The sequence below is a fragment of the Puntigrus tetrazona genome, chromosome 16, assembly GCF_018831695.1.
Source record: "Puntigrus tetrazona isolate hp1 chromosome 16, ASM1883169v1, whole genome shotgun sequence".
Classification (NCBI taxonomy): Eukaryota; Metazoa; Chordata; class Actinopteri; order Cypriniformes; family Cyprinidae; genus Puntigrus; species Puntigrus tetrazona.
In genome coordinates, this window is record NC_056714.1 from 4,739,499 (window position 1) to 4,809,052 (window position 69,554).

General features: G+C 37.7%; 2 protein-coding genes across 3 annotated transcripts; one reads left to right on the top strand and one right to left on the bottom strand.

Annotated features, from left to right (window-relative positions):
* Window positions 1-45,608: 45,608 nt before the first annotated feature.
* LOC122360611 (endoribonuclease ZC3H12A) lies at window positions 45,609-54,466 on the top strand. Of its 2 annotated transcripts, none has more exons than XM_043261383.1 (6): window positions 45,609-45,731; window positions 46,715-47,173; window positions 48,598-48,737; window positions 49,725-49,959; window positions 50,070-50,176; window positions 51,572-54,466. In XM_043261383.1, exons 2-6 carry the CDS (start codon window positions 46,818-46,820, stop codon window positions 52,486-52,488), a joined length of 1,755 nt encoding a protein of 584 aa, XP_043117318.1. In that variant the 5' UTR covers window positions 45,609-45,731; window positions 46,715-46,817; the 3' UTR covers window positions 52,489-54,466. The 2 variants fall into 2 exon arrangements, with proteins under 2 accessions (XP_043117318.1, XP_043117319.1); XM_043261384.1 differs by lacking the exon at window positions 45,609-45,731 and adding an exon at window positions 45,784-46,436.
* Window positions 54,467-56,311: 1,845 nt separating this feature from the next.
* On the bottom strand, window positions 56,312-60,327 carry LOC122360926 (CAP-Gly domain-containing linker protein 4). Its single transcript, XM_043261763.1, has 4 exons — window positions 60,201-60,327; window positions 59,977-60,088; window positions 59,477-59,716; window positions 56,312-57,562 (listed from the first exon to the last, which is right to left on the bottom strand). Exons 1-4 carry the CDS (start codon window positions 60,301-60,303, stop codon window positions 57,505-57,507), a joined length of 513 nt encoding a protein of 170 aa, XP_043117698.1. The 5' UTR covers window positions 60,304-60,327; the 3' UTR covers window positions 56,312-57,504.
* Between the last annotated feature and the right edge of the window lie 9,227 nt (window positions 60,328-69,554).

A 69,554-nucleotide genomic window follows, 5' to 3' on the forward strand; every position in this document is an offset into this window, starting at 1 on the left:
TGCTTTATAGCAATTATGACTGAACAATATCAGCTCTTTGTGAGAGGAGCTTCATTCCAGGCTGATAAGCAGCTCTGCTTGTCTTTGAGGCCTCTCTAAACTATTACTGTTACCGCTAATGTGGTTTTAGTGCAATTGCATAAACGGCTATTAGCTCAAAAACAAAAGTTTAAGAAATCGCGACAGCAGTCGTTCTGTAGACTAGTAGGCTGGTAAGAGAATCTATCAGCACTAAATGATGAGAATAACAATAAGCATATTTTTATATAGCACCTTTATTAAACCTAGCTTATTCCTAAATTATCTTTTACTTTGCACTCAAAGAAAAGCTTATAAGATAGTTTACGGCGGTAACAAAACCAAAGAACCAATACGAAAAGTAAACCTGAGCTGCTTCAGTCCAATAAGTGTTCATTTTGAAATATTGCTAGCGATAACATTTTATTTTTTATGTTTACGGTATGAGATACGCTAAAGATATCGCCGCAAAAAACACGTAGGCCTGTAGTAGATTGCTTAAAATGCATTTTTCAGCCTTTTTTTTTAGATTTAGAGCCTCAGTTATCAATAGAAAAGATTATTTTTTATATTTGTCTAGTGAAGACCAAACCAAAAGATCGTTTTATCTACAAGGCTGAATCTATATGGACGTTTGCGCTTCATGTAGCTATACATTGAACTATTGGTGAAGAGTCTGACAGACCAAATGTTTGTCTGTGCAAAAACATCTTGGTTAGATTTGAGCACTTCATTCAGCAGATAGCAGTACGCAAAATAAATCTCCTCCATTTGAGGCTATTTTCTTCATCATCCTCTTCCTCCTCTCCGACATCGCCCCGCTTCAGTTCCTCGCTGTTTCCATTGCGCTTCCTTTTCCCCCAGGCATGTCTTTAATTTATCACTCCTCCACAGTCTCTCTCCGTCTCCTTGATGGACTTAACTGTTTCAAACAAGCGTTTGTCATTCAGGGGACAAGCCTGTCTGCCCTCATGCTGGAAAGATGGAGACAGGCAGACAGAGAGACAGAGAAAGAGAGGATAAAAAGGCAGACAGATAAACAGGTATAGGCCAGTGAATCCCATCTGCAGGAAACTCAATGTGCTTATTTCCCCAAACGCACAAAGTCCTTTAGTGGTAATATCTCACAGTGAGAGATAAGCGTTCAAAAGTTCCCTTATGCTGCTCAAAAAAGAGCAAGAGCCTGAATCTGTATTTCAATACTGTGGGAGTGAACATTTAAAAAAATAACTTTGTAGTGCTGTTGTACGGCTAGAACGGCTTCTGCTATTTTGAACCAATATTCGACGGCTGCTGAAAGGCTGATGTGGAAGAATAAATAAGTTCAACCACAATGACGCTGCAGCTTTCTCCCGCCGAACCAAATCATAATTCAAGCATGGCTGAATCAAAGCTTTAAAGGAACTTTTTAAGAAAAGATTACCGCATTTGTATAGCCAAGGGTTCGTGTATACACGCGCACTCACAGGATCATGAGAATGAGAAAGGGTGTAGGGTCTTGAAGGATGAGAAATGATATCTGAAAAGCGGCAAAAATGAAACTGGCAAGTTAAAAAGGGAATTTAAATGGATAACAGAGGATAAAAAGTGCCGGTGTAAATGCTTGGCTGATTGCATACTTGTTGCACTATGAAACCGCGTCCACAAATTAAAGTTAAAATGTATAATAAAGTGTCTTGCGAAAGTACTGTATTCATATGGATGCTGGCCGACAGTTTCCGTTCTCTCCGGAAATGCTCAGCTGGATTCAAGCCCAAGACATTTTGAACCAAAAAATGAAAAAATGCAGACTATGGATTGCATTCAGAATTATAATCCCAACATAGATGGAGTCAGTCAACACCCCAAAGCTTGACAGACATTATTACCTCTTCGTTTATTCCATAAAGTTTACACAGTTTTATTGCTATTTTATATCTGACTATTGCGTTTTTGTTTTTGTTTCTTCTTCCCTTGTGTTTTCTTGGAAATTCTGTACTGAAGATGCGTACTAGCGCCCCCTACCATATAAGAAAGAAAACACAGATTCTAGGAGCACAGTACAACGCATAAATTCAGACATATATACTTAAATGTAATTTTAAGTATATTTGTGAGATGTACATAAAGCCTATTTATGAATAGTACGTAAAAAGCATACTAAGAAGAATAAGTATATAGTATGAATACTATACACTTATTATACAGTGTTCTCTAAATTGTGAGGATATTGTGCTCTTACAGCAATCCAATCAGAAGTTTGCCTTCAGAAAGTGAAATTAATAGGGCTTTCACACTGTTTGCTGTGGTCCGAATCTGAGCGTTATCCTGGCACCCCTGCAGCGCCTTCTGCTTTTTAAACTCACTTGATTCACATAAACCCCTACTGCACGATGTTCATCTTGCATCATCACAAAAGCACACAGCGTGCACGATAGAAAACACAAAACGGGTCAATATATTGTGTTTTTTAGTCATTTGGTGCAACAGAGTGAAAGATACTTGCGTCCACTCTATGTGCGTCACATAAGGGGTCTCTTGAGGAGATGATGATTGCCAGCCATTCGTTTGCTGAACTGATTGAACTCTCTCTCACTTGTATCCAAGGGAAATCATTGACACCGTCTTGTGTTTGTTGAACTAATGACATCGTCATTAGCATGCACAGATTACTCAACTTCCTGTACATGGTGCTGCACATAACATGACAGAATATACATAATGGAAAGGAATAAAAATGGTTTGTTAATGAATAAAGTCGGAAAGTCCAAAGTTCTTTGTGCAGTAAAACAGTCTTGTCTCGATGATTGGTCCTTGCTTGTCGTAGGCCGGTTCTGCATGTGGACAGTTTGAGGGTAATTCCACAGTTGGCTCGTTTCGGTGGGTTATGAAATTTGACAAGTAACAAGTAACTTAATCTGTGGTGCTACAACTGTTAAAGTTTAGGAAAGGTCTAAATCTCAAAATGTAGCACACAAATCTCCATTCTGACCGCAGCGGTTAATGTGAGCCAATACTTCACACATCTGTCACAACAAATTGCGGTACTACAGGTGTTTTGGAAAAGTGTTGAAGTAGTTTTTGTGCTGGTGTTTTAGGAGAAAATGACATCTCAGGAGGCTGTTACCCTGGGGCCTTTAGCTTTATTACATCTTATCACAGAAAACCGTATGTGGGAGGGGCTCGTCTTAGAAAAATCAGTCTGTTAGCTAAACATAGTGTTGACATTTTCATCGAACGAAAAAAGAAACTCAAGCACCCTCTGCAGAAACGACAAGAATGTAACTCGATGCAACTTGAACGCTTTTAGGTAAACAGTTGCTTATGGAATTGTAATTTTTAATACAATGTTATTAAAGAGTTCCAAGTATATTGTCCTTAGGCCTGTCTTCAGATTAAACACAACTAAATTTATACTTATATATTTATATAAATTTGTCCGTATTGCGCAACAATGACAGTCTAGTTTTTTCAATATAGCTATATCACCTTATATGGGTATTTAATATTCAAAATTTTCTTCTGTTGACTCTGAGTGCGCATAAATGTATTTGGCGTATATGTATTATCTAGTAGACAATTTTTTCAAGCACTTAAAACACTTACCTGTGCTGTTGTCTACAGACACAAAAACTTGGCTTTGCATAATTAAATACTACTTCTGAATAGGAAAGAGCTACTAGCCGTGGAGCTCACATGTGTAATTCGCTTTACTTTTAGTCGCTTGTTTACTCAAGTTCCACTAATACCAATTTAGAAAAATATCAAGACCGCCAAATACCAATGCAGTCCAGTCAAGCCGCTGGGTTTTACTAGGTAATGGATGTTCACCGCACTTGGCTAACCACTGTAAATGCCATCGCCGTAACTAAGCGCCGCTGAAGATTAAATCTGTATGACTGCTTTCCTTTTCAGCATGTTAATTAAATCAGATGAGCTTCCTAATTATTCTAATTGATAAATTACAACTTGATTATGTCATATTACAGCCACGTAAATTCAAAACACTCATTTGCTTGACGAATGCGGCGCTGGCTTGTGTGAATTAAAGTGAGACAGCTTCGGCTCGCATCCCCCACAAAGGGAAATGCACGGAGGTTGTTCATTTATTTGCCGCTCCAGAGCTGTCGTTCTAAGTTCTCGCATGATTCGTCTCTCTTAATCACCACAAATCCAGTGAATTAGAGATAATTCAATTTCATCAGAGCAACTAATCAGGGAATAGGGGTCCGCACCATATAAAGCACACACACTGTGATTATACCCAAATATATTAACTAGCGCTTCTCTATGTAATTATGTACGACGGGACAACTATCAAGGGGCCGACGGAATTGAGTCTCCCACTTGTTTCACATATGACAAAACTGGTGGAACGGAATAGCAACAGAATGTACCTGAGCTATCGAGAGAGTTGCTGTTCTCTCAGCTGAATCATATTATTACGCTCTACGTGTCACTATTCATCAGCAATCATGTACTCCGATTAGCAATCCTTCTTACGCCATCACACGTGCGTTTCTTGGAAGAGCCGCAGAGGTTCTATCGCAATGTTAAAAAGATTACATGATCACAACTGTAGGTCAGTCGGAGAGAATAATGACAAAGACATGATGACGACAACACTGGGAAAAACACGTATGTTAGATGTACAACGATGCGCATTGGTTCCAGACGAATCGATAATGTCGCACAAATTAACGTGGACCCCTGACAAAATTAATTTATTCAGTATCGGTTATTTTTGTGTGCGTTGCATCGCTGAATTAGCTCACAAACTGCGTGAAATAACACATTAGCGTGCTACATTATTTGAGAAATGTAGCCGTCCTTGGCCTAAGCAAAAGCTCCATGCTTCAGCACAATTATGCAATATTTATAGAGCACTTTCACCACAGGTGGAACTAAAGTGCCGTACAGAGAAAGATACAAAGGGAAAAAAATAAATAAATGGATAATGACAAACAATATATGTTTTCTTTATTTCTATTTTTTTTTGAGAATTTTTATATAGTCTGTTTTCTTTATTTATTGTTTTCATTAGTGTGAATGTATCATTTGAGTAAATTCTCAATGAGTAAATGAGTATAAACCCAAAGCAATTAAGAGATCTCTGACAGTAGGCATGCAGATAATTAAACGATCAACCAACTTTAATTTATTAATTTATTGTGAAATCAGCCGATTTAAACATTTCATTAACAGTTTTGAAAACTAAAAACTATTCTAATTACCGTCAATTTTTAAAAAATAAATAATTAGTTTGAAACTATAATCTTATTATCTTATTATGGATTTCTGTGTGAATGCGAGAATGTTATTCTTTACAAAATGTTACAGTATTTATTAAAGTGTGGTATTCTGGTCATATTTCTTAAACAAGGTCTGTCTTCCTGTTTTTAGGACATTAGAGCTTTTTCGGCATACCGAATGAAGTTTGGGAAATCAGTCGATTTGAAATCGATCCAGCATCTCCGAAGGAGCGTTACCTTTTATGTCTTGAGCGCCGCTGCACCACAGTTTTGCCTCCTGTGCGAAGAAAGAGCAGCACCAGCCGATGCACGTCTCGGGTCTTGCTGCTGTGTCTCCAGACCCACTGTCTAAATGGATCACAGTTTCTTCTGGATACGGTCTCTGGAGCTCTCACATATTTATAACATCCAGACTTTTATAATTCATAGAAGCAGGATAGTAGGTGAGAACAGAACTTGTTTTCTGCAGATTTCATGAGATTGCCCTACGGTGGCCCGATAGTGCACAACACGACGACATTTAAATAAGTAAACATAAATTCACGACACGACGACATTTTAAAAAATCAAACAGAAACTCACAACACAATGCCATTTCTCATTTGAAGGTAAATTACGTCATGGCGATGCGACAAAGGTTGTCCCAATTGAAAGGCCGTATCCTACGAAGACATAATTGGTAAGCCGATTGCGTCGTGGCGGCACAGCGAAGATCGTCCCGAATCATCATTTGAAGGCGATTGCATCACCAAAAACTAACAATTAATTTTCGCCTTTTCATTAACAGGTAACATCAATGGCAGTTCTCTTCTCGTACCGTGGCTAAGCGACGGTGCGCAGCGATCGGGAACACCCGGTGACGCAAATTAGGAAATCCTGCGAAGGCTGGACTCGGAGCGTTCCTTGGGAGGATGCAGTCTTTTAATTGGGACACAGCTAATGTTCGCTAATGTTGCACAGTTTATGTTTGCTTTTTTTAAATGTCGTTGTGTTGTGCACTACTGGGCCACCTGTGACGCCACGCCAGCAGAGGGAGCCCTCACCCGAGTACTGACTCATCTCCACTCCCTCTGCTTCCATTTCCTGTTTGGCCAGCATAAAACCAGAGCTCACAGTTTGTTCTACGCTGAAGTATTGACAGTTCCACTGCCTTACTGAGCGGTCTACATTACTTTTCATCTGTGTGTGTGAGATTTTTGCTTGTTGACCTATTTTTTGATTCTTGGATTTGCCCTTCTGCCTTGTCGTTTGATTTGGATTACTATTGGATTACTACTGTTGTTTGACCCATTGCCTGTTACCCTGACCTCGTCTCTGGAATTCCCCTTTAACCTGTTCACTGATTGGACTGCCTTTCCGTTGATGACTCATTGCCTGCCCTTTGATATTTGTCTTTTGATATTTGTCAATGAACAACCGCGAATAGATTCAAACGCCGCCTCCTCGTCTCAATTACACCTCCTTACATTGCTAATCTCTTTTCATTCTCATATTTCTGCATGTAGCACTTTTATAATGGAACACTTAAAATGATAAATATTGAAGAATGAATACACAGCAGAGGTGAATCTGTTTTCAACAAAAATGGAAATACAAAGCTGGTAATATAAATACTGTATGTTAATTAAACGGAAAATATCTTGTCAATTTAATATAATAAATTTTTTACAATCTAAGCAATTATCCTAGCGCCCCGAAATTACTAGTATAACTAGCAAAGGCTTTAGTTTGTGTTGAATGAGCAGCTTTAACTAGATGTAAAGGTAGTCCATAGAATCAAATGAATCTGTGTTATTTTAATTTGTTTTAATTGAATCGAATCCTTCTAACAAGCACTAGATATACAAGAGAGAGGGAGAATGTTTTGGCTTCAGCAAATATACAGTAGTATTACATGTAGTTTCAAAATATCACACATATTTGGGACAAGATAATGATTTAAGGAAGAAGAATTAAAACTGAATGGAATCTACAGACTAGCTGTTTTCAGTGTTCTCAATGATGCTTTTATTTTATTACATTTTTTTGTATTCTGTTATTAAATAAAAACAACTCTTCCAGTGCTTGTTTTATTTCTCTAGCTTATTCTCAAAACTTAGCATTATGAGCACCGCTGGCTCTTGTATGATAAATTGCTTGTGATGTTCCTCATTTGTAGATTTCTCTGGATAAAAGCACCTGCTACATGACTTAATATAGATGTGCTTGTGCCCTACAAGAAGACGAATAAATAATAATAATGTCAACTCATATCAGCAATAATCATGTATTTATTTATTTGTTAAGTAGCCATCTAATAAGCAGAATAATGTGTTGGCAGGTAGTCTAAATGAAAAATAAACACAAGTTAAACGAGAGTCCCATGCCTGTTCAAAGTCTCTTTTCGCATTGTAAAATAATAATTTCAACTCTAACCAATATGTCATGTACATTTATTTATTTCTACCCTAAATAGTCCAAATAAATGATACTTTGGTCACGCATTAGTTTGAAAATCCAATTTGATTCTTAAATTCTGCCCATCTGATTTACTGATGCAAACTAGATTCAAATTCCCCAACATAAGATTTCGACATGTCAAGGCTGCTTGAAAATGGAGAGAAATACACTCAATGGAAGTGAAATCACTGTGGTCGTCATCAGGCTAATCATCGGTTTAAGCAGATTTTCTGACCGCCTCGTCTCTTGTCTCGAGCTTCCAAGGAAAGCCTAATAATGACCATCTCTGTTCAAAGAGTCCGGGTGGTCAATAGTAATCACTGAGCAGGGGCTTGGAGTCAGTAAAAATGAGCACACTCTTCTATCAACATCACCTATAACCTACAGCGGATACCTTCTTGCAATCTTATGTGTGTTTCTGTGTGTGGGAGAAACCGTATTGGATATATTGCTGAGTGAAAAATGATAGAGCGAGAGAAAGCAACAGATAGTAGAGACCGTGTGTGTGTGTGTGGGTGTTAGGAAAGAGGGCTGGGGAGGCATCGGCCCTTGGAGACCTCATTAACTGGTAAGCTTTCACCAGCTGATGCTATCTGCTATAGCAATTCCCATCCAACCAGGCGTCATACCACAGAGGAGAGTGTAGGCCTTGCCGGGGAGCATCGAGAAGGGGCTGAAGGGTTGGAAGACCGCAGCGGAGAGGGGCTCCCATGTTTAGAGAGATCACAGGCCACCTCATATGTGCGTAACTGCACCCCGCTGCCATCTATATTGCAGCTTCCTATCTTACCTGACTGAAATAGAATTCACTCAGACTCTATCATTTAGTGGTGGCACCCAGTTCTTGTCGTGGGGAATGCAAGAGTAAAGGCTTACAGAGAAAATGCAAACAATTTAGCCACAGGGAAAAACTCTATTGATACCTACATATGGCACTTAAACTGCTCAGTGCACAGTTTGACACCAGTTTCCTTCTACAACTTTTGAGACGCAATGGCTTTCAGCACTGACTGCATGCTTCAGAAGCTCAGCAGATGTTATATGTCATCTGGCTGTGTCTATCCAGATGAAGTTTTCTCACAGGTCTCCTGTCCTGCTACTGAAGGTCCGCTGTCTCACAGAGTTGGGCACCAACGGACTAATCTGGACATTTTGAGTAATCTATAAGCACTAGATTAGCTGTTTCAGATGTGTTTTTGATTATGATTCGAGTTAAACTCTGCAAGACAGTGTCCCTCCAGGAGCTGGACCGAACCAGTATCCATCTTTTTGTGCATTTTAAATAATAGGAGGTACTTTCATTTGGGATATTTCCACTCAAAAAGACTGCACCAAATCATTTTAAATCATAAGACTCATGGAATCATGGACAATTAATCCTTATCCATCAGTTTGACTGAACGGGCATAAAATTTTCATTCATTTTCTGTTTTCAGAACAATAACATCACAGAACAACGTCTATAGAATAGCTCTTGTCAGAGAGTTCATACGGCAAAACTTGCTGATTGTTTACAGAGTAAATGAAAGTTACCCCCATAATATTCACAAAGCATCATGGTTATAGGAAAAATTGATGCATTCGTTCTACATCAGGGTGTCCAGTTCAGCTTTTGGAAGGACAAGGACCCCTAGTTGAGCAAACCTGAACTAGCTAATGAAGGTCTTCAGGATTACAAGAAAGTCCTAGACAGGGATGAACTACTCATACAAAAATGTGCTGTAACTTGCTGCTAAACTAGCATAGTACAATGTATCGTTACAGAAATTAACTAGCTAGCCACGACTGTTACTCAAAACAATATTGTCGCAAATTTGTCATTTAACTACTTTGGAAAAATAACGTTATGCAGCTGGTAGAGTAATAAATGCAAAGTTCTGGCATTAAACTAGATGGCGCAGTTTGATAGATCTAACTCGATATGACATAATGACATCGTTATCACATGACAGAGCTGATTGGTTATCTTCTGTATCGGTAGCCAATGAGCTCGCTGCTCAACATTTAAATACCTGCCAGTGTTTGCTATAGCAGTTGCATTGCACTTCAGAAACGCTCCACCTTCCCCAGCTCCACCTTTACAGATCTGCTAAGGGGTGATTTGTGTATGCTATGAGGGCTATGTTATATGTGCAACAGCATCAGTCTCAGTACTTGTTCTGCAGCAGCAGGATAACAGTTCTATTCCGCCAAGACCAAATACATTAACATTGTCATAAACATTACCATGCAACACTCAGCCATGACAGAACTTCTTTTAATGAATCTGAGGCAGGGGTTAATCTAAATGTTTTAACAAACCAAAAGGCATAAATTAAATGCATGCATATATATATATATATAGACATGAAAGATACTAGATTTTCTGAATGCCATTTTGCTCAAGGTATGGAAATCCACATCAAACAAACAAGAAACTATGCTTTGTCTTCTCTGAAGTCAATCATTATAAGGCCCTCTAGTAGGCTCCAGTCCCTTGTTTGAGAACCACTGCAAATAATAAATATTTTTGCCAGGAAAAAATCTTTTTTTTTTATGCAAAAGCAATCATCTTTGATGTGTGGTGTGTGTTAAAACTTGACGAGACCTGTAAACAAAGAAATACTGATAAAGACTGAAAGAGAAACCGAACTATGCAAAATAAGATCTTATGAAAGATTCCTGGGAAATGTCAAAGCAAAAGATGGTTAAATAGAATGCTGGCAAAAATCCATTTATTTATTTTTAACTGCATTCTCTGTCCAGAGCTCTGTGCAAAGATTCAATAAAAATCATTATAGTGCAATTTGGCTGACATTCCGAAATCTAAGTTTTACACATTCTAAAACTAAGTCAAAAGTCTGTCTGATAATGTGACTCACTTCAACTTCCTGCTAATACTGCATGGCCCCTAAAAGTGACCGCATGACCGTTTGCACAGAACACCATAAGAGTACACAGTTTGGGGGTTAATAAAGTTTACCCTGTCAGTATCAAGTGTCTTCAAACAAACCAATTACCCCAATGATACTCCACTTAATGCGTTTGACCTAGACTGGAACGCCAACCCATCAAGAGCATCATATTTTTGAAAGAACGCCAGAATCTGTGCATTTGTTTCCTCCTCCACTTCCTCCAGGCTTCCTTGCATGCCTCTTATACGATTACACAAGCAGTGTGTGCCGTACGGCGCGCTTCTCCTGTCTGAATCAGACGAGCAGTTTGGCCTTGGGTGCTAGTCATACACACCATAATCCTTGAGGATTAAGAGGAGCCTCTTCAGCATTTGATTGTGTGACATTAAAAATAGAACGCTTGAGCAAACATGGGCCGTAAACAAAGCTCTCCAATCGCCACTTCACCAAAAACAACAAGGTTACACTTCAGCTGTAGGCGTAACGAAGGGAACACTTACGCCGATACCCTACAAAGCACATGTTTGGACCCTGATGTTGCAAACTGATAAATTAAAAATCATGAATAATCATTTGGGATTGTTATGGTCATTGTTTAGCAGTAGATTGGTATCAATTAACCTGATGTTCTTGTGCTCACAAGTAGCTGTTATCACAGATTATACAAACGCGAAAGATTAGCCGTTATCTCTCAGAAACCTGGAATCGAAAAAACCCCAACTGATTGCCTTAGCTACAACCAGCATATGTTTACTATTCCAATGAGTCGATTGATGTTAGCATCACAGTTTGTCACAAGATAAAGAGGCCCACATTGATAGGGTGAAAGAAGCCCCGTAGGTGCTTGAGAGAGGATTTGTCATACACATGAATGTTGTTCCTTCACTCATGCCTACAGAAAGCACACGCTCACTCACAAATTGACTTTAGTCCACCAACCGCTCATTTTAGTGTTTATTACAATACAGTTTTGTTGTGCCATTAAATTATCATGACAGTATATGATATGCAAGAAAATGTGGGGTGACTCTGATTTAAGTTAATTGTTCTGCTGTAAAACAAGCAGGCTAGATTTGTCTCCATGTGAATAGTGGCTCCCGTCAGTAGCCGACACATCAAACCAGTGTTATTTTTCACCCGGCCCATGCATTTTACACCTTAAGATTGATTAAGATCCCATAAGAGCAAAAGACAGAGTTTCAGAGGGGGAGAAAGAGAGAGGAAAAACAGTTTGAAGGCTGTACACTCCCTTTAGATTGCTCTTCACCAGACATCAGCAGAAACCGAAGAAGATATCAAGGTCAGCAGAGATACCTGCACCTAAATTAATCATGAGAGGAGTCATCACTGGATAGCCTCGAATATCTTTCTGCATCATTGAGCAAAAGAAGTGCAAGCACTGCCAGACTATAACAAATTAAGGTCAGATCATAAAGGTAAAATCCATATTTGCTGAAACAGCCTCACGTGAACCCTAAGTATAACTTTCTGTTTGTCAGAAGAGCTATTAATAGTGTCCAACAGAAGTGTTTTTCCTTCATGATTATTAGTATTTTAAGTATTTTAGGAATTTTTATTAAATCCTTAAAACCAATTCAGTTCCTGAAATGAGCTTGCAAAAGCAATGCAGCTTGAATATATATGTGTGTGTGTGTGTGTGTGTGTGTGTGTGTGTGTGTGTGTGTGTGTGTGTGTGTGTGTGTGTGTGTGTGTTTTTTTCTTTTTTTGGGGAGGCGGGGATAATAACAATAACAAAATTCCTGAAATTTAAAGGTTTATAGGCCTTACAGACAGAGAGAATGATTCATTTCAACCTTCAACTCACGAAAGCCAGCTCTAAATTTTGCAGAACCCTGATAGTCACGGATGGCTACAGAAGAGAAGTGCTGTCTTATAACAGCACATTGTGTCGGTCGATTTACAACGTACAGTATATTAGAGACATGCTTATAGAGCTCAAGAGTCAAAAACAAATATTTAACTTCTGTTAGGTATTTAAGCAGGGGTAGTACTGACTGACACAAAGTAAGAGACCAGATGACGTCACTCACCTGTGAGGTTGATGCATGGGTCTTAGACTCAAAAAAGAAAGGCAGCAGCCTGTGGACGCACGCGAGAGGAAAAGCTTGCACCTCAAATGGTGGCTTGTGTTAGCCTGTGATTTGTTTCATGTAGGGAAAGTTGCTTGGTGGCATGACTGATAGCTATAACAAAAATAAAACCCCTAGATGACTGCTGTAGTGACAGGTCGGATTTCATAGTAGAGGTAGTTTGTGTCGTGACATTTCAGTTAAAGAGATTTTAACCAAGTGAGGCATGTTTTAAGATCAAAATTCCAAAACAATGTTCCTAGTAAAAGATTATGAGCGGCCATTCAGAACATCTGTGTGCAAGATAATCAAAGTCACAGCTTATTTCGAGTCATTGAATCAATTTCGGTTTGACAAGTTTTACTACAGTCAGTAGGTATTTGTGAATAAAATAGAAATACAATAAAATAGTGTGAAAAGAGTAACTTAGTCATATACTGAATCTTCGTCATAAAACATTTTGTTGTAATGTTTGTAACTGAAAACAAGGTTCCAAAATGGGCTATCCTGTGCGTTAAAAAGGTCAGAGGTCCTGACTAAACATCCAGGTCTAATATCCTGAAGACCTTGATTAACTGGTTCAAATGGGTTGGAGCTTAACTCTGAAGGAAGGTGAACTCCTGAAAGCAGGACTGGACACTTCTGGATTGGACCAGTTACTTCTTATTCATTTCAGCTGAAATCACAAACGCTAGAGATGCACTCAGCCGATACAGATAAGCAGTTATTCGGAATGATATCTGCTGATACTGACAGTTTGGTTTTCCTAAAGGGAAAAAATTATCAAATAAAGATCTTAGAACTAATGTTGTAAACTCTACAGTGAACTCTCTCATTTTCTGTATTAAAATGAACAACAAGGCAATATTCAGTGCTATTTTCAGATGCAATAATCACATGCACATAAAAAATATATATACAATTAAACTGCACACTTTATTTTTTCTGAGCTCCCCCACAGTGGGGGGCCACTCAGCAACCTCATTTGCTGAAAAAGACTATAGCCTCTCCTCTGATGCAGCAATAGTTATCTTATCCTCGTTTGAATGCCCCAAAAGAGACACTAGGTCTCTTGTTGGATAGACCGCTGTCTTTTGTAAGCTCCACAGGGCAACACTGGGAGGGGGCTGACCCAGCGGAACATTTCTGACCATGATCATCAGGTCTCCCTTGACGCTAACCAGCACAGTCACAGAGTCTTTACTACCCGTTGAAATGGGTTGGGTAGCAGACCCATGGTAATTGAGAGCCACGACCTTAACAATGCCATGGACATGCGCTCACTGTGTGGGCATGAACAATCCACGAACGTCGTCTCAGCATGCTTACGGCCCAGACATGTGAGCGATCGTGTCCTTCATCCGAGGTAAAGAAACTACTACATCCAGAAGCACACGGTCGCAAAGACATCTAGAAAGTTACTCTCGACGACGTGCACGCTGTAGAAAATTGCTCTTTTAGGTTGGATTGCCTATGGAAAGACCACTGCACACAGATGTGCAATGAAGGGCGATCTTTCCACTGCATATCTTTCGAACGCTGGCGAGAATCCCCACAACAAAATATTTTCTTCTTCCTTCTCTCCAATCTGAATCAGAAGCAGAAAGCTGAATACAATGTATGCCACCATCTTATATACCCGTATGTTTGGGGGAGTGGCTTGGCATGCAAATTCCACCGGCCAATTCTAATTGACCTTTTCTCTTAAGATCAAAGGTGATTTGGGTTCCCGAGCCGGACCCCATGATGTCAGTCAATGACGTTACGTCATAGTGACTGTAAGGCAACCAAAAATAGTTCTTCTTTGACTTCAGTGCAAAAACTTCCTTCTAGAACCCTAATTTTTTTAAGAGTGTACCTTAAAAGAAATCTTGTTCTCAGCATTATCTCTAAAAAATCTGGCACATCCAAAAACTACTACCCTTTGATTTGCCATAACAACTGAAAATATCAAAAGCTGATATTGTAGAGTGCAACAGAAACAAGGAGTCGGAGACCAGCTTTTTAAAGCAGGACAATGGCTTCTCCATCCTCTGTGCTCAACAAACACAAAAGTCTTTAACAACAGGCCTCTTTTCAACTGCTTTCAAAGGCTTTCAGATGGTGACCCTCTACAATAACGGCCAAGTTATGTTCTTGCTCAGGCAATTACAATGAATAACAAAAAGCGTAAGCAATATACACATGGTGAAGACCCATCTGTCAATTTAAGTTGAGCACCCCGAATGCATTTCAAATGCTAGCGTCATCGGGAATAACACAAAAAGATGCAACACAATGTGGGCTTTTTTGAGCGAATGGTCTAATTCAATAGTCCAGGCTTTTCAAACTCCTGGAAATTTGTTTATCATTGATTCATCATCCACCTTCCCTGCTGTGATCCAGATTTCTTTATTGATTCGGATGCAGGGTGCGCAGTCTAGCAGCACTGTATTCTTTTACTCCAGTCATTAGACATCGATCTGGCCAAACTTTTCATTTTCCAGTCAGATGAATTCAGTGGGGCGGAGAGCCGCCTTTCATCCCCGGAGTCGCAAAGGAGCTCTAATTTTCAGAGACATGCTGCAACAAGCTGTGCGTTTAGATGCAATTAAACGATTCAGCCTTCATAATCTCAAAATCGATAAGTCATATACTGCAAACCAAGCGTCAACTCCCTATTTTGAGTTGAATATTAGGGTGAAAAACTCAAATGAATCTCCTAAAACTGTTATTAACATTACAATTTGTGACATGCACCTGTCAAACTGGCTGTCCAAATACTGTCACATATTCTGTTTTCTAAATGACTTCAAAGCTTCTATACAGCAAAAGCCACCACTTTTTTGAATATATTGTTGGAGAAAACAGTCAACTGTCTTTTTTGTGCAGGGAAACTCTGCAGTCATCCTCTAAGATAATGAATTCACAAGACAACGCTAACACGCGCAACACAGTCATGTCAAGCCTCTACCTTGACAGATGGGTGAAAAATGTAGGTTGGAAAGTCAAACACAGTGTACAAACCCTCTACAAATGAAGCAAACCTTTTGACAAGATGTCCACAATGAAAAAGTGCAAGCACGTCGCGTTTCTGTTCATGCTGATGCGCTGTTTAATGTATTTCTGGTCTGGTCTGGTCTGATGTATTGCTTTTGCAGTCCGTTGATTCGAAACCCGCATTTAAACTTTCTTTATTCATTTCAAATATATCATAAAGATATATTCAACAATGTTGAATGTACACGTTACAGTTCTGTTAGTTACTTCCGGTGCTCCAAAAACTGGTTATAATGAGACTTGTGTTGGTTTTACTGGAAACTGTGGGTCTATAATCAGTTGCCTTCTATTCTAATCATAATGGAATATGTACCAAAAAACATACAGAAAACCATTTTTTAAAAAGACTTTAATAGTTAAAAGTTGACAGTTTGTAATGTAGTTGTTGTGGAAACCATTAAAATTTTCTGTACTGGTTTTACTCTTTGTTCATTTTTTCAGTAGGGTCGTGGTCGACTTTTAGTTTGTTCACAGTTAGTTTCCTGTTTCCTTTGTTCTACTTTTCCTGCTAGCCATCGGTTTCCATGGACATGGTCACCTTGGTATGATATGGAAATTTAGTCTTTAATCATATATTTGAGCTTTAATCAGGAAGTGTTCACAGTACGAGACATAATTCCATGTTTACAGTGGTGACCTTGTGTCATTCATCTCACGCGATTGGTTGGAAGCTTGTGATCTTGCTATAGTCGTGGTAGAGAATAGACTTACTCAACCTTGATTATCGCCAGTGATATTACTACAGCACAGTTTTATTTCAAAGTGCTTCTAGTTTCAAGGTCTACGGGCTACAGCCAATATTCTGTAGCATACGTATTGATTTTGTGCCAGTGCAGAGTTTGATTTTCACACTTTGATCCTGTGTGAACCACCGTCATGTGTAAAGCAGAGGAGCCAGTGGTGTACCAACGAGGAAGCCTTTATCAGTAAGGTAAGTCCGCGTGAATGCATCACACCGTGATTTAACCTGCCTGTCTTTGTCATTGTCTTTCAGCGCGTGTTGTATACGTGCTTGTATATTCATAATGCTGATTCCTTGTCTGAGAATGTACCAACATTCACACCTAAATTATTTATTACAGTTTCTGTTTGTAGTTGTTTTGTGTGCCTCAGGAAGCCTCCACCAGCTGGATCCTGTAATGATTAGTCTAAAAATATCCCCATACGAATTCTCGACCCTGTTAAAGTCTATTGTAAGATATAAGTAAAAGCGACTTAGGCAAGCCAATCCTCCAGCTGAGATGATACTGCATCAGAAATATTCATTCACTCATTTATTCACAGACTCACATTCTGTTCTCCGGCTCCTCTCCATGCAGACCGCGTCCCCTGGTGTGAATTAGTAATGCTGTTTTCCTCACTTATTTCAGTCTAGAGATGCATTTGTGAATTGCTATAAGTCTCTTTCACCAGGACCTGTTTCACAACGAAATTAATGCTACGAGTTTTCAGGTTTGTTTTAATGGCACTAATGTGGGCTTTATTATCATGTAATGTCTACAGTATGGATTGATATATCATGACACAAAACTTATTTTAGAACAAGCAAAATAGACATGAATGGAATAACCATGTACTTTACAGCAGAACTGAGAATGCAGCTAATGTTAACTGGATTGTGAATTCCTGTTTTGTATGGTGTGGTGGTTAAAATTGTACCGTCCTGGATTCCCAGTAGTCTTAAGAGTCTGACATGTGTTGGGATTTAAACTGAAGGATCTGGTCACTCTTAGCGTGGTGTTTAAGGTCTATTAAGTCCTTCTGTGTTGGTCCTGTTAGCGATTTTTTTTTCCTGCTGAACATGGCATTTTAAATTGAAAAAAAGACTTGCACAAGCTGTTTGAATGCCTTTTCTTTTTTATTCAATCTCTTTAGAACAAACCAATTCAAATAACAATTCAAATTTAGAGCCTATTAATAGTTTTATGTGACCCTGATCACAAAACTAGTTATAAATAACATATTTTAGCAACAACCAGTAATGTTTTATTGGTCAAAATGATCACTTTTTCTTTTTATGTCATTAGGGTTTTAACTAAAGATTGTGTTCCATGAAGATATATTTTTTAACTCCTACTGTAAATACATTAAAACGTAATTTATTAGTAATATGCATTGCTTAGGACTTCATTTGAACCACATTTAAGGTGATTTTCTCAGAATTTAGATTACAGATAGTCCAACAGATATTCATAGCTGTATCTCAGCCAAATATTATCCTGTCCTAACCTACAGTGTTACTAGATGTGTATGTAGTGCGTAACACACTGGTACATATCTACAGCTGTAGTATTTCTTTAACTCCACACAACCCTCAGAATGGTATTTGTAAGTACAAATGTGTATCAGAACATACATTTTTTTACTTCACTAAGTACTCTTGTAACAGGAATTATATAACTACATTTTGTAACAATAACGTGTACAAAGTGTATTTGGAACAGTTTGACGTAGAGGATGAAGATGGGTAGGTTTATGGTGGAAATGGGAACCAAGGTGTGGAGATGGATAGGTTTAGTGATGTGTAAAGTATCGGATCTGGAGTTGGTGCAACGCTGTAATATCAGTGTACGCGCATGGTAACTTCTCAGGAACTGTCCACTTTATATAAAGTGTAACTTTCTGGATACCAACCACAATTTATGCATAAGGCCTAACTTATTGGTCGCTGCTGTGTAATATCAGAGTAAATACATGGTAAATCCAGATTAATTGTTTACTTAATATAAAGTATAACACTTTCTTTACTAAAAAGTGATGTTTTTCCATTCCAATATTTTATGTTTAATCCAGTGTTAATGATAATTTAATCGTTTTCATTGATAGCATTTTTGCTGTTTTTGTGTGTGTGTGTGTGTGTTTCAAAGGAAATGTGAGATATCAAAATATGTATTTCTGAGAAGCATCTATTTATATATTAGGCCTGACATTTATATTGATAGTGGTTTTTGCTACTCTTGTTATTCTTATTTGTCACTTCTTTGTTAATGCATCATGTTAATGTGAATAATAAGCTGTATGATTTAAATGTAATATATTTGTATCGCGTTGTGCTGTGCAAACACCGAATAGATTAGTTTTGCTCTCACACTATCATTACATGATGTGACCGGCGGGTAATAAACACACTTTTACAAATGCAAACTGAGTCTCGGAAACTTTTGAAATTAAGCCAGGAGGAAAATGCCTTTTAACTGCAATGACGTCTGTTTCTCGGGAAACGTACTATAGTCACATATGAAGTCAAGAACAATCATTCGCTTTGAATGTGGGTCATAAATAAATGAGGGTTTTGTGGTTTGGGGTCCATACATGTGATCAGCTATGCTCTTCTATCATGTGCAGTAGAAAGGAGACACAGAAACAGATCTACCCACCAAGAAATTCATTCAGCCCATATACTGCACATAGCACGAATGAACTTATTGAACTTACTGAAAAATGTCATGCGGTGACATTACAAGCTTCTATACATTCTGAGAAAAGTCTGTATAGCGGTGGAGCTTAGTGTATTATGTTATACAGTCTTTTTCAAAATTGATTCCAGCTGGTGTTTTACCTGTATTTAGTGTTACACGCTGCACTGTGTTGTGTCTTTAAGGTTAACAAGGTCCTGGTAGAAATATTCTGGTATTTTTCTTACAGTGTAGATGAAAGCAAATGGCTTAATACCGAATAGTATTTTTAGTACGTAATAGAACATTTAATGCGCAATATATTTTAAAGGTGTTTTTAAAGGTAAACATTGACTAACATCTTTTGCAGTTTTAGATCTTTGGGTCATAAGTGAAAATCTTACTTACTGTATATGTTAGCTAGTTTAGCTTTAGTTGATTAAATAATATTCTAAAAATCTAAATTGACCAACAATATGCATCGTTTTGGCTTATATCAGAGGAAAATATATTGGTTAAGTATGGTATACGCTTATACAATAAATGACATCGGTATGAATGTGCGTATGCCTGCATGTTTTTGTCTCTTTAGGAAAATAAATTAAATTAAATTAAATTAAAACAATTAAAATGAAAGCTAAATGTAATATTTAAACAGAAACATAAATAGAATTTCAATTAAATAAATAGGCTGTAATTTTTCAGTGCGCCCTATGTCCCTTAAATGACTTAAAAGGTGAAGCGTGTGATTTCCATGCAAAATGAATTAGCAAAAATACATTTTTAATCAAATTTCCTTAACTGAACTTCTGCTAATGGTAACACAAAAACATGGACGCACTAATAACTTAAACTATTGGTTTGTCAGTGTTGCTAGGCCGGCCTGGTACTGTTTTTAAAGCCTCACATGATGCATTCTGACACAGAAAATATTAGTATTTTTAAGTTTTAAGATCTTGCCGTGATTGTTAAAAAATGAGTAAGGGCAATCCCGCTGTATATAAATATACTCCAGCGCTCAACAAGTCAGCGAGGAGTACAGTCTCTCTCTCTCTCTCTCTCTGTTTTCTGTCTGTAAGCATGACCGCCAGCGTGCCCAGGTGATGAATGGGCAGAACTGGATAAAGTACACAGTAATAACCTCCAGGCAACCTGCAGCACAACGAGGCATGGGACCACAAATTTATCATTCAATTGTCTGAGGATTTTATCAACTAGGCCTTCCACTGCACCTTTGATTTATTTTACAATTTATTATTCCTGATCTGAGTGTGTGTGAGTGTGTGTGTGTGTGTGTGTGTGTGCGGAGGATAACAGGTTAAGGTAAAGCATGCAAGCACACAAACAGATGCTCTTCCCTGTGTTAATAATAATGTCTGCATCCTACTCCAATGGGACAAAATGCAGCAAATATATGTGAAGTTTGATATGCTCTTATTTGAGATCCAGACCATACCAACACACCAGCACCGACTCAACCAGTGCTGTGATTTTAACCCTTAAGAGTTCTGCTCGCATTTAGAGTCACTGTATTTAATTTAGAAACGTCTGACCGAGCCATCACTACAGAGGTGTGCCATGTTTTGTGAATTGTCTAACCTTTCGGTTAGCCTCCTTACCATTTACGATAATAAAATCGCATAAAACATGCTTGGTTTATGGTAGAAGTAGTGAAATGAAGGCGAACTGTCTGTAAAAAAAAAACCTTCATATATGCCCACAAAGAGAATGGACAGAGATTAAGGGAGAACCGAGGGCTTAGAAGCATGAACCAAACAAAAGGAACTAATGAGATAATTAATCAGACAACAGGGAACCGGGATAATTGGCTAAACCAGGGAATGAACTCATGAAAACGCTGAAACAAACCATAATGCAACAGAAAACAGAGCATATATGTTACAGTTAGTTAGTTAGTTAGTTAGTAAGCTATTTAGTTAATAGTTTTTATTATTGCACATTTGTGATGCTTATTGTCTTCTGTCTTCATATCTAAGCATCACAAATTGCGTATATGAGTTTACTTGGTTAGTGATGCTTAGATATGAAGACAGAAGATTTTATCTTATCAAACTGTGTGTGTGTGTGTGTGTGTGTGTGTGTTCTCTCTTTCTCTGATAGCAGGCATCTGCTCCACCCATCAAATGTCAAATGTTGTGTCCTCTTGTTTTTCTCCCCCATCATCCACCACTTTGCAGCTGTTATTTATCTACATTATCTAAAACTATCAAAACATTATAGCATTGTTGCAGATTCTGTTATTTGCAATAAAATATTATCATTTGCATATAGAGTATATATATATATATATATATATATATATATATATATATATATATATATATATATATATATATATATATATATATATTACCTTGCAGATTGTAATGGATGCTTGGAGTCCCACATCAGTCAAATATCTTAAGCAGACATTAAATTGCAGGAAAGAAAGAATACACGCATAATATATATACAATATACATCTTTGCATTACTTAGACTTTATTTACATAAATAGATACATAGATTGTGATGTAGTTAAATATATTGAACATTTAGGGGGCACAAAAATTTCTCACCTGCTTGGTAAAACAAATGAAAGAAGTTAATCATAACCATTAAATTATGAAGGCACCTTTAACAAAATCATTAACTTATGTCAATCATTTAAAACCATGTAAATGTCATGAGGTAGTACAGGATTTACTGTACCATCAGTTTGACCAAGGGAAATATGTGAAGTACCCAAAGATTAATATTGGATCGCATAAGATTCTCTTGTAAAGGTGGAAGGCAGGAGAGATAAAATACCTTAACTTTATGAATCTGCATTAATAATTTTAAAAAATACAAAATAATTTTACAAAAGTCTATGCAGTGTCTGACAGCTCTCATTACTGTGGTAGCACTACAATAACAATAAAGAAACACAATTCATAAAAAGGCAACAAAAAAAAGACAAAATCAACGAGAATGCAAAACAAAAGTAAGAAAGAAAGAAAGTGGAATGAAGAAATGAAGATTTAAAAGTTATCTCAGCTGGCAACTCAAGCTCAGGACACAATGCGATAACAATAGAAACAGGAGAATGAAATTAAATGAATAGAATAAATCCTAATTAATACATATCCATACAATGAAAAGTGCTGGAGATCCTAAGTCGAATACACCTGATGATACCCAACTGTACACAAATATGCTTACGTGTGTATATATCACTGTATATATTTTAAATTTGATCTCAATTTGCAAACTGTGATCTTTACTATATTTTGTACTGTAACTAACAGGTTCCAACCAAAACAACACAACTGGGAGTGGGAGGGAATGGGAGTCATTTTTCTGGGACTGGGACAGGAACAGAATTCCTTTACAGAAGGTATAGTTATAGCCAAAAGCACCTGAACTTTAGTGATCTTTGGGGTTAAGCTAACCACATGAAGCTTTTCTACCATACCCGTTACCATACTAGCATAAAGTACTCTTGTGCCAACATTACAATCTAAACCAGAATCTAGTGGCTCAAACAGTACTGTACCACTTGAATACTGTGAAGAACATGTTGCATCAATGTTGCATGTTGGCGCTGGAATGCGTCATTCCCAGAACTCCAGGAACCTGAGCAGAAAAAACCAACAAGGAGGGTCTTGAGCGCTCTACATGAACTCCACTAAAAATTAGTTTGAAAACGCCAGGCAAGGTAACTCGACCCCATGCACACATTTTATCATAAAAAAAGTCATTGTTTCAGCTTCAGTTGGCAGAGACATTGATTTTTGATCAATCAATTGGTGATCACATAACGTCACAATTACCTTTGGAAGGTTGTCCAGAGTTCACAACTGGGTAGCTAGCTATAAAAACATCACAGAGGAGCTTATTTACTGTTAATTATGTGTTTGAATAAATCTTTTTACGAGCCTTATGTGCATTTGAGTCACATGCAAATATTTCAGTTGAAAATAAATAGCGGTTAAATATAAGAGTTACTGTAATTTTCATCTCTAATTTTATGCTAATACACCAAATGAGAGGCTTCCCTGCAGCATTAGTCGGGACTTTACATTACTTTGGTTTTTTGATATCAGCACTGGCCGATGTTTTTGTGAACAACCGGCAAACAAACTTATCCTCTGAAATTATAACTGCAATGTCAATAAATCTTCAACCGCAAATTTGGAATTATGAAGCAAACGTTACTTTCCTACACTGATATCGAATGAACAAACAGGGAGATTTTCATTTCCCAGCTATAATGAGCGTTTGTGGGTCTCTGGAGTCGTGCGCTGTGTCCGCGACCTGCCAAATCTGTGCTGCAGTGTTAATGTGCTGCTTGGTGTCACGTTCAGTCAGCAGGAAGTGCTGGTCCTGTCCGCACCGCAGGAACAGCCTCCTCGGGCCCAGCGTGAGCTTTCTCTCCGAGGCTGGGAAGCGTGTTTCCCTCTCTCTGCTGTAGATCTGTAACAGCCAGCGGGGCCCTGGCATTGACCCCTAGAAATGGACGGATGCTTGATATTGCAAAACACGGGTCTTTCTTCACCATATTTGAGCAAATAAAAATACGGTTTATCAGTGCTGCACCCATGACATTTTGAAACAATGACATTTATGAATTGCAAAATGGCCGTTAAGAAATAAACATAACCGCTTTGAAGATTGACAGTAAGGAGAACCGTACATCGTCGTTGGGGCCCACATCAAAATAAACCAAAAATTTTAAAAAAGTATAAAAAAGGACAATGTGGTTTCTAGGTCATAATCAAATGTAAGCAAATGTATTCTTTCCTTCTCTGTAAAAAAAGTAAGCAATAAAATGTTAGTTCCTCTGAACAAAAGGTCAGATTTTCTTGCCTCCACTGAAGCACATGATGCTCCCTGGAACCGTCTCAAATCACGCTGGGTTAACATGGATCATCAGGTTTGGTCCATGCCAGCTCAAGTGCTCCCGTCATAAAAACAAAAGGAAAACATAACAAATATTACGACGCGCAGAAATTCAGATTCTGCTACATTTTTTTTTTCAAATTAAATTTTCATCCGAACAGTTAATTAAAGTGTTAAAACGTAACAAATTAGTTTGCCCCACAAAAAAAAGATTTAATTACAATGATAATTAAGACTTTAATTAAATGTGCAGAGGCATTTATTGTGCTTCAACATTTCACCTCCTAGAACTGAGAAACAGAGCCTGCTGATTGATGATTTTTTACTTATGCATGCTTTGCTTTTCTTCTTCTTCTTCTACTTTTTCTCTGCGTCTTCTTCGTTGTCACTAGCTTTGTGAAAGATGACCGTTGTTTGTTGGCTGGTTTGGCTGTGTTCTTATTATAAGTGGTTAAAATGTTTATTAAAATAAAGATGCGGTAAAATAAAAAACTTAACAGCAGAAACTTAAAAGAATTAAACTTAAAAGTATGCAGCTATGAGATAACAATTATGAGACAATAACTGTTACATTAGACACAGTTTGTGTTCATGTCCTGTTGCCTTGGAAAGTATTTCATTAGTTTTGTTCAGCTCACCTGTTTGTATTTTAGTTCTCATTACCTTGTTAACCTTTGCGTTTCTTTTCATTTTTTATTTTGTTCTGTCCTCGTTTAATTTCTTCCATTAAATACACTGCATTTATATTCTTTGTTTCCCAGCTTCTTCGTCCCTACGTCTGTTTTGTGTGGAAATGCAGATTCAAGACGTGACCAGCGACACGTCTCCGAGGCTCACCGTCCACAGATCTTCAAGAAACATCTGATTTGTTGGACTGGTTCATTACCAACCTGTAATGTAGCAATTTTCCTAATTTGGAAACATAAGCGTGATGTTACGAGGCGGTGTGTAAGTGTCAGAATGAATGACTTAAGTGTGCCAAAGTTCTTTTGAAGTTGAGGAAGTGCAGGGGTAGAGGAAGTTCTTCAATGCTCTGTTGAAGTGGGAGGAAGTTTCATTTAATTGGATTTTGATGCTGCCTGTTGTCATGGCACCCAGATTCTGTCATTTCATATAAGGTCTTTTTTCATCGGATGGGGGAAGAGATCTCGGGCGAAAGGAAATGAGCTTCCTGGAGGAGCAGCCTGCAATAGAGCAGCCGCATTGATTGGGGGAAATGAATGTGTTTGGGCTCTCAACACAATGAGTCCGAGCGACACACACTGAAGTGGCCACAGATTCTCTGCCCGACGGCAAATGAATTAAGATAGGAAATGGAAGTGGCCTTATACAAACATAAAAATAAGGAGTTCTTTAACTTCCCGGTGTGCTCCGTTGGGTTTCTTCGAATACAAATAAAGTGTCATATAGAGCACTCCTCGAAGTGGACAAATAAAATGACACCTCATAACTATGAATATTTTTCATTAGAGGCTGAAAATTTTGAGACCTTTTCCTTGGTAATGATGTACGCTGCACCCAAATTAAAGGCGAATTATAATAATACGGGTTTTTAAAGAACTAACGTAGAATGCGATTTCTGAAAAGCAGGTGGACGATGAAAAGTATGAAAAGGCCCAAATACTTTACATATATATAGATTAAAGGGCACTTGTTATGTGAAATCCTTTACATGGTGTTTAGATATAAATGTGTGTTTGCAGTGTGAGAAAACAACCACACTACAATTATATTTTGAATCCCCACTGAATCAAATCAGTGTCATTAGGCGTGTCGTTTTGATTCTCTAAGCAATGAAACATTGAACCCAAACTGGTCCTGAATCAGTTCTGAGAAAACTTTGTCCTTTTCATGAACAAAACATTATTGTGCATTGATGTAGACGGATTTGTGAAATGTACAGTTCTGTTACATTCAAGAGGAGGAAATAGATGCGCTTTGCAAATAGTGTTGATGCAGCCATACTTGCCTACTAAAGCCCTTTATTTGGCCAGTTAGGAATCGTTAAAATTACTTGCAACAGAACAGCACAAACCAGATGTTCGGATTTGTGCAAAGCATTTTAAGGACGACAGTTCTGTAAAAGAAAAGAAAAAGGGATCAGTTCTGAGATTCTGGCATTCTGGTTTTAAGTACAGTCGCTGTGTCCGAAATCGCATACTTCCCTACTATATAGTATGCGAAAAAATCAGTATGCGAGGTGAATAGTATGTCCGAATTCATAGCATTCGAAAAACAGTATGGCCTACCGCAGTATGCGATGTTTGCATAAAATGATGCGTTTGAGAGAGGCAGGCCAAAGAGGAATTACAATAACGTACCGTTTTTTTTTTTTTAAGCATGTCCACCTTCTGTTACATCAAATACACAAAATAATCTTAAAGATAGCATCATATAACCCCTTTAATATTAGTAAACGACTGTATACTTTGTTTATTTTCACATATGTTTTACACGAACACAGTTTTTCAGTTTCATTTTTAAATTGACTTCATGAATACGTAACCTCTCTGCCCGTAGTTTAGCAAAATCAATATCTTTTTTTCATTCCGTGATTTATATACCACGCCAATCTCCATGCACACTCCGAATCAAAAACACCCGACATACCATTACAAACATCACCAACAAGAACAAGATCCCCTAAGTATTTCTTACTCCTCGTACGGAGAACAATCGTACAAGAAATGCTTATCATCTTCTATCACAGATTCTCTCCGTCACCGGTGCATTACTCCATCTGCCTCTTTCCATAGCAAGACGATGGCTTGAATCTAATTGCGTCCTAATAAATCACTGGATTACAACACTTTAGCGTGACTTGCCGAGGCTGCAGTCTGGACACACTAGCTAACGTTGCCTGTTTTAATCCTCCTCGCCCCTTGAAGCAAAACCAGGTAACAGGACACCAGCCTGTTTCCATGTTTATTCAAGCTCACGACAATTTAATCCCAAATCATCTTTGCTTTATCAGCACGACGACTTCTAATAGCTAATCATTTCCACTATGTTTGGCTAATTACAACTCATACAACGCCATCTAGCATAGCGGTTTGTTAATTAGGTGGGTGATATTCCAGGAATATTAACAGGGACGTGCCGAGAGATTAACTGTCAGTCATTTCCGAATTAAACAAACGTCATTGGCTCCGGACGAATGTAAACACAGCTATCAACACCGGCAGGACAGTATGTATTTCTATCCACTCACCTCGGCTAAGCTCTCTACTTATGAGGAGTTATGAGGCTGACTGCTCCGGCAGGCAGGCAATAAAACACCGCTGGCCTCACTCCACGGAGCGCCACTGCCCTTACTAATGTACGGCTGTGCGCGCGCGCAAATAATGCGTGTCAGAGACGGTTGAATATCAAATCACAAAGAAAACAAACAGATAATACTTCCAGGGAACGCGTCTTTGAAACACTAAGCGCGGCGTAAGAATGAAGCTAGTCACGGGCTGGAAAGCGTCTGGTGCGCAGCAGGAGCTGTCAGTGAAAATCATTGTGCTTCGTCCTTTGTCCTTGATGTTATTTCTGTCAGAACAGAACTCTTTGCTGTTAAAAAAATGGAAAATCTGGAGCATCTAAATTTAGAATCGCGATGTTGGGGTTAATCACCCACCAAAGAACACAGGCCGAGGATTGCATTCAGTGGAAGAGATAGCAGCGTGCCAAGGAAAAATTGATTTGCTCTGTTTCTGGTGACAAAATCACTTTAATATCTGGAATGGATACAAACTTTGGGTTTTTTTAGAGTCGGATGCTAAAATGAAGATTTATTAACAATAAGTAAGAGACATTCAGAAGCCGTTATGTCTCAGTAAAAACAGCATGCATAGAAAAGAAAAACATCTTTAATATATGTTTCTCCAAGACAGCAATACGTCTAAATAATGCCACCCATGTTTCGTTTATGTCTCTGTACTCAATGTATGCCAACTATTGTAACATTTGTGTCTAATTTTAATCCTCTCAAGAAATACTGAAAAGACAAACTTCTGACATATTTCTGAGTTAAACATTATATTCAGCAATAAAACAAAACTTGGAATGGAATGGATTTTATCTGTCAGGAATTGACTGGATTATGAAATCGCCGAGTCGTTTCAGAGGCAGAGGGCTCTTAAGGGCTGCACAATTCATCAAAATAAAAATGCAATTTTGTCATTATCAAATCGCAAAATATTAGAGCTTCAGAGCGAGGCTTGCCCCTGTATTCTTTTACACACAAGCAGCTCATAATTGTGATATTTAAAGTGATTTATTATTTAAAATGATTTTCTTTTTTATATATTTGAAGTTTTTATTTTATTTTATTTTATTTTGAAATATACCTTATTTTGTTTCAGATTTTATTTAGTGAATAACAATAGTTATTCCATAATAATTATTTAAATTATTATTATTTTTTTTTAAAACTTACTCATCAGATAAATCTTTCTTTCCTCAAATCATGCAGCCCTGTAATCTAGTGCAAAATTGTGTTTTGCTTATTTTTTGAATAACAGATAAATTTTATATTGACTTTAAATAGAATATTATTGAGACATTCCATGAATTGTACTACTCCTCAGCTTTGAACCCTAAAAAACTAAATTTTCTCTGGGTATTTGGTATGAACCACTTAAGCTTCCAAATTTACACAGACATGAACTTGAACCCCTGATTAGTTTCCAAGATGATATTATAGACAGAAGAGTCATTTTGGATGCTCCAGCTCAAAGTAAATGACACTATCGGTGCTGTATTTCATCACCAGTGTGTCAGACAAACCGATTTGCAGAGATCAAAATTCCTTTGTGCTGTTTGGGGACATGTGAGACGAAGATTATCCCCGACACTGGTGGGTAAGCGTCAAAGATGAGTATCTCCAGCAAGACACAGGGAGGAGTTTTAGTCGATGTGCAAAATTCGAATGTCTGTACGTGACGCATCACACTGTGCCTCGGTCCAAAACTGTCAATGTAACAAAATAGCAGTGGTGAAATTTGGATTTCAAGGAGGTAGAGGCTCAGTTATTATTAGGAATACTTCACCCCAAAAATGAAAATTTGCTCACCCTCAGGCCATCTGAGGTAGAATATATTTCTTCATCGTAACAGATTCGGAGAAATGTAACATTACATCATTACATCAACATTAGAATAGGTACCATCAGAATCCAAAGAAGAATCCAAACAGCTGATAAAAATAGTCACAAGTAATATTAAGCATAACTGACCATTTTTACTTCAAACCATTGCTTCAGCCTAACATAAGTTCTCTAACTAGTGTATATTGTTTTCTTCAGAAAGTCGTGTGAATGAAGAGCCATTTAAAAATCGAAAGAGTCCAAAATAGTTTTAAACAAATATGTCGGTGAATTTAATGTGGAATTAACAAACTGAATTACAAAAATGGTCACTCGCATGAATTTAACATACTGGGCTGGCATTCGTTCAAGAGTAGCTTATATGTTCTAGAGTTTGGTTAAGCTTCCCAAAGAACTCTTTTTTGCAACTCAGTAGTCTCTACTGTGGGGTTCTTGATGTTCTTGTAATGTCGTTCACCAATCAGCATGCACTTACGGCTCAGAAGATTGACATAAACCGGCAGAGGTGAAATAAAGGTGCTGTTTTTTCAAACAGGTTTCTCTCATAAACACTCCAACGGCCTAAAATCAGATGAATTCGATGTAATGACAGCTGTATATTCTAGAATGTGTCTCGCAAAAAGGGCTCTGAAAGCATAAAACAGACTTCTGATAGTCTCTATTGTGTGGCTGATGCCATCTGCCAATCAGCATGCGTTTACGGTTCAGATGATTGACTCAAAAAGCGTGCTCGGTGAAGTGAATTCCCATGAAGCAGGTCACGCAGGGGAGGGGTCATGAGACAGCAGAACTGCTACCGAAGCCGGCGAATGGCCAGCTAACGGTCAGCTTTCTCCAGGTATTACGGACTTCCGTGATCGGGAGATTTAAACAAACAAAAGGGCAGGGATGGGAGAGCGTACCCCTGCATTTAAAACATCACGCGTCAATGCGTGAGCTCCAAAAAGTGTCAGGCCACAGAAAAAAGTCAAGAACGAAACTGCGAAAGTTCGAACCCGCTCTGAGAGAGTTGACGCCATTGGTGACCGAGAGCCCATTTATCTTTAATGTCTAGGCTGGGGCTGACAGTGTGAACAGAAGAGGGAGCACTGATTCGCCGGGCTGAGCAGCGCTTGAGTGAAGGGAGCGAGCCGTTGCCGAATATGGGGGAATTCTGAAAGATTGATGAGCGGAGGAGGATGATGGTTGGGTTAGCAGTCTGAAAAATTGGACTAATCCATCCAAGCTTCCTCAACGGATCAGATCAGTGCCGTCTCCTCCGCAACTTCCCATCACAGCATGCTGTCCTGTTAAAATAGCTCGGTCTCTGGAGGTTTGTGCATGTAAAGTGCTCCTCGGCGCCAGACTTCTGAGCTTTCTGCTTCCCTCCGTGCTCTAAAACTGCAAACAGCTTTGTTTTAAACCCGTTTCTGTCTTTTCCTTTTCTCTCTCTTTGTTTTGCTCTCTCTGTAATTCATATCTATGCACACATAAACAACTTCCCCTCCTGTTATCGTCATTTAGCCCGGTCAGGAGCGTAAATCTGGGGCCGGAGTGCCCCCCGCTGGCGAGGAGCGGGACGGCAGACACCGTGCTCCACCGCTGTGAGAGAAACCAAGCATGAAATCACTCTGGCACCGGGCCTGCCGACCTCAGCCAACGGCCCTCTTCCTGCGCGCCATCTGTAGCCTCCAAGGGATGAGAACTGGACGGCTGGTCCGACTGGGTTCCATATCCATAAACAGAGCCCTAAACCTGAGGGAAGTGACCACACAGGGCACAGCTCAAAGACTCTCGCTCCACATGCCTGGACATGCCCTTTCAGGATGTATATTTCACATCTGCATTCCTGAATCACGAGGACTTGAACTACATTCTTTTACAGACCCTTATTAAATGTATGGGTCTACGGCAATAATATTGCATGTGTTTTATCTAGGATTAACAAGAAATAAAACATCTGCGATGCGATGTGAGTGTTACTGTAGTATCTCAGTTTTTGCTAACATTTTGATATATATTCTTATTTTATAGTTTTTGTCGCAATTTTAGTTATCGTTTTAGTAATTTTAGAGTGTTTTTGTCATTTTTTTTTTTGTGCGTGTGTTGTGTTTATGTATTTGAAGAGTTTATATACTGGCAAAAACAGATAACTTTGTTTTGGACAGTTATCAAAAATCACGTTTTTTCATTATGCAATCCAAAAATGTTATTTTTCGACTGCAATCTCAATCAAACTGCGGTTGGGTTATTTTGATTAGGTACAGAATTACAAAAAAGATGCTACCTAGCTAACAAAATAAAACACAATAAAAATAGGATAGCATAATAAAAATATGATTTTTGAAAATTAAAAAAAGGACTGTATGTATGTATGTATGTGTATAATGTATACACATATATATATATATATATATATATATATATATATATATATATATATATATATATATATACACACACAATAAAATAATAAAGTTAAAATACAATAAGTTACATTATTATCTTTTATTTTTATTTATTTATCTTTTTGGTCATAACTCTGATGTTATTACAGCTAGGACTTTTCTGTTGCATCGTAGCTTATGCATTAGGAGCTTATGACTGTGAAAACAGCACTTTGATTAAACACCCCATTCAATAGTTGATTTATTAACAATAATAAAAAAATCTGAATTCTTCCGCCAAGCAGCATAGCACACCGGAGCTGACAAGCAACATGGCATGTCTATAAAACGTACAAACAGAGGTGTGTTTTTGTTGGCATCTATGGCCTTTTGATATCCATAAAACATATATATATATATATATATATATATATATATATATATATATATATATATACATAAGTACATAAACTTTTAAACATTAAGTTTTTAATTCAACAAAATGATTGACTTTCATTGTATGATACAATATACATTTGGAAATATTGTATAGTAAAAAAAAAGTCATACACTACTTTTTTGTAACAACATAAGTGACTTTTGTAAAATCAGCACAAAAACAAAGCCACAGGTGTAATAAAAAACTATAAAATTTGTACTATTCCTCAGCAGATTATTAATCTTAAAGTCTAAATCTATACACTATTAAGTTTGCATCTACACCGAAATCATTCTAATTTAATTTTCCAATCTGAACTTTGAGTCACTGTTCAATTTGTTTTTTTTTATAATAATTGGTGTGATTATAATGTGGTGTATCTACATCGGTTGCCATAGTGATAACGTAGGCGTCAACACGCTGACCCAGTTCTTGTCACTTTCTCCTGTCTGCTACAACTGTGAGTGCAGAGAGGTGACAGCAAACAAGACGTCTGCGCGCTGTTTATCAACACTGCGGCATCGAGTTACCGTGTTGAAATCACACAGCATCCTAAATGATGAGCGACTAAAGCGTGCCACGGAAAAAAATCCGACATGAATCCATTCCGACTGTATTTCCAAGCCTACGTAAAATCATCATCACGTTAAAAGCGAGCAGGGAATCGGGAAGTTTCAGCAGCGAGCCTCTGCTACTTTTTTTTTTTTCTTCTAGCAGTCAAAAATAGCACGTATGCAATAAAACCCTTTATTTCCGAGCGACGTATGATCACAACAAATGACACATTTAACAGCAGAAAAAGACTTTTTAGAGCTGCTGCATGGAATCTGAATTAAAGAGTCGAGGTTGATTGGATGAGCCGTGATGAAAGCCATTGTAAAATGAATATAAACGCACAGCTTCGCCACGCATGTTAATGCACCAAGCTGCTACTTTGGCTAATAAAACATTGTAACTCTTTATTCCACATCTTATCATATTGCTGGTTTTACAGCCAATCAAAGACACTGATTTTACCATGGGTGAGAGTCTCTTGTGACTTCCTGCTTCAATAACAGTCAAATCAGCTTCACAATCGCAGTCTGTGGGCATCAGAATGAAGAACAGATTGCTGTGGCCAACGAATGTTAGAAAATATTTTTGGAACCAAAATTGTACTAGCTGGCAAGAACATAAATTCAGTATAATTGGCAGGAATGGGCACAAATGACTCAGACTTAATGCGTCTCAGCTTCCTGTTAAAAGGAATAGACTCCAGGGAGATCCTTCGGTAAGAATTTGCATTTTAAAATGATTTTACACCGTGTCTTCGCAAAACACCGCTCATCAACAGCTCGTGGTTCGTTTAACATGGGCTAAATTAATTAATCAGTACTAAAGAGTAAGAATAGAACTTCGATTGTTGTCGTTGTGACTGTAAGTATCGTTATTGACTAAAATATTAATGTATTAATCAAATAAATGCTGTTTATTAGATAAGCTACGCTGCATGTGTACCATGTAGACCGAGGTTGAGAATTAATTAACACTCGGCAAGCACCAAAACCAAGAACAAATCTGGCTTTGGCAAGTAAATAATATTACTTCAGTCGCCGGTGCCAGAAGTTGATTTTTATTTATTTATCTACTTTTTTTCTTTCAGTATTCAGTGTCAGCCGCAATCAACCATGCTACCTCTACCTCTCTTTAAATGCTTCCCGCGAATGCTCTTTTTCTATTATTACTGTTTTCTCTCTCTGTCGGGTTTTTGTATCGCGGTGCAGCTACTTGTCCTTCAGCCATCGGACGGATAAAGCACGTTTAGAAGCAAAGCATTAGCCAAATACCACTAGAGCGCAGCTGTTAGAAAATGCACAAAAAAGCATAATACATTAAAGGTTCTCTTTAAGCTTTATAAAAGCCTTGAATGTAATTTTTCGAATGAATATTGCACATATTGTCCTTTCAAGTTTTCGTTTTAAAAGTAAACCTCTGTTCTGCAACAAAATAGCGAGGAAAGGTTACATTTTCATTCATTATTATTCATGAATCGTTCAACAAAAACATAAATTGTTCATTTTTAAGCTTTTATTTAACATAAAATGATTAAAATGTGGGAAAAATCCAACAACACCTGATAATGTAAAATATTACAATTAGACCTTACAATTTTAAATAAATGATTGGTTTCGATTTATATTAATGGTCTCTTATGAACATTCTGTTGACAATAACTAACTTTTATTAGAGTATAAGTAGAGTATTAATAGACTGGTAGGGTTATAATAAGTTCTATTATAACCTTATAAAATCTATATATAGCCAGTATAAGGTTTGTTGGTTGATCGTCACAATAAAGAGTTAGCTGATAATTATCTACTTATACTTTAATGAAAGTTAGTTGACATTTAGGTGCAAGTTAATTATTGTCAACAATTAGTTTTTTATTAGATTAGTAAACTGAATAGTAGCCGTCTAAATTAAAGTTGGGTAAAACGTGGTATTCGTGAGAGATGAAACGGATTGCATAGGGCCCTAAAAAATGAAATAAAATGGGAAACGAAAAGGAAGAAAACTATTTATAGGGCTGTATTTGTGGAGGCAATAACAACGCTGCAGCTAGTGCAAGAGAAAAGGCTTGATGATCTTTGCATTCGTTTGCTTAATTTGATCCATTATGGCTGTTGAGTTGATGAGAAAGACCTGTCTGACCTCTCGGGGAGGGAAATGCATGGCCATAAAATGTTACTGATGAGGTTACAGCGATTAGCAGCTAATCGTTGCAGTTTGTCATCAACTGCCACATGCAACAGACAAGAATAACGTAACAGATTTAAGGCCGCGAGGCAATGCAATGAAAAGAATTCATCTAATTATCATCTAAAACCACCTAAACAAAGCCCAGTCCTGGAACGATTAACCGAACCTAAATCCAGGCAAATAATCTTGATGTCTAGCAGAATGCGACGGGCCACCAACTGTCACAGTCGCAACCCCCGATAAATCCGTGCGTTCAGAAACCATTCCATCTGCGGGGAGGCGTTCGTGTCAGATTCGCAACAGTAATGAGATCAGTCAGCTGTGCCGCTAGAGGTCACTGTCACCAGATTCTCATCACAATTAAACCTCAACACTGTGTCAACACATTACGTCTATTTATAGTTTTCTTTGTTCTTTTGTGAAACGTTGTCTTTGGTTTCCGTTGCATGTCTCGGTGTTTATTGTTCCTCTGCTTCGTTCTGCAGTTGCGATAATTACTGCCGCGATTGTTAAAAAGTCTGAATGCTCAAAATACATCATTTGACTGCCAGAATCATTCATTAATTTCGCTATCAAGGCCTTATCAAGGACATAAAATCATTATGAAGTCGCATTTATATGCAGGAGAGAACACATTCGAGTTCGGTCGATATACTGGCCGATTTTTGCCATTTTTAACAATTATTCTCAGTCTGTTCAGCCAGATTTTGTAATCAGCATGTTCTGACTATGCTCAGTTCACTTCGTATCAATGCATTAATGCGTAACCGTTTTTCGTGCATGCTATCAAACGGAATTAACCAAAGCACCAACTTTTTTGCCAAGTTTAGTAAAACCGTCCCTTTGTGTACTATCTGTATGCTAAGCGTGTATGTCGAAACCCAAGAAATCTTTGCACTGAAAAAGTGGCACAGAATCTGCGTCTCAAGTTGCATTGAGATGCATTTGAACTAAATGACTTTTTAATGCAGCTCAGAGGTGGAATGAATGCATTTACACAATTTTCAATCGCATAATGAAAACTCATTGGGGCAATAAGCTCCTATGTATCTTGAGTTTCGAAGGCATTAAATCACGCAAGGCTAAATCAAAGTGAGCACTTAAGGTGTGTTTTTACAATTTGTCATTGTCAGCTAGCACATATTGTGCACCCCCACTTCTTTATGACTTATGCTTCACTGTACTATTGAGGACACTTAATATTTGGCAATATTATTGACTTGAATCATCACTTTTGGATGAATTGAAATGAGCTGATGGTGACATCACTGAGATGCTTTGTAACTAATTTCATAACTGATGGACTTGAACTAAACTAAATCAACAGTGAACTGATTTCCACTAAATAATGATCATTTACTGCCGTCTTTTAGAGATGATTTACTGCAGATTTTTTTATTATTGTTATTTTCTTGTTCGTTTTTTTTCCCTGTGAAGCAGCTTCTTTATTGTATAAAGTGCTGTAGAAATAAATGTGACTTGACTTACAAATACAGTATTTGCTGACATCAATCAAGCAATCTGATCTCATAAAAACATGTTCCTCTGTGCACTTTTTACATACTTTACAGCACATTTCAAAGAGAAATGTCTACTGAGTGGCGCTAAAACACAGGTCCAATACCTGATGCCTGATTCATTTTTATTATGTTGATATAGGTATGTATTGCACCAGAATTGAAATATCCATGGGCTGTCGCTAAAGGTTAATCATGTTGGAAATATGCCCTACATCAAATCCAACCTGTCTGATAGTGTTAACAAATGCATTTTTTGATGCAATCGTGTCATTCAGCTTCTTGTTTTGTCGAACTGTAGCAACACAGGATATGAACCAGAGCTCCTCGCCTCTCAAGAACATCTCCTGAACTTACCGTCTATGAAAACCTACAGACATGAAGCGATCATAACTTTTCAAATATCCCAGCATATTAATATAGTCTTGAAGTCACTTGATATCCTTCAAGTAATTGTGTGAAAATTACGCTTTCTGTAAATTTGCGTGAAAAGGAATAAAAAGTGTATCTAGTGTTGATTTCTTTTGGGAACTGCAGTGATATGTACTTGTTGGTACGTATTTTGCGTCTCAGTTGAGACTTGCTTGCATGAAAATTAAAAACAAGTGCAACTTGTGCACATTTCTTGCTACTAAACCTAAAACGTGTTTTACTGATTGCGTGATCTTTGAGTAACAGCGTTATTTTAATGCAAGATGCCTAAAGTGCACCTAAAGTAACATTCGCATAATCATTATATCTTTATATGGCAGAACTCGACTGTAAGTCACGTGGTCGTATCAGGCACAGATAGAGCCCTGTGTTATATCTTTTGCGTCTGCCAGCGTTTAGTAGCCTGCTCTTGATGATTTCCCAGCTCTGAGTAATTAGGCACACAATATTCACAGCCAGCGAGAGCTGGTGGGCGGCAACACCATCATTATGCGCGTTTACTCTCAACTCTACCCTAGTAGCAGAAGAGGTTAAATGAAGCTTTGCCCTGTTCATACGTGTCTCCACACATTTTAATTTCCATTGATTTGCGAGTCGGGTCAGAGAGCGCTGCATTGGAATTAATGTATTCCATCTCTTCTTCAGCGTGTTGGGTGCCCACCGACCACTAGGATTTAACTGGGTCATAGCCAGACCCCATCACACCCCAAGGCCATGTTTCGCCGAGCTCTTCATTTAGACCGAGTTTCAAAGCAGCGCTGGTACCAAGGTTCAAGTTCACACTAGCCAGAGAAAAGCATTGCGCCGTTTCCTGCAATAGCTCTCATCTGACACTCACGAGCACTCAAAAAATAAGGGCAGGCGTTTTTCAAATACATATAATTTCATGGAAAGGGATAAAATGCGTGAAAATCCCTATAGCTTTGCAGCGAGTGTCAATTACATACCGGAGGTCTAAAGACCGCGCTGCATGTATATTAAGCGGCATACAGTATACAGCCTTTTCACCTTTCGAGGAAAAGAAAATATTTGCAATATGATGGCTAAAACAATTATTATTCAGGCCACAGGGAAGCATGAATTATGATATGTGCCTTGTATTGATTTCACGGCTGGCAGACCACCACCTTTAGCCAGCGAGAAGCTCGCGGTTTTCGGGAGCAGATGATCTATCAAAGCAATAATAGAGTAATTCTAATTTTTAATTGGACAACGTTAGACCGGCGTGTTAGTCTCGCCGCTAAAATGCCCTTTTTCGTGTAATCTGTAATTGAAATGTGGCATTGCCGCACAGCCAGGTAAGAGACGCAGCCGCTTCCAACTTGCAAAAGTGGTTTAATTTACAGCGAGCTTGTCTGCACATCGTAAACGGTATGTTTTTATTAGTGCCGTTTGCGATAATCGCCTTTGCTCATACTTGAGAAAATGTTGCATTCTTAAATTTTTAATTCTTTTTAAAGCATTAAATATATTAAATAGTGTATTTAAATATAACATAGGAAAATGTATCAAAACAAATAAAGTTAAAATAGTAAAATAAATTAATAGTTTAATTTTAATAGTTAAATGTTATTGATTGATCTAAAGACTAACAAGATAGTGTTATTAATTTGTATTGAAATTTGTATTGATTTTATGTTTCTCTTAGGGTAATATAAAAAGTACTTTCATGCCGGGTAGAAAAAATACACAGTCAATATAAATGAAACTCTCTCTCTGTCTCTCTCTCTCTCTCTCTCTCTCTCTATTGTATTGTGTGCAACACATCTCTTATCCCTCTTAATGTTTTAGCCATCTTTTTCACTACTAAAAAAGTGTCTTAAAAGTGCTTTTTAAGATGGTTAAGATGCTTTCTGAATTACTTTTTTCTTTACTAGGATCTTTTCTTTCACTTCAAGAGGAAACACCCACACTTCCAAGAAATTTTTGTCACTAGGAGCAATTCTCAGAACTGAGATATTTCTTGAATGGACTGACACAGTTTACCCAAAACTTTTTCCTATGGACTTTCCTAGTTTCACATACCGAAACAAATCTGCAAACCTGATCTGCAAAACTCCCTTCCAGTTATGCTGGCTTGTTTAAAAGGAAAGGGTGGTTTTAGTAATATCTATTAATAATAGGAATTATTTCGGTAATGACACAGGAGTCTGAATCACAAGAAAACAAGTAGATCAGAAAATCTAATTTATTGTTACAGAATGAATGAACTGACATACATAAAACTGGCAACTACCCTGTTTTTGGTTTTTCCGGTAAAAAGCACATTTTCTTTAGAAAAAAAGTCAAGGTTTGATGTAAACATACAGTAAAACCTAGATGGCAAATACGAAAAATTCATCAAAGCGCTGATTTCTGAATCTTAAGCTTATTGGATTTCATTTAGATAAATGTAGCTTTTGTCCTGCCGATCAAAAGCTTTCTTCGCTTTCTGCTGAAAGAGTGTGTGCTCAAAGCGGCCTCTCGTTGAAAAGAAAGATGAGAAATGATGTTCTCTTCTAGGCGAAAAAGAAAACGACTTCACGTGAAGTGAAAATGTTTAGGCTGCCCTTTGATCAGAGCGAAGCGCTGCCATTTATGTGGCATCCACAAGCGCTAAATGACAGTGACAAATGAGACGTACAGATAAAAAGGTGGTGGATGATTGCCACGCTCGCAGAGAGACGATAATGTTACGTCGTCTCAACATGCTCTTTACATCAAAGAAGATGAAAGTACGCTGGATATTGAATTCTGCGGCCCGATAAATTGCAAGAATTACAGCTCTCTTGGTGGCTTAGGCTGTTTTCTTAACTGAGTAGTCTTCAGTATCAATAAATTATTTTAGGTGAACGCGGTAATGCGATGTTGCCTGAAGCCTCGCGCATTATATTGCAGAAAATGAGATATGCTCCGACGCTCTCCGCTCCTTTATTTCAGCTGCTCTTTTAGCATCTGAATTGAGGAAGAGTTGTCACTTCTAATGACTGTCAATAAATGTTATCTTTCTCTTGTACAAAGACTGCACACAATATTCAATCCATCTCTGCAGACTGCTGCCGGCAATTTCGTTGTGAACCTCTCCGTTTGTTCTCTGCCGGTCCAAATGCATGCTGGGAATAGAGCGAGAGATGCGGGGTAAGGGCTTCTCATCACTCATGTATATGAACTCGGGACTCCTATGGCAGCTCTGCCTTCTTTACAATCAGATCGTTCCCTGCAAGGCGGTGTGTTTCAGTCCGGCGCGCTGCCCAGCTGCGCTAAACAAGTCAAATAGGCTTACGTTTTAAAATAAATACACTGATGGGCCCATATCTCTGCAGAAGATAGGCAGATGGATGCATGGATGGATGAAATGGTCCACTTTACGATATTTTAGCTATATACAAGGTGTTTGATCAGAAGATCCCTGGTATCCAACGCAGTGTTCAGTATTATATCTTTTTATTAGCAGAAACGGAAAGCATTGTTATATCAAATTCTGATTTATTTTGCGATTCCACAGCTTTCGCGAACGCTGTACCTTTCTGGATCACATCACTTCCTCGGTATCCAGCAGCGGGTGCTCTGCAGCGAATGGGTGCCGTCAGAATGAGAGTCCAAACAGCTGATGAAAACATCGCACGTAATCCACACCACTCCATCACTTCACGTCTTGCAAAGAGGAATCAATATCGCCAAAATCAATATTTTATGCATAATATTGATTTCTCCACGGAACGTTTCGTTTCGCGAGCCAAAACGTCTAAAGAAAAATACGTCGGATTTTGCTGTTTACATTTACTTAAAATGACATTTGTTTGTTTTTGTCAGCTGTTGGACTCTCATTCTGACGGCACCCATTCATTGCTGAGACCGTGATGCAATGCTGTATTTCCAAATTTCATTATTTATTGAAACACCCTCTGCTTTATTCAGTACGCACGACATGTCCTTTCTTACACACCATTACTGGAAAAAGTGTAGTTAAAAGAAAATGTATAGCGTGACTAAGGATGTTGATTCAACTCAAAAAAGAGTTTGTGTATTAATAAGTGGATAATCGCCGGTCGGTCTGGTTATGAATCTAAAGACAGCTCGGGTGCTTTTTTGTAAGGTTCTGGTCACACCCATCATTTTAAATGCTCACAACAGAAAATCATTTTTATTATGAACGTATACAAGAATTTAGACAGGACTGGATTTGAATTGCCAAGAGCTTATTGCTATTGCAAGCTAATTTCATTCATTGTACATGACTGCTGACATATTTCAGAGCACCAATAAGCCCGACTGATGCTAATTTCGCCTTGTTCGCAACTTCATATATAAAGAAACACTTCACATAAAAACAAGTGCACTTGCAAGCGCGCGCAGGTAAGCAATGGTGGCTTTTTTCAAGGTTGTCAGAGCGCTTAGATGATGATCAGCAAGCGGCACGGTCTTTCTTTCCAACACTCTTTAATGTTTTATTAAACATTCGTATTAAACTAATGCATTCCCATTCTAGTGAATACACCCAAATTGGATATTCGTGTAATTATCCCCTTTTGTGTTCTGCGGAAGAAAGTAATAGGATCTGTCTTCTTTTGTCCAATTTAATATCCTAGGTATTATCAGCAGGCCTTGTGACCTTCATGAGAGTAAAGGTTTACAGCATGATATCAGCAGAATATCATTTAAGCACAGATGAGACGGACCATTTACAGCTTATTAGTAGTTAAAGCGACAGTTCACCTAAAAGTGTACATTTTGTTTGCTCACCATTGTTTCAAACTGTATTGTCCTTCTTGTGTTGAACGTAATAGAAGATATTCTGTCAATAACAGAGAACAGTGTATTAAAAATAATAACAATAACATCAAAATCAGTGGGAACTGTTTAACTGCCACCATTTTTTATCTTTATGCTCAGCAGAAGAAAACAAAAAAATTTTTAAACAATTTTGGAACTAAATGAAGGTGAATAAAGTTTTTTTAAGACAACTATGCCTTAAACACTTTTATTTTATTTTATTTAAATAGCCCTTTTGGTTTAAAATGATGGATTTTGCTTTATAGTTTTTACCCAAATAGAGTGCGTTCAATGATTTACATTCACGCATTTATATTTGTTTTGATAGATTTTAATTTAGCCATTGATTTTGACCACTACCAAAACCAAAAATAGAATTGAGAATATATTTTATCATTATATATTGACATTTATCAATTCAAACGGTCATCAATTAATAATCAATAAATCCATTGCAGCTCTGAGTACTATTAAATATTGCTATTAAATATCATCAAGTACTAGATTATAAAAAGTGACCTTTTTAACTCAATGCAAACAGCGTTTGTAATAGATGCACCTCAATAACAGTTCAGTGGCTGTATAATAAAACCCGCATACCTCTGCATGCTAATAAAAAGACAGGAAATCACGGAAGTGACAAACGACCGGTGACGTGAGTCACGTTGTAGTAACATGAGTTTCCGCGAAAACGAACAGCGGTTCGGTGAAAATGATGAATCACCAAGGCAGTGGCAGTTTGCACAGGTTAACTGGATTTCATTCATTGACAATCGTGGGAAGATTTCATCTCCGAAATCAACACACAGCACAGGAACCAATAGTAACATGATCAGCACTCATTTTTGGTGTTTAATACGATCATCGGAAAACCTTAGCATGCACTTAGACTTGCATAAACAAATGCAAAAACTTGCATTTTTTTATCCTAATATGTTAAGGTTTTGGTTATATTTTAAATTCTTGATTTTCAGTGCTGTACAACTTTGTTCATCAAATGCTTATCAAAAAAAGAGACATGAATTAGGGGGGTCATGGTCGCTATTACAGCTTTTTGCAATATTTATATATTTTGACATCATGTCGCTAATTAGCGTACCATCACAAGATCAAGATCGAGATTAATTACATAAACCTGGGCTCTTACCCACACACACATTCAATCTCACACACCATGCGCAAACTAATGTTATGGGTGAGTCGGTAACATTAATTAGTAAAAGCGTTAGATGAAAAAAACGGGAAATGGAGTTGCTGTAGAATTTCTTCATTTTTATTTGAAGATTAAGAGGGGTCGACGGATCTTGACTGGCTGAAATCCACACAACGCACACGAGCTTTGATAATGGTTCTTTAAAAGGTTCTTTGGGGAACCGAAAAAAAACCTGCTGCTCGTGAAAACTGGTATTCTTTGAATAGTTACCTTTATTCTCCCGTAAGCGTTACGTATGTGTGTACACGTTATGTATGCGTCTTTCATTTTAAACAAAGCCACTTTCGCTTAGATGCTGCTATTGTCTTTGCGAGACAAAAAATGCCCTTTCGTGACCTTTATCGTTGGCTGATTGTTCCATGACTAAAAAAGGCTGTTTGGATTGCAGGACACAGACCTCAGCCACCGCTCGACCCCCGTCAAGGTCAACGCCTGACGCGCAGACCGGAAAGAACAGCTTGCTGCACGCAGTAATGCCCGTCTCGACCGGGAAAGAGATGCCTACGCTGGCTTTTCTTGTGATTCTACGCGGGGTAATACAGCCTGCTGTTTACAGGACTCCGATTCCAATCTATCGATCAAACCATGTGGACGGAACACACCTGAACCCGGTCCCGGCGACCGTCCAATGCCGGTTTCTGCAACGACAGTCTCAGTATAGCGCGCACTTATGATGACAATATCTCCGGAGCCTGTTTCCATGACGACCCGCTAGCATCCGCTCTGACGTACCTGCCTGCACCTGTTCGCACATGATCTGCGATTAGCACCTCTCCATTTGAATTATTTGCAATACTCAGTTAATTTTAATACGGCTACAGTGGCGGACTTTTTTAAGGAGGTTTATATGCAAATAACCAATCGCTGCAAGTTTAGGAAGCCTATATTATAATCTTTCCACAATATATTAATTATTTCCGACAATAAAGGGGAATTTAATTGGTTTTTAATGATATTGCACGTTTATAAATGTCATATCAACTGACTTTTTACCAGGCCTTGCTATTGTCGTCTTCAACGGATATAATAAAGGCTAGTCAGAGCACAGTTTTGTCACAGAGACCAAGACAAATTAGTATTTTATCTTTGCATTAGTCTATAGATTTCATTATAAGGGTTGCAAGAAAGCTGGTAAACGTGGGAGACAATGAAATTAAATGAATGCAATTAAGTGGAATTTAAATAAATTTAGTGGAATTAAATTAAATGAAGATAATGTTTGATTTATTGGATTAAATAGTTAAAATATTATACAGCTCATTATATAGTCAGTAAATAATTTTTTTTTTTTTTTTTTTTTTTTTTAATGTAGACCCTATTTATCCATTTTTGAGTTCTGGCAGGACTATTAAATACCAATGCACAAAATATTATTTAAAAATAAAATGAATAGGAAACAGTGAGCTATCTCTTGCATTGTATTACATCGAGACTTCTGTGTATTCTGAACTTTTTAGCGCTTTTCGCACTGAAAGAGGTAACAAAGTGTAAAGCGCAACACAAGCTGTTTAAGATAACTTATGGAGCGTAGAAAATTCTGTATCATATACTTTTACTGCCCTCTTGTGTTCATTATAATGGAATTCTTTACAGAGGAAGCTCCTGACCAATAAATAAATAAATGAAAATACATTCATTTAAAAACACGAAAGTGCCTATGTGATGCCTATTTTGTGTTTCGTGTCATTGAGAATGCATTCATTTGATCAGCATTTGATGACAGGCTTTAAAAGAAACGAATGTAATCACGTGTGAAGACTTTGTGAATGCCAAACATTATTAGCATATTTAATAGTTTAAATAGTGTATCCCGCCGGTCCGGCCTCTCCCTGGATGCTTCTGGATGCCCGGTTGTCATGGCAGCCGACGGGGGTCAGCGGGGAAACTCATCTCTGTTTGCTGTAGCTCATTGCCCCCCTGTAATATCAGCGCCGGAGACACCTGGGCCCGCTGACACAGGACCTTAGAGAGAGCAGTGGACTGGCAACCCCCAGTGATTGCTTTCTCCAGCGTCCGGAACTGCACTCAGTACACACCATTAACCTGCGGCTCACAGAGCAGGACATATTAGTAACCTCACTCATAATAACTTCAATCTCAAGACAGATTTTACACACATTATTATATTTGTTTTATGTTGACGGAAATACACAACTACAATAAAAAAAAAGTTTTTGGTCATCCTAAAAGTGAAAAAAAATAGGATATATATATATATATATATATATATATATATATATATATATGGAAAACACATGAGAGAGGAAAAATCTTATGTAATCACATCTTACCTGTGTTTCGATACTTATCTCTCTTTCTTCAAGTGTAATATTATCCCACAATTGCTTACAAAAAGGCCATTATGTCATGATCATAAAATATGACATACCTTATGTTCATAAAAACACCTCCCACGTTTCTTTTAGACATGTTTCACGATCATAAATGTAAATTCACCTTACATTTATGATTGAAATTATGCAACAAAAGAGAAGTTGGAAAAAACAACTTTGTTGTGCTTAATTCAAGGTAATAATGCCACGAGGTAATATTTTTATTACTGATTTGTTAATTGTCTGTTGGTTATTAGTATTGATTAGCCTGTGTGTGTGTGTGTGTGTGTGTGTGTGTGTGTGTGTGTGTGTGTGTGTGTGTGTGTGTGTGTGTGTGTTTAATGCGAATATACACTTTGAAGAGTTGTTGGCAAAATAACATTAATAATAAATAATGATAATAAAAAGAAAATATACCCATTGGAGGTACAGGACAGTATGGGGGAAATGTGCTTTACTGTCATGGAAATAATTACAAATTAAATTTTCTAATCAGCACTAATAGCGGCAAAACCCTGCAATCCAATGTATACACCAGGAAGAGAAAAAGAGTGTTTAAAACAGAAATACAAGAACTGAAAACGAAATACCGCGTAAAGAAATAAATGTAAATAAATGGAGATTACAAAATATATTTAAAAAAATAATAATAATAAAAACACGTAAACGTGGTCGTCTCTCTGGTGTGTTGAGGCCAGCAGAGTCTCTTCCGGGGAGAAATAGGTTGAGTCACCTGTAACAGGAAGTAAGGTGTTGTTTAAAACACGTCGTAACACAAGCTCAGTACTTTCTAACACACACACACACACACACACACACACACGCTACAGAGCACCGGACTCATCACTGGGAGAATATGGTAGGGCTAACTTATTCTGCTGTGTTTTGCGAATTATGTGTAAGAAGCGTTTGTTTTGTTAACAGCTGAGGCGGGTGTTTAAACTGTCAGTATGTGACGCTTTACTAGTCTAACTTCAAAACTAAAGACGATTTATTAGTTTCTCTAGTACTCTGCCCGGGGTCCGAGGGCTGAGGTGAAGGCCCCCGCGTTCTGAGAAGAAGATAATTATTTCCTAATAAGTTGTATCGTCACGACATTGGCATTATGTTATATTTGTGTGTGTTTGTGTTATAACCCTGTATCTGTTTAATACGCTGCGTCCGTCTTATGCGATCAATGAATCAGGCACCCTTCGTGGAAAGTGTTTTAAAAGTAGGTTACCTGAAATGTAAAATTTGAATAAACACATTCTCGTTTAAATAAACAGGTTCTCGCATATGATGCTTTACATTTTAATATCGAAGCGATTATTAAAAGCAAATGCGGCGGTAGAACATCAATAAAGAACAATCTACGCCTGATGTAAACCTTTGTAAACTGATTTAGTTTGTCGGATGCATTGAAGTACATGTTGCCTTTTATTTAAATGTGATGCCTGAGCACCTCGGACAGTCCAGAAACCGGTTTAGTAAACGTTTTTAGTAAAATAGCACTACTGGGTTGATCTCTATCGCAAATAAATATTAAAGTCAGCTTGGAAACACAAAAACCTCTGAAGGACAGGTAAATAAACATCTAAGTTATAAGACTAAAACTTTTTTTGCAATATGCATGCATGCAATTGTTTAGATTTGTTTTGGGAAGAAGGTTAATAGAGAACTGAACTGCACTCAATGATATAGCCGCTGTCACTATGAATGATTGAATTTATGAAGATCAAATCTTGTAATGCGTAATAATAATATTTATATGTATTACCTTGTTCCACTGTTTACATATTTATTTATACCATGTTTAATTGCAGTATGTAGTTAATGTTTTTTTAATCATTTATGTCGCAGACTTATACAGAAGCCAGAGCAACATGTCAGAGCAGCATATGGACGACGCAGCAGCTCATGCACTGAAAAACCCCAGAACTTTAAACACGCAGCGTACGGCGGGATGCAGTCGAGGTGTTACCATCAACCCACCGGCCTGGGCCAAGACGGACCCGACCTCCGTGACCTGCAGATGAAGGTGGACTTCTTTCGTAAGCTGGGATACTCTCCGCAGGAGGTAAAGGCGGCCCTGAGGAAGCTCGGCCTGGGGACGGACACAAACGCGGTGCTGGGGGAGCTGGTGCGCTCAGGGGCCAAGGCCGTGCCCTCCTCCAGCTCTGACAGTGATGATGGTGTGTTCAGTTTGCCCCATCGGGGTGGAAGTTCATCTAGGACGCAGGCTTCAGCGCTGGAGGACGCCACTGAACCAGAAAGTGACCTGAAGCCTATTGTTATTGATGGAAGCAACGTGGCCATGAGGTGAGGACGTGATGCTAATGCCTTGGGTTTTCTTATGTGATTTTAAAAAAAAAAAAATTTCAATGGAAAGAGAATGGAGATCGAAAACCATTCTGCATTTTTGAGTCTCTGCCAGTTTAACAAGTATCAACCAGTCGGCGTTACAAAGGGAAATTCGCAGCAGCTGTACTCTGAGAAAAAAAACGTTTCCCAAATTATGCAAGGCTTTCACTTTCGGTGCTTTTTTTTTTTTTAATTGTTGGTTCACCTCGATTTCCTATAATTGTGCGAGTTATATGGTACAAATACAGACCTGCTGATAGCTTTATATTTAGAAGCAACATCAATTGATTAATAATTCATTATAGTAGTAAATAGTGCGTTGAATGTAATATCACTTACCACTTCCCTTACTGAATCACTCGTATTGCCTTTGGGCTTCAACTTAGACCTGGTTCTTTTGAAAAGGTTTGCGCTTCCCCTTTGTCCATGCTACTCTGTTCTCCAATATGCAAATAACACGCACTGTTTTAACCATTTCGTTTCCAAGATACCGTGGTCTCATGCTCAACACACTCTGCGACATTTTAGGTCACGCGTTCTGCAAAGGTCACAGTAAGGGAGACGTTCTTTCTTGAAATGAATGGTTTGCGAGTAGCGTAGAGTCGGTAGTAAGTTACAATGCTTCGTGCAGATTGTGTGTGAAAGCCAAACGATGCATTGATATTTTTGGGACAGCATCGTGATGACGCAATGGAAATGGCTGTTGTTCTTTTGTTGGATGCTTTTCAGTCAAAGCAAACAATTCTTCATCATTTCTGTCAATCTTATCATCTCTTTTTTTTTTCTCTCTATTATTTTTTTAACAGTAATACCATAAACATGTCTGACATGCATCCGTCAACGACTACATTTTGCATTCCAGTTGTTGTACTGCTGTCGTACTCCGTAATGTGGTTATGCAAATCGGGTTGTGTTATAGCATGCCTTTCAGTTGCGTTATTGCAATTTTAACATATACGTATGGAGAAAAAAAAAAATGTGATGGACCGAACGGTTTATTTTTAGGTTTGCTGAATCAACCCTTTGGAATTGAATACACTTTTCACATGTTTAAAAAAAGCTGATCGTGTTGATGCGTTAAATGGAAATCGTGAAATGCGTGTGTTTCGTTAAAAACAGCAGTTATTGAGCACCGCGCATAATAATTGACGAGCCCTTCACACAGGACTTGAAACTTGGAGACTTTTAAAAATGGGAGAATTAATTTGACTTTAATGAACATTGAATTTATGGTTATTTAAAGTTTTGGCATGCATATTTACTGATTTACTAATTTGCCAAAGTAAATCCTTTCTTTCTCTCTCTTTTATTTTTATTATTATTATAATTATTATTAGTGTTTTGTTTTGTTTTTTTTAACTGTCTCTCTTGTTCTCTTTTAGTCATGGGAACAAGGAAGTGTTTTCCTGCCGTGGGATTGAGCTGGCAGTTAATTACTTCCTTGACCGGGGACACAGAAATATCACTGTGTTTGTGCCTTCCTGGAGAAAAGAGCAGCCCAGGCCTGATGTACCTATTTCAGGTACAGACACTCCCTCAGCACTTTTGGTAAAAATGAGTCATCACAGACCGGTTTGTCTGAAAATTGAATACGCCCATCTGACTTCACACTCTAAGATAAAACGAACACTTTATAAATACTTTTATTTAGCAAGGATGCATTCAGTTCATCAAAACATTGTTTATACCGTTACAGAATCTTTAAACTGTAAATATATGCTGAACTTTCAAATCATCAAAGAAAGACTAGAGTGATTATTGCATCATTTTGTACAAAACAAAGGTTTACCGTTCATTAGTTTGTGGTTGCAAAACACTCCATCTGTATATCTGGTACTAGTACCGCACACTAGTACAGAATGACCTTTGTTTCAAGACTGTAGAAACATTCGGGTTCAGTTTTGACAGCCTGGAGGTGTTGATGCGGAGATGATAATCTCAGTTGTTTATGTCTCTGGACTGTCTCTCTTTTGTTGTGCACACCCCTGCTCAGATTCCTCAAATCAATTCGAGCAAGAACGGTAATAACAAAACAAGAAGAATAAGGAAGAGTTAAGTTTCCTGCAGGTCTCACCGGGAATTCCCCACCAGGAAGTTCAAGAGTTTTCCTTATCACCTGCAGTTTCACTGTGAATCTTTAATCGAGTCTGGTGCGGTGTGGTGAATTATTGCCTCCTCTCTGCTTCACAGATGACGGCCTGTGTTCTTTTGAATCTTTTGGTTCCTGAAAATAGCATTTGATATGGTCCCCTTCGATGGAATAACCATTTGTAATGTAGAAAACTGGTCAAGCAAGGTTAATTGCTTAAATTACTTACAGCTTAAAGTAGTTGTCTATAATAATTCCCAAATTGTTTCAATTTGATGGGTGTTATGTACCGGCTACTCTGTCAGAGACTGATAAATAACTTCCCATGGCAATAAGAAAGATGGTCTTCATTCCAAACTCACGCTAAAAATTTCCACAGAGGTGATTAAATATATAAAAAGAGTTTGTATTTGTTTCCAGATCAGCGTATTTTGGAAGAGCTGGAAAGGAAGAAGATTCTTGTGTTTACACCTTCACGAAGGGTTGGAGGAAAGCGTGTGGTTTGCTATGATGATCGCTTTATTGTCAAATTAGCTCATGATCTGGATGGCATTATAGTGTCCAACGACACATATCGTGATCTGCAAAGTGAACGTCCGGAGTGGAAGCGTTGCATTGAGGAGAGATTGCTTATGTACTCCTTTGTCAACGACAAGTATGTTTTTACAACTATTCTTTAGGAGTTTCCGTAATAACTCTTTTTTTATTATTATTATTATTCCTATACATTTAACTAACCATCCTCATCACCATCATCTTGGACAGATTCATGCCACCTGATGACCCTCTCGGCCGTCATGGACCCAATTTGGATAATTTTCTTCGTAAAAAAGCCTTGTTACTTGATCACAAGAGACAACTCTGTCCATATGGTAAGTACTTATCAGTCTCTATCACTCAGAAACATGTATGCCATATAAACCGTAAACTGCTAATTAAAACATTTTTAGGACTGTCAATTTAATGTGTTACTTCAGTGCAATTAATTATAAAAATATATCCCAATGAAAATGTCCAATGAGTCATCCCATATTTCATATTAATGGAACTTCCAGCCATCAAAGACATTCACAGCCAGATATAACACCCTGTTTTCCGGTGATAAGCTCATGGTCAATTATAAGAAAACCAAACAAAATGATATTATGACGTAAAGTCTGCTTTCAGCTGCCAAAGTAATTGAATGTCTTTGAGTTTTCTTAGCAAATACTGATGAGATTTGATGGTAATTAAATTGTCTTAAGTTCCCATATCATGCTAATTTACAATTTCATAATTGTATTTTTGGGTCACTAAAATATAGTTTAAAGCTACGTTTAAAGTCCAAACTGTGTGCATTTGACATAGCTACATCATCACATTGCACATTTTCTTAATACCTGCTTACTGGCTAGATTAAAGTGATTTTACTAAGTGACAGATATAATAGCATGTCTACAAACAAGATATTTTAGGCAAGTGTTTTTAGCTGAAGAGATTAAATCTCATTGGCATTACCTTTACACATCAGTACTGCCCCTTGAAGGCCAACGTCTTGGAGAGACGCTCCAACAAGCTTGCCTGGAGGTCTTTAGCGTCTAGGTCTTTAGACCTTGATTAGTTGTTTCATGTGTGCTTAATTAGGATTGGAGCTAAACTCTGGCTATTACACACTAAAGGTAAAAAAAGTCAAAAAGCATAATAGAACCCCTTTAGTAAATCTGCATTGAATGTAATTCAGTCAGTTGATAGTCCTAGTATTTCTCCAAACTTCGTGGTCTTTGATCTTGCTCATGGAGACCCACTCTCCTATAGAGTTTAGCTCCAACCATAATCAAACGTATCTGAATAGATGTATTCAGGATTACTTGAAAATCACAAGTGGGTGTTTTAGAAATAAACTTTGCAGGGCAGTGGGTCTCTATGAGCTGGATAGTAAGTAGACCAGGGGTGAAGACCCACAGTCTTGCAAAGTTTAGCTCTATTTCTCATCAGATATAGCTGAACAAGCTAATCAAGGTTACTAGGTTAGTATTGAGCTTTTTTTTCAAGTTTGGGGAAAACTCAGCTGGACTGTGGCTCTCCAGGACACCTCTGAAGTAGACCAAAAATCTGGAAAATGGGGTCTTGGAAGGCTACTGTCCTGCAGTTTTTAGTTGCATTCCTAATCAAACACACCTGAAAAATCTAACTTGTGTTTCCAGGGTTGCTAGAAAACTACATGTAGGTGTCTAAACTAAATGTTGTGCATTCTTGAAGTAGACCACATTTCTCTTTTTACTCTTCAGGAAAAAAGTGCACATATGGGATTAAGTGTAAGTTCTACCACCCTGAGCGCACAAACCAGTCACAGCGTTCTCTAGCCGATGAGCTCAGAGAGAATGCCAGACTGTCTGGCTCAAAAGAGGAAAGCAGAGTAAATGGGCCAATAAGAGGCATGTACCCAAGGAATGACCCTTGCTTTGGGTCCAGCTCAACCTCCTTGGAGCAAGAACTGGAACAAAAGCTCAGCTTGGATCTCGAGAGCTCTGACGGCAGAGAGGTTATGCTCCAGTACTGGGATGACATTTTGTCCACCAAAAAGCTTTTAAATACAACCACAGTGGGACAACGCAGTGTTTCGGTAGACAGAACCAGCCTGCAAACAACTTATCCAAAAAACCCTTCATCCATTTTCAGTTCTGACTCAGGGCTTGGATCCTACGAAAGCCAGTTTTCAGATCCGTCCCAGAGCATTGATGAGTTGCATAGGATGAGATCCAGTCATCCACCGATGTCTGGTAACCTTGGTGTACCTGCAGGTGGCCAGCACTACTATGAAAACATGAATCCTTTCTCCAACTATCAGCCCAACTTTGGTGCCTACAGCTCCCTACCTCTGCACAACCCTGTCCAGCGTTACAGTCTTCCTGCTTACGGTGCCTGGTCTTACCCTTACTTCTTACCACAGGCAACCAGTTTACCTGAACCTTTAACCTGTCCTAGCTCGCACAGGTCTCCTGATGTCTATGGAAGCCAGCAGCACTCAGCCATGCCACAGTCCAACGCTTTCCAGGAAGAAAGAGAGGAGGTCAGGAAGAAGCTTCATGCGATTTTTAACCCGCGTCACGTAAACAAAGTTATGGAAATGTTCCCGCAGCTGAAAGATGCACAGCAGCTGGCAGCACAGATTCTCAAACTCAAGTCCAGCGGAGAGTTTTTCTAACCAGCTTTGAAACTTTGGGTCCATAAACAAGACTGCATACCAAGTTTATCAAAAGAAAGAGTATCTACGCTCTCAAAAAAATGTGCAAACATTGTACGTTTAGGGGTACTTTTTTTAAACCCTTAAATATGTTTGTAGTAGTGCTTTAAAGGTACATATTACAACTCTTAGATAAACACCTTTTAGGGGGAGATAAGGTACAAACTTGTCGATTTAGGGGTATGACAACGTTTGTCTTTAACTTTGTACCTTTTTTTTTTTTAACCCTTAAAATTTAAAAGTAGTACTTTCAAAGTACTTTATTATAATTATTATTATTACTACTACTACTACTACACTACTTTAAAAGCACCTATTACTAGTATGCACCTTTGAGGGGTAGGTAAGGTACTGATGTTAATTTAAGGATGTTGCCCATGATTGCAATTCTTGTTTCGTTTTGTTTTTTCCCTGAAGCTTTGGTAGCTCTTTTCTGTTGAGGGTGTGTGTGTGTGTGAGAGATATCTTTAAAGCTTCAGAAACCCGAATGACTTATCACATAGTACATGTGGTAACTATGTATGACTAAAAAAGTCAAATGTCTGGCTAGATTTTTTAGGGTTACTTTAAGAGGTTGATGCACATTGCATCAATTGTTGCTCCTAACGTGTAGCAAACTGTACAGTACCTTGGCTCAAAGGCTACAGATTTGGTTTTGGGCAGAAGCTGAAATATCATTTGAGAATTCTAAATATAGTCGTTTATAATTGCAGTCATTAAGGAACCTCCCTGTTTTCAATGCTCATAGTAATTTTCTAGTTAGTTTGTCTGCTGCTAATTCATTTAAATCGGTTCCTCAACAGAATTGCTTTAAATAGCTGGAGGTGTGATTCCTTGTTTCCTGGAATCTTTTGTTGTGTTTCTTTGTTTTAATTATTGTGGGTGGGAATCCCGTGATATGTTTTTATTATGAAGCTTACGCCAAGCGCTGTGATTCGACTCTGCGACGCTTTACGGCTTTTGAAACAATTACCACAGTACTGGACGTCATCTTTATTCGTTCTTCAATGTTACATGTTTCACATCAGGTCGGTTCTGCTGTGTAACTCTGAGCTTCTTGATTTTGTTTTCAACTGAATGTTCAAAGAACATCTCCCAGCTTTCCTTCTATGCAAAATTGACTTACCACATTGTTCAAAACATCTGCTCTCAAACGAGAAGAGTGAACTCTTTGCACTAATTGTCGCGATTTGACATAATTGTGTAAATTATACAATGAATGCCATAAAAAAATAAGGCTTTAAATGTCAATTCAACATAATTATGAACGTTATTATTATATTTTACTGTTTTATCCACTGTTTTCAAATGAGCATATAGGTATGTGTGATCGCAACCCACTTGTGTTTTAATATCTATATTAATGTGAACAAATTCAAAGACGCTGTCAGCGAGTATGAGTTTGTACAGTTTCATGTACAGCAGATTTTTAATTATAGCATCTGTTTGCAAAGATGTTCCATAGACATTATATTTCATGCTTTTGCTGTTCTTATTTTTCAGTTCTAAAAATTTCATGAAATCAGCAATAACACTTAAAGCCTTTATGTATAGCGCATTAAAGGTATTCATATAATTCATGTAATTTGTAATGCATTGTTTTTCAGAAAAATAATTGCAACCAAATTTAAAATGCATTACAAGATTTGTTTGTTTGTCGTTTTGAATGCATTATACTTTCTAAAGATGTAACGGTGAGTTTTTTTTTTTAAAATATTGTACTGTATTATACATGTGGAAACAATTCATTTGTTCAAACAACATGCTCGAACCATGTTTATATCCTGCCAGTGCATTATAATAATTAATGTGAACTGGAAATAAGTTCTCAATGTTGGGATGATAAATGCAATGGGAAAATATTGCTCCTTGTCTCTTAAACGGTAATAAAGCAGTAGTAATAAAATTGCATGAATGAATAAATAAAAAGCTAAAAGTGGATGTGGCAGTTCTTGGTACACGTCATCTCATACCCTCACTGAAATAACAATAATAACAGAAACAGATAAGTAATGACAGAAAGTAGTGTCATAATTAGTAAATTGATAAACAATCTTATATGATTTATATATATATATATATATATATATATATATATATATATATATATATATATATATATATATATATATATATATATATATATTGTATTCCATATATATACATATATATGGAATACACATATTTTTCACGTGTTCACTTTATTGATTTCAATTTAACCTTTATGGTTTAAATAATCTTGCATACAGGTTTTTAAATTCTACAAATATTATAATTTCTGGTAATATGAGCTGTATAAATACTGCATACATCAATCATTTTAAAAAGAGAAAGAAAACAGCACAATGTTTTTTGGATGGAGATTAACCAGTAATACCACATACATTAGGTTTTTATGTCAACTGCATGTTAACAAGCTGGGAAAGTCATTGTTGACACGAAATAAAATGCTTTTGCGAAATAGTTTCTGTTTTGATTTTATTTGTGACTGATGGCAATGTTTTAACTGGCATCTGAAAGTACAATCCGTTTAATCCAGTACTTAAAACACCTTTAACACAAAACATTCTGTGCCATTTGTTACTTTATTACATTTTATTATTATAATTACTGCTTTTCAACAAATAGTTATTTATATGCTTATTTTCAATTTAACTGCAAGGAGATATTATAAAGCTCTGGTATATAATGTTGAGACATGAATAATTGTACATATGATGACTTATGATGTCCAGTATTTGCACGAGAGTGTACAGTATGACAGTTTATTTGAACTGAATAATACATCTGGGGAGACTACATGTCAATGTCAAATTATGTATACATTTCTTTCTCTCTCGCTGTCCTTCCCTCCCTTTTTGACAATATATTTATCTATTTACATCCTACAAGGAAGAAGGAAATGCACAAGCACCGAAAAGTGTTACGAAAATGCAAAACAGCTCCCTGTAAATCATGTGATCATTGTTTATTTCCTTATCTTAATCCATAGGAATGTGATTTGCTTTCTTTGTAAGAGGAAATTCGGTCGAAAATAACCAAAAAAAAAAGGCCAAAGCAAACACTTTTGCGTAAGCTGTCTGTAACCGTTTACATTTGATAACCTGAACGTTATCGTTTCTCTTTGAGATATCCGTGGGTAAAAATGTTTGATATCATTCATTTCCATGAATGGGGTATAAGATTGTCATGTATTAGTCCAGTCTTTTTCCTGAAACGCCAGAACACACCGTAAAAAAAATTACAGTGATTTTTAATTGTAAAAACTGAAAATGCTATGGTTTGTGGTAAATTTGTATGAATTTGAGTTTTTTTTTCTTTGAAATAACCGTTTCTTCTTAGATTTTTCTTATCACTTATGTTTATTAGGGTCTGTAATGTGGTTAAATTAATGTCTATTGCATATTTCAGTTTAAACACCATGATGAAGCACATTCTATATATGTTTAAAAGCGCCTTGTTCATGCTGCTTTGGTTCATCGTGTTCATTTCTAATCACCACCTGCATTTTGGTGGTTTTCGGTGTATCTTAAAGGTAAAAAACTGATTTTAGTACTTGGTATATTAACATTATATCAGTTAATGAAATGATGGTAACTGTAAATAGTAACGTAAAACTTAAAACACTGTTACCGTATATTTTTCCCCAGCTACTGTTTTTTTACCGTAATTTAATTCATTTTATTGTTATCTTTTTTTGCACATCCTTAAATAAACAGAAAATCTTTTTATAATTACATTACAACAGAGGGCTGTTTCATAAAACAAGTTTACCAAATAAGCCAGGTTTCGGTCTATTTGGTAAACTTGGTTTATGAAACAGGCCTCTTATTAATATCATGCCCTTAATTTTGAACAGAATGCAGCAGAGGTGACTGGTTTCTACCTCAGATGGCTGTGCAAATGTACTCTTTATCCATTTTCAATAGAGTGTATCCTTCATTTGCATTAACGGATATTGGCAATAAGCAGTCACGCATGGAATGAACGTCAAACAGAATTCCACAGAATTTGATCACGACTGTTCCTTGCAAAGGAAATATTTTGGATAATTGGATCTGTTTAACCTACTGATACTGAGTCTTCGTTTTAGTATATATTTTAAATACAGTATTTTCTCAGCAATCATAAATACGAACAAGTGCAGATTCCAACACAATCTCGTGGCAGCGAATAACTATATTTACACTTGGCCATCTATTCTGTAATTGTAATTTTCTGTACCATCTGCTTCCGTCTTATTGAGGTTAGGGTTAGTGTGTATTTTTCGAAAAACCCATACGTTTTCATACAAATCGTTTTATTGTGTGTGATTTCTTGGGAAAAATGGCAGCTTATTAATAGGCAGAGACACCAATAGCTAATACACTCATAGGCCGATGCCATCCAATGGCGCGATTTTGGGGTCAAATGCTATATGAATCATTTTTGCTATAATATATGGTGCATAAATGACCCCCTTCACCTGTTTGCCAGTTATAACTTATTGTTTTACTAGTAGAGATACACCATACACAGTTAGTGTTATTGTAGTCCAAGCGTGTAAATAGTTAGCATTTTAGCACCTACGTATTTATCGTCCCGTAGTTTTTTAATGGGTTTCATAAATGCCTAAAGTGGTTAACGCAAGCCTAAGATATCACTTTTTGTCTGGTCACCACCAAGTAACTAAATGTGACCGCAGAGGTTGTCTGGTACACTAAACGTCTAACAGGTAAACTCATCTACTCTCTACCCAGTTTCACAGCCACATTGTGTTTATAATCATCCTATTGCGTGCTATTAAAAGCAAACCGCGTTTTTTTTGCACGTTTCGAATTTCTGCAATATTCCAAAAGCCAGTTGTGCTGTTCTGGGTTGGCCTACAAAGATAATTCATCATCGCCGTGCTCTGTTGTGGATCCAGAAAGCGAACGGTTGCAAGAGTGCCCTTGAGCGGCCTGGAGAGTCTTCGCTTAATTCTTCCGATAAGAGCATCTACTCCCAAGCCATTAACAATTTACTGAATGCTACAAACGCACCATGTCCAGGGTCACTGAAGAGAAAGAGGAAATTCAAAAAAGAAATATCAGAATGAAAGAAGAGGACTGAAATTAATGTATTGTAAAAGCAATATTACTATTATTTCACGACAAGACATGTAGAAATCTAGGTGACACTTTAGAATACTTACTGTCAAATTAATAAGCAATTATTGAAGAACTAACAGTTAATTATTCATTAACACTTGACAAAGTTGTGCTAACTAATCAGTATGCAATAGAATTTTATGACTGTGTTAAGTAACGGTTAGCTAATTAATAACTAATGTATTCTGCCATACTTCCTACTCAATAAGGTTCAAGAAATATAACTACTACTGAGCAGTTATACACAAATAATTACTATAATAATAATAATAATAAGGTCAGGTTGAGGCCTAGAAATCGATTAATAACTAAACTTAATTACTAAAACCTATATTTTCGCTTTCCCTCAGTCCTTGCCTTGCATACAGGAACTGAATTATTTGTATATGCTGAGGAGGCACACTTACAGTACTGTATATAAAATGTATTATATAATAACTTATATAAAATAAGTTATCGCAAGGCAGTGGAGTGGCGGTGGGGTTCCTATCGTAAGCTGATTTCTCACCAAACACTCACAAAACAATTCATTACACAGACAAAACCTCAAAACCTAACATTTATTGCGTTTATTAATATTGCATTGTCATACTACAACTAATAACATTTATATGAAAGGTTCACAGTTAAATGTAATTGTGCATGACTGTTCATTAGTAATTACTTCGTAGTTATTGAACCTTAACTAGTAGATAATTAATATTAGTTATTCGGGAGGTATGACAGAATGCATTAGTTATTTATTAGCTACCTGTTGCTTAACACATTCCTAAAATTGTAGTACATATTGAGTAGTTAACACATATTCCTTAGTAGTTAACAGTAGGGAGTTAAGTGTTAATGAATAATTACCTTTAGGTCCTTCAACAACTCCTTATTTGTTATGTAGTAAGTGAGAAACGCTATTCTAAAGTGTTACCGAAATTTGTGTGTATTTACAGAAGAATGTGGTCGGCTACATTGTAAGCCTGCACTGGATGTCTACACTACACTGCATCAAAGAAAATGCTACAAAATTGTTGTTGAAAGCAAATCAATCGCATGAACATGATTAGTCCAGATAGTGGCCGCATCCAAAAGGTGAAAAATACTGCCTCCACAGGCAACTGGCAAGACTGGGCACGTCCAAATCTAATGACTGCGTCACCTTGTCTGCTGTGATACCTTGACCTGATCAACTCTTGAAGGCAGCATTGATGTACCCTTTGCTGACTGTGACACCTCACTGTGCTGTGCATTTTCTGACAACTGAGCTAAAGATGGCATCTGAAAGTTGTGTTTGGTGGTCACTTTTAAGACGTTTATGCTGCCTCAGAAGTCTATCTAACGTCAGTTTGGGAAGGTGCACAAATGCTGCCTGCAAAGTCATTGCTTGATAGACCAACAAGTCAAATGCAAAAGCTTTCAGACGCAGCCGGACATTAATAGGTCCTATTTACTTTTAATACGACGTGTTGCGCCATTCTTATCTGGTGTAGACAAGGTGTGAGACCTGCCAGTTTGCACCAATCCAACTAGACGAGATTCCTAGTAACTACACTTTACTTGTTTGTTCTGCAGGCCAAGACACAAAATCTTCCACTGGAAAAATTATATGAGTTCTTGTGTTGACTGATATGCTATCCTTCTGATGGATGAGCCAACTAATTAGTTTGTTTGTTCGTTTTTTAATAATGATTTTCCAACTGTCCGGTCAAATCAAATTTGTTATTTGGCACGCTTTTCTTGGTGATGAAGGAAATGTCCTTGCTACGTTACTACGTTAACAAGTTTTCCCATCATATGAATTCCTGAAGGAATGAGAAAGAAAATGATCATACCAGTAAAAGTAGCGCTGACCCTCATAGGTGCCATCATGTTGTCCATTATCAGCCAGTTCCAGTTCTACGCCAAGATGGTAATCGGGAGAGTTTTGTATGTTTCCCAGGTAGCGTAAGGTGCCGGTGCTGATCCGTCCAGAGGGTAACATGATTCGGACCCTGTGACCAATCTTCAGATCCAGGGGGGAGTGGGGTACAAACACTCGATGAGGTCCCCCTCCACTCCTCCAGGACCTCACACTGAAGAAAGAAGTCGTGCAAGCACAAGTATGGTGTTTAGACTGGACGTTTAAACTGGAATCCCAAAAATGTTACACGTTAATAACTCATTAAGAGCTCTCTGGAATATGTTCTTCTGATTGGTCGGTGCATTGCATTCCACAGTAAGATTTGTCTGTTTAGAACACGGTTCTATGGAAAACTTTATTGTGACAGCACTTTTCAGTGACAAGAGCAGGGCATGCATGAACATGTCCAGCTTAAAACACTGTCAACGATACCTGATGTTAGACATGACAGAAGTGGCTCTGGAGTCTGATGGGCAGGAGGTTTGACTTCCACCATCTCTAAGCTGTTCCAGATCAGGTCCCTTCTGCTGGTGTCTGAGACCACCTGTGGAAAGTTGGAAGAGATTATCAAAAACTTTCCAAATATATTTAATTTCATATTTCCTCAGACGAGGGCAGTTCTGACATCCAGGCAGTCCGCTAAAGAAAGCTCTTACTAGAACATTCATGCTCCCTCTCCACTGGATTAAGTCCGTTCTCCAAGCCAGACTCTAGAAAGACTTCATTTGCTTCTTCTGAATCAGTGTCTCTGTACAGCATTCCAGTCCTTACCAAAATCTCAGAGGTCAGCTGAAAAGATCGCATCACACAATGAAAATACACGTTAGAAAAGTTCCGTTCAAATCATAATCGTTTCCACACTGTAAAAAAAGTGACTGTATTGATCAATTAGTCCCGAATCATTTATTCAGAAATGAAAGAAGTCAAGGCCTTTATGATAGAGTCGATGAATCATTCACTCAACTGATTTATTCAAACTTGCTGTGCATAAAAATTGTTCACCTTTATGGTGGAGTGAATTAATGATTTTTTTTTTTTTTTATGAAAAATCAGTCACTGAAAAATTCACGTGGCCAGTTTGTATAGCTTAGATCAGGCTTAGTTGTGCAATGCGATTGGCTCTTGTGTCTCGTGACCAGAGCATGTGAGCGGAGAGCATCTTTCCGAAGCTTCCGTTCAGCTCGCTCAATCTCAAACTCAAGCTTAAGGTCAGTCGATCTTTTCTTTTTTTTTTCTTTTTACAATTGCATGCAAATCATTCAATTAACAAATATCAAAAAATGACTCAAAAAGTGGCACCAAAGGGTCCTGACCAAGTGGAAAAATGTGAAATGAGTAAAAACGTGTTACACTACGTGTTTCTCAAAATTGCAATGGCTTGAAAATTCTTCAAATCTTCACGCTGTGAAACTGATGCTTTGAAAGATAGCATTCTAGCTTATCTGCCATGATAGACGCTATTAGCATTTAGTGAAGAAACATAGATGCCACCCAAGCATTTTTAAAGTCTGCCACCCATAAGCATCGCTCCTGTTGTTATCCCAATTAATCTCAAATAAGCATGCAGTTACAGTTCATTTTAATGAAATATTATTAGACCCGCACCTGGTCCCTTAGATCGTGTTGTCTCTTTTGCAGCTCCACAAACCGCATCTCCCATGATGCTCTCTGATTTGCAATCTCTATCTTCAGTTCTTGAATCTCCCCCTCAGCCGTTAGCAGTCTCTTGAACAGGCCACTTTTACGTTCAGGCTGAACACAGTTTTCTGGTTTGGCCTTCTTCTCCGAGTCTGCGTTTACATCTGTCCTTGCCAGCTGCTTGACGTTCTGGACAACTGCAGATTTATAAAAGTCTTTAGTTTGGCAAATGCTCATTCTGTTGCGATATGGATAAACGAAGTACACTTAATAAGAAATTTCCAGTGTCATTCAAACCACTTTTTTTCTAACGTTGATATGAAAAATGTCTGAATGCTTTGGTCTCTATCTGTTTTTCCTCAAAAGAAAGAAATTACATTGCTTTCCTTTTACACCAATTAAAAAAGGCTTCTTGTCGAGAGTTGCAATGCGATATTTACAGACTACTTCTCATTCCACAAAACGTTCCTGCCATCTGTTGGACAGGTATGAACATTACATATACATTGCAACCTGACGACAATCAGCTTCCAAATATCTGAAATTCTTTTTTTTTCTGTGATGCTAGAACGTACCTGAGGTCAGTTTTGATGATGGTAATTTATGGTCATTGGCAGCTGCATGCTGTGTCCATGGTACAGATTTAAGAGCACAATAGGGGCTGACCTACAGTATGATAAATAACATTTGATTCACTAGAGCATTTGTGTAGCCATACAGTAAAACTAGAATATATTTATAGAAAGTATTAAAGCGAAGTGGACGTGATTACCCAGAAATACCTCCATGTGCACAAAAGGCCCTTAAAAGTCCAGGAGGCTGCTGACCACAGTACATAAGTAGACATTTTTTTGAAGATTTCACATGGTGCCTGAAATATGAGATCCAATACAAGCCAAGCTGTCGTGTATATCAAGTCCTTAAACTCTGCTGCGTCTTTGAGAGAAAGAGGAAACTATTAATATCTTTAAATCAATGATGCAGGTAAATACCTCCGAATGCGTCAGTAGCCAAATACAGATCCCTGTGGAACTCCAGTGGATGAAAATGTAAGAGTTTTTTTGTTGATCTCCGTTTGGTTACATCCAATGGCACGTTCACAGACCAGCTCGTTGCTACCTAAGTCTTCTGCGGACACACCGAGAGTTCAGAGACATAATCCCGTCTAATCTCGTTAGTGACTGGGTTACGTGTTCCTCTGGCGTCCCATAACATACTAATTCTGGTACCTGATCCTATTTTTCCCAAGTCCATATATCAGTGTATTGCAGTGAGTAGCGATCAGAGCAATCAGATTCATCTCAAACGAGCTCAATCTGGCAAGATAATTGTGTTTTAGTAAAATAATCATCACTGTAAACCGTGAGCATTCAGTGCCTTAAAATGTCTTTTGCAACAAACTACATAATCCTATGAATCAATTGATCAATTAAAATATCTGTTTACTATTTTTCCACAATTGTAAGAGAAAAGGAATCGAAAAACACAAATATAACGATTGAGAGAACACTTTAAGGAGAGAAATTGGGTGAACGTAAAATTTAAGTGGAACTAGTTACTAAACAATAAGCAGTTGATTCGGAAGTATTATTATTATTATTATACTTTTGCAGTATATGGTTCATCAGTTCAAAACTGAACGAATGGTGACATTTTTGAGTTTGGATGAGGTGTTTTTGAGACAGATGCTTGAATATTGCCACTAGATGGCGGAAGGATCCATTTCCTGACTTTTAACTAAAAATAGTAAAGACCTCAGATGTCCACAGGATGCCCAAAATACTTAATACCTAAATGCTGTCTGCACCACAGTAACTGTTAATAAACAAATACGTGGGAATCGTGTAATGATCGTGAATGTATGGATTAAATATTTTCTGTGTATTCTCATAGACAAGTTGTTTGTGTTTAAAGCTGGATCTACTACTACCACTACTACTACTACTACTACTAATAATAATAATAATAATAATAATAATAATTTTTCTAATAATTTAAGCATTTCTATAACAACATAATAATTACAGTTAAATCTTACTGATTATAACTATTTAAAAAAAAAACATTTGTTGTTGTTTACAGGGGAAGAATTATAAATAACTAATAATAATTAACCATATAAAAAAAAAATAGTTTAATTTTTATTCACCATCAGGCCATCCAGGACGTAGATGAGTTTGTTTCTTCATCGGATTTAGAAAAATGCAGCATTACATCACTTGCTCACGAATGGATCCACTGCAGTGAATGGGTGCCGTCAGAAAGAGAGTCTAAACAGATGATAAAAAGATCACAATAATTATTTAGAAAACTATGTCCATAACCCATTTACTGCTTTAAAAAATCCATATCCTGTTGCTCTCGCACATCACGATAGCCGAAAAAAATAAATAAAAAGTTAAAACGTCTTGATGATAGATTAGTTTCTTACAAATATACAGCTTTTTGCTTCACAAAACGTTAGCTGAAGGACTGGAGCGGTGTGGATTATTGTGATGTTTTTATCTCATTCTGACGGCACCCATTCACTGCAAAGCGTCCAATGGTGCATTTCTCCAAACCTTAAGTGGCCTGGGGGTGCTATTGCTTTTCCACCAAAATAATGTCTCTTCTTAATGTCACTCACCAAAACCTCTGACACGGTCAGTCAGAGAAAATTATCCCTGCAAAAAGCTGTGGAAAAGCCTTAGGGGAGATGAAAGCGTTTTTTCAGACTGACAGTCGTTTCCAAGGATGCAAACCACTTGCCTGCTAGTGATTTTTACATTTAATAGCACAAGTACAAATTAATGGAATGAATAATAATCCATTTGAGTTTAAAATTATGTGAAATATTATAGGACAAATAATAGAAACGTGAAAATACTTAAAATTATGTAATACATCTAATAATAATAATAATAATAGAGTACAGGATGGCCTTATGATCTCATTCAGGTATGATTCATTCAGCATTTCATTGTCACAAATATCTCAGCTTGTTTGTATCGTTCCAGACTTGTTTATTCATACCAAAATACAAAGAGTGTTTTGATTTAACTTCTGTTTGAACGTATCTGAGCTTTCAAATGAAATCTGAGCTTAAAATGACGGCCACTGATTGTTCTGTGTAAATAGTCTGCTCTGTATTTTTGTATTTGTCAGAAGTGGGGTGGGTGGAAAATTGTGGCCTGGGTGTAAACAGCAGTTTAATGTTACTATAAAAACACAGCCTCTATAACAGAGACACTGGGGAGCGTTTATCTCTCTTAAAGGGACAGTTCACCCTAAAATGAAAATTCTGTCACCATTTACCTAATTTTATGGCATTCCAAACCCACACGATTTTCCTTCATCTGTGGATGTATGCAAAAGTCAGCGTTTTTGAAGAATGTCCTGATCACTCTTTTTCCATAAAATGAAAATAAACGTGTCCGTGATAAACAGCGGAAAACAGCATTTTACTCATATTTTCCATCTATCAGAGACCTCACCTGAAAACAGTCGCGTCTAAATGAACTGGTTTTATTCGTGTCAGAAATCTCATTGAACGTGGCTCGAATAATCTTCATTTAGGTCGTCCTATAATAATTCGCCTTTTCGGTTCCACAAAATAAATAGTTCACATTCTTCGAAATCGGTCTCGTGAATTCATAACGTATCTGATATTAAAGTGCTGTTAGCTTTCGAGCGGCGTTTGGACTCTCAAGGGTTTCATTAGCCCTCTCTCTGAGCACCTGTCCACCGGGACTCAACGGGTCACACAGCCTTCTGAATTCAGATGCAAGCATCTTAATGAGGGACCTTATCAGGTCACGTCCTCTCATTCACTTCGGTTATGAATTACCTGCATTGTTATAAATGGCAGGGCATTTTGATTCATTTCATTCAAAACAGTTTACAGTGTTTGTGCAACGTCTGGCAGTAAATATGCATAGCCTGTCTGTCGGTAGTGACTGTACTATGGTATCAGATACTGTAAGTTTCACATTATTTGGTACGGTAGCGACCTACTATGTTTATGTACTACAGTATTTACATAGTAATTCAAGGGTATTTATGCAGAGTTTTATGGTACTGTATTTAAAATGCTATTCCATTGTTCTTTTCTTTACTTAAACCTGTGCAATGAACACCGAATGCCTTGTAAGTCACTTTATGTTATGCATGAAGTTATTTGGATTATTTTTTGAATCGGTTTATTTAACGAGCAATGTAATGAATAAAGTTGGAAAGTTATTTGCCTGTGTCTTCGACACGACCATATCATTTGATTATAGTTTTACTGCAGTTCAACAGCATGTATTTGTCCCAATTGAAGTGCAGTAATTATGAAAATAAGACATGCGATGCAAATGTGTCCCCTGGCTGCAAATGGAAATGCAAAGCCACATATTTGAGAGCTAAATTTTACAGATGACAGAAACGTACTATATTTCCTCCTGCTTACTACAAACCGAGGGATTAGTTCCGATCATTACCTCCTCTGTTGATCATTAGTATTTAATAAAGGGGTTTTTTGGTTTTTTTGTGAGGAATACTGACACAATGATAAGTAAATGTTGATGTTTAATATCAGTTTGGTCCCATTTGGGTTCCAAAAGTGAAAATTACAGCAGTTTTTAAAAAATGTATCCTGGCTCTTCCAAGCTTGTTAATGCTGGTGGATAGCGGCCACTATTAATTTTATTTCAAATTTTATTATTACAAATATTTTTGTTACAAAAACCCATCGATCTGCTTCAGAGGACATGTGAGAACGTCCCGAAGGCTTATAAGTTAGTTTCACATTGCAGTGTATAAGATATATCCGATTTACAGAGCTTTAAAATAATGGCCACTATCCACAAGCATTACCAAGCTTGGAAGCTTGGACTGTGTTCATCTGAAAGTCATATACACCTAGGATGGCTTTGGGATGAGCAAAATATATGGTAATATTTGTTTTTGGGTAATCTATTCTTTTAAGATAGTTTAAGGTTGCTATAAACTTTTGAAAGCTAAAGAAAAAGACCCTTTATCAGACTTATTTAAGATTTTATTAATTCATTATTACGTTGCTCATCCAGTTTCTTTGCAAAGCCTGAGCTGTTTTTTTACTCTACATAAGTGAAAAAAGTCCTTGCTCATTTATTTTAACAAGCAGGTTTCTCCGTAAGAAATTTGACCTTCACTTCACACTTTGTCAACTAGATAAATTTCCTGCATTTGAATGCAAAACTCAGTCTCTATTATTTGTTGAGCCACTTGCACTGTTTACCCAGAAGCATCTGGCACGCTGTACCCAGAGCTATCATTTAGAGAGAGAGAAAAAAAAAATGAATGGCCAGTCTCTAGCCAAATCATTTACATGCTTTTATAAGTGTATGATTTATACAGATTACAATGATAATAGCTTTGATATAAAACTCATTGCTATGGTCTATAATGAATTTGCTTTAAGAACGAAATCATTGTAAACATTAAAACGATGAATAAAAGAAGTATAATGGCATATGTCATTGCTCCAGTAAAGTGCTTTGTGTGTTTTGCCAGCAATAGAAGTGAAACAGTAGCGTGCGACCCTGACAGACAATCGGTTGTATTGGGTCTCATCTGTGGTCTCCTCTACACATCTGCTTCCCCTTCTGTGGTAAGCATCATTGTGCTCAGTGGGAATGATAGAGGAATTGCAGGGACCGATGGATCTTGTAGCCTAACTGAATACAAATAATGAAACCCTGCATCAAGAAAACAACAGTTGTGTTGCCAGATCCCAGTGCAGCACCTTCAAGCAGCTTCACAACACCATCTGTTACTCCTGAAGCAGTTGGTGCCATTCTGACTGAATGATTTGTTTCTTATTTTGTGCCAAGTAAATGAAGCTGCCCAAAGTTTAACCTTAAGGGTCTGAGCTGGGTGAGCTGAGGAAAGTTTTTGCAGGGAATGTGACAGTAAGATGTTCCCCGTCATCTTCCTCTATTTCTGTTCCACTTTCAACTGGGGTCAGGCAACTCATCCAAACCGCAGATCAGACAACTAGCCTTTATCGGGCTGCAAAGCAACTATATGTTGGCTCAGGTGTGGTACTGTTATTTAGTTAATGTCTCCTTGTCGTGAATGGTGGAGTTTAAGAGCCTTGCTAGACATGGCTACATTCATGTTTCTCGTCTCAGGCAAAAGATTGGCGTCTAGAAATAATTGTGGCAAATTGTGCTGATTGGACTGTTTAGAATGAGTGCAGCTTCTTTTAACAACCTAAAAATGTACGGGGTCTATTAGGACAGATGTTTAGATGTTCCTCTCGTTGACAGCTGAGTAGTTGATCAAACAAGAGCTTGATGGGGCAATGCAGAATTCCAGGACTCATGGCAGTAGAGGTGGCATAACCGTGCGCAGTTCTACCATGCAGTGGAAAAGCGCCTTAACACCTCAGAAAGCCAGAACAGGCCTTCGGTTCTCTGGCAAACCATCAGTTTATTGCTCAAGGTATGTCAACTCCGACTCTATTTTCCTTTTGGAAAGACATATAATGTCCTCAACAATGGATTTTTCTCTTATTAATGGAAAGGGAAACCTTCCTTTGAAACAACACATATCCTTCAGGTCATTGCGTATATTGTTATTGGTATTGTATACTGTTTTATGCAAGTTGTATTTCCCTCCAAAGGTTTAAGACATTGTTGGCTCTTCAACCCACAAGAGTTGTGACCTCTTCCGGTTCAAAAGGCCCCACTTTATTAACCCCCAGTGGCTTATTGACTAAAACTTGACTAGACAAAAAAACATGACCAACACTAATAAAAACAAAAATGACAGCTTCACACAAACACTAGACTAAAACAGGTCGCCAAAACAACACTAGAAACATTGATTAACTGCAGAACTGCATTTTTCCAGGACCAAACTTGCCTACCCTTGACCAACGTTGAGTAGTGTTGCTCACACTATGCAACAAGATTTTTTCTCATCTGTTGCAGTTTTGTCATAGCTGGAAATATACTACACAATACAACTGTATCGAAGAGTCAGAAACAGTCGGATCCATTTGCTAGCTCTTTATTGAGAATAGTCAGACAGACAAGAGATCGAACAACAGAGACAGGGATATCGGAGACAGAGACAAAATTGTGAACAGTGTCAAACTAGGGTCAAGGTAGGCAGCAATAATCGAGGTTGAGGAGTTCAGGCAAGGGATCAGAAGGCAGGCAGCAACAATCAGAGAAACAGATAACAGTCCAAAAAGTCAAACACAGTAAATCAATAAAAATGTTTAAATGCTCAGAATTACCAGCTGGGGCAAGGATAAGACTTTGCACTGAGCGTGTGTCAGAGCACAGCTTAAATAACCGATATAATGGGATACACCTGGGCACGTAATCAGACCTAGGTATGGGGCATGATGGGAAATGTAGTTCTGGATGGTTAGTGCTCGGGAGAGGGTTCTCTCCGCTGGCTATCGGAGAGAGCCACAGTGGCACGGTTCATGACAACAACAAACGTGGCCAATCAACTGGCCCTAAAATTGGCCTGAATGAGAATAAGACAGAAACAATTGCTTGGAAGATGTGGACAACAAGGACTTTGTTACAGATCTGGCAGGCTCTGTCACTACCCAATCACAATGCACACCATCACCTGAGTACTAATCAGCTCCACCTGCATCACATTACCTTTACAATCATCCACCATATAAAAGTCACAGACCTCACAGTGTTCCGCGTTGAGTCTCGTTCCTATAAAGAGTGGATGCAGCTACTTTTCTCAAAAGGTGTGCTACATTATTTACCTGTTATCGTTACCTCCATGGAGCAATCACTGCTGACAACTTACTGACAAGGCTTAGAGCCCAGACTGCAATTACAACTTGCTGCCTATGATGATTTCTGCTATTTGGAACTGTTCATTTAGCTATCCAATTGCTGTGCTTCTCTGATGATCTCCTACCTTGCTGAGCAGCCCAGTAGTGCTCTTCCATGAGCCCAACTCAAGCTTCCTGATTACCACCACACCAACTATGGGACTTCAACCATCACTCTTTTTCCCCTCTTGCTTCTGGAGCAAAAGGCCATGGAGGAGTACATCAAAGAAGTTTTAGCTCAAGATTACATCTGTGCTTCTACTTTCTCTGCCGCTTCTTTGTGGTTAAAAAAACGACAGAGGCTTGAGGCCCTGTACCAATTAACGAGCATTAAACCAGATCACCACCAAGTTCAGATACCCACTTCCCCTTGTCCCTGTAGCCCTTGAATACATACCTGGAACCAAGATCTTAACTAAACTGGACCTCCACAGCGCATATAATCTGATCTGTATACATGAGGGGGACGAATGGAAGATGGCTTTTATGGCCCCTACTGGCCACTTCAAGTCTTTGGTGGTATGGACTTGTCAATGCCCCCTCCTTTTACCAA

Excerpts from the sequence above, each read along its gene's own strand:
- LOC122360611 (XM_043261383.1), top strand. The coding sequence starts at position 46,818 with ATGCAGTCGAGGTGTTACCATCAACCCACCGGCCTGGGCCAAGACGGA. Across the intron at positions 47,174-48,597 it reads GGAAGCAACGTGGCCATGAG|TCATGGGAACAAGGAAGTGT; the intron begins GTGAGGACGTGA and ends GTTCTCTTTTAG. Across the intron at positions 50,177-51,571 it reads GAGACAACTCTGTCCATATG|GAAAAAAGTGCACATATGGG; the intron begins GTAAGTACTTAT and ends TTTACTCTTCAG.
- LOC122360926 (XM_043261763.1), bottom strand. The coding sequence starts at position 60,303 with ATGCTGTACAGAGACACTGATTCAGAAGAAGCAAATGAAGTCTTTCTA. Across the intron at positions 60,089-60,200 it reads GAGGGAGCATGAATGTTCTA|GTGGTCTCAGACACCAGCAG; the intron begins GTAAGAGCTTTC and ends AACTTTCCACAG. Across the intron at positions 57,563-59,476 it reads GGTCAGCGCTACTTTTACTG|TGACCCTGGACATGGTGCGT; the intron begins GTATGATCATTT and ends CTTTCTCTTCAG.